Source organism: Anastrepha obliqua, chromosome 1 (assembly GCF_027943255.1).
Source record: "Anastrepha obliqua isolate idAnaObli1 chromosome 1, idAnaObli1_1.0, whole genome shotgun sequence".
NCBI lineage: Eukaryota > Metazoa > Arthropoda > Insecta > Diptera > Tephritidae > Anastrepha > Anastrepha obliqua.
In genome coordinates, this window is record NC_072892.1 from 92,098,813 (window position 1) to 92,170,901 (window position 72,089).

The 72,089-nt window shown below is 35.3% G+C and overlaps 1 long non-coding RNA gene across 1 annotated transcript; it reads right to left on the minus strand.

Moving 5' to 3' along the window:
• Window positions 1-11,771: 11,771 nt before the first annotated feature.
• Window positions 11,772-38,015, minus strand: LOC129235790 (uncharacterized). The gene is made up of 3 exons (XR_008581604.1): window positions 37,989-38,015; window positions 12,000-12,267; window positions 11,772-11,925 (listed from the first exon to the last, which is right to left on the minus strand). It is a non-coding gene; the product is annotated as an uncharacterized LOC129235790 (long non-coding RNA).
• Window positions 38,016-72,089: the final 34,074 nt, after the last annotated feature.

The following is a 72,089-nucleotide window of genomic DNA, read 5'->3' on the forward strand; positions in this document are numbered from 1 at the left end:
TAAGTTTAAAAGAATTTTTCAAAAATTGTATGAACGGCATCAAAATAATTACATGATGCTTTTTTTGTCTTTTTTGATTGAAAAACTCAGCCATGTCTTGACCCATTTAGGCATTTAAGATATTAATTATCCTATTTCTAAACCCATTTATTTACAAACTTTTCTTTCGGAAGTATCAGTATTTTGATGGTCTTGTCACAACTTATTAATATTTTTAAGCAGACCTTTCTAACTTAAACTCTTGAAGAGGTTGTTCGAAAAAATACTATTAAAGACTGATTTTGGTTATAAAAACCCGATTATTTGAGGTACTTTTATTCGGTCCAGTTCATGTAGAGCTTAATGTTTTTAAGAAATATTTTGGACGGAAGTTTTAGAATTTAACAGAGTGAATTAAGACGGAAAAATAATACCGTTCCTGTTTTAAAGAGAGTGCATCACAATTTTAAGTGTAGAAATATACGCACCAATATAAATATGTATGTATGTATATTTACTTGCCACTGTAGTGTATCAACCTCTAAAAGTAAGCAAACACTTTAAGCGGAAAAGTAAGAAAGTTGAATTTGCCCGCCCCGAATTTCCATCACATTGACGACCATGAAAAGTTCGATAGGCTTCAGGCTCACTAGGCAACGACATCTCTTCTTTCCTTTCGGGTGTAGGTTTACAAGTGTTACTGTGTGTACGCCTGCTCTTGTTTGCATTCAGTCCCATTCGCGTTTTTTTTTTGTTGTTTGTGTATTTATCTTTTGTATATAATATCATATAATATTACAACCCAGTGCGACAGCACACTCTACATATCAATTTTCTAGCCGATTGATTCTTTTGCCTATCACACAACTGAGTTACACGGAAAGTATTTTTTTTTTGTGTCAACTTCGCCTGTGTGTGCCTGTATTTTTATACCCGCGCACTTGTGCACAAGGATTTTATAAATTTGTTCACATAATGGTTGTATGTGACAGCTTAAAAGGTATACCAAAATGTTCAGAAGAGGAGTCGATTTAGCCATATCTGACCGTCGGTACGATAATTGACGGAAAAATTAATAAAATATTTCACATGTTACTCTTTGTCCATGTTAAATAGGAAAATTGATCGAAAATGGGCAAAGTCTGTTAATTACCCATCCCACTACACAGGTCATTTTCAAAAAACCAAATAAAAAAACGTGATATTTCTGTTCTAAATGCAACAAAAGTTTTAAAATTTGGTACAAATAATGAACCCAAAAATATAAATACTAGGCAAGTAAAATTTTGAATAATGGACGGTGCACGCCGATTTTAGGTTAATACGTACATCTTGATAAGGACTTAATCATATCGGTCAAATTCTGCATATGCATTGCTCTGCCCCTTATTTGTGTTAGGCTAAGTTGTAGCGGCTGTCCACTATGAGATATATTCAGGTTCAACCCACCTCATTAGATTCGATATAAATATGATTGTGTTCGCATAAAAACCTCGTCCACTTTTTATAAGCTAAGACTCATTTCCGATCGCCCATCTATTGTTACAAGCTTTAACTCTGAGTTTATTTGGTTCCAAAAGTAAACAGCCAGCCCAAATAAAATTTTACTAAATTGTGCGCGGGTATATAAAGTTCGGTATGGGCAAATTCGGCTTTCTTTGCTGGTTGTTAATCCGACTTTTATGTATACTTTATCTACAAGTTATGTTAAAAAGGTAGATATTGCGAATAAGTCGCAAAACGTCAACACACGCAATTTGTACCACTTTCTTTACGTAAACATTGGGGAAAAAATTTGCGATTTAAATCGTGCACTGGTAAGTGCATGCTTACGTATTTGCATATGAAAATACAGACTTATGTATGTATGTATTTATCATGAAGGCTTGTGCTTTGCTTTTAGAAAATCTTTGTGAGTTTTCATAGGTTGTTATATAAATGCTTATACACCTACTTCTGCTCAAATATGAACGAGACTGATTTAATAAAACACAAACGGTTAATTATTGTTCAATTTTTATTTTATCTCCTTCAAAGTAATCACCATTGGAGGCGATACACACATGCCAACGTTTTTTCCAATCATCATAGCATTTCTGGAAGGCCGATTTCGGTATGGATTTCAGTTCCTTCTTCGAATTCTCTTTTATGATTTCAATTGTATCAAAATGTTTTCCACGGAGCGGCAACTTGAGCTTGGGAAACAGGAAAAAGTCACATGGAGCCATATTAGGCGAATACGGTGCTTGCGGAACGATATTAACATTATTTTTGTTCAAATAATCGCGAACAAGACGTGATGTGTGAGCTGGTGCATTATCGTGATGCAAGAACCATGACTTGTTGTCCCACAATTCCTTCCTTTTAAGACGAATGTTCTCGCGCAAACGCTTTAAAACGTCTAAATAATATTCAGCGTTAACCGATCGGCCTTGCGGAAGGTACTCCGACTGCACCACACCTTCGTAATCGAAAAAAACAGTCAGCATAACCTTAATTTTTGAGCGACTTTGGGTTGATGTACGGCCCTCTTTGAACGATTTGTACCACTGGAAAATACGTGCACGCGATAGAGCAGAGTCCCCATAGGTTGTCTGCAACATTTTTAAGGCGTCTGAAGCCGAAATTTTATTTTTTATATGGAATAACAAAATTTCAAACAAATTCTTTGTTCAACTGGAATTTCCATCGTTAAATTCGAAGAACACACTCGAGCTTGACTTGTTTACAGTAGCACAGAAAACAAACTATGTAACATATCACGCTGAAATTTGCCATGTAAGCTTATAACAGTCCTTTATTTTTGCCATATGTCATCCGCGGACCGTTTTATTGATAAAGTCTCGTTCATATTTGAGCAGAAGTATATATGAGCCAAACTTGAAACACAAGTATGTTATAGTATGTAATATTCCTTTGGGCTGCTCTTTTGTGCCAAGTTATGTTATGTGTAGTATCATATGTGCACTATAACTTTTTCTAAATGCCACGTCGATTGCTATAAAATAAACATATAAAATGACTCGAAATTGAGATCTGACCGAACTTCATATACCCGGCACATGTTTTAGCGAAATGTAAGCGTAGTAAATCAAACAAGATTTGTATTGCTTATTTTAATATTATTATTAATTAATAATGGGTGCATTCATGGCATAATTGAATTTGCTCGTCTGCACATAAACATGTCGAACTGGCTGAAGGTCCTAACAGGTATATGGAGAGGTAATCTTCGTAAGATATCAGTACAATCAATTTCACTTGTTACCACATTCAGTACAAAGAACACGACAAAAGTGTTCTTCTCCTGTGTAATATAGTTAAATTCAAAAGCTGACATAAAGAATTCGTGTGAATTCTTAATGCACGTCTTCACGAGTTTTAACAGGTCGTTTAGTTTTTTGCCAGCAATATCCTTCAAGGAAGAGAAATATGCTGATCTTATGCACATTTGTCGAGTCCTACAAAGAGCAAGGCAGTGGCAAGGTAGGTATTCCATAATAGCATTCCCTTCGGTGCATGTGTTACACGCATCGCTCTGGATTAATCCCATTTTGGCTACGTTTTGTGGAGTGAGACAGTGTCCCGTCAGTACTTCAACCAATATTTTGCAGTCTTTTCTAAAGAGTGATAAATAGAGTTTGTACTTTTCGTATTCCAAGTAGTATAAGGATCTGAAAAATGTGTATAATTCCTCTAACTAACATAGTGCAAGCAGTTGAAATTAAATAATATATATGGTTACAGAATGTGATCTTTAATTTAGTTTACAATTTTCAGTTTAGACCTTGAATTATTATAAGCATATATATCATCATATCATTAGTAAAAATTATAAAGGGAAGTGGGCAAAGAATACTACCATGAGGAATAGCAGGCAATAACGAACTGGTGCTTTATTACTAATAATTATCCATCCGGCAGCAAAGCAAAACACAGTTTAGCGAGAGTCCATTAGAAATCTTTGTCACAATATATTATATATCTGTGACACCGAAAGTTAAAACTAATTATTTTAATTTACTAGAAAAGAATTATTTGGTTTTCGCTTGGTGAATTAGACAACAAAAAACCCCAACTCAAAGCAATTCATCCACCCTACCCATCGACTATCACAAATATTGGGGAATGGTGGAAAATTCACTCGAAAGGGATGCTCTAATTGCCTGTAAAAGTATAAGAGCTGCTGGAGGCAAGCCAAACAAGTGAATACGGAATGCAAGATATATCGATTCGCATACTTTTATTCATAAGGTTTATAATAGAATATTAAACAAGTATTTTAAAAACGTTCAATTTCTTTTTTTCGTTTATAATTTATATAGTGTATGCTTCCACACCCCATACGAAAAACAGATATAGCTTACCATATCAAATAAATTTTTATTAGGTAAATTGTGTCCAAAATTGCCTATATATAATACAAAATCAAAGTAACAATTAGTGATATGAACAGGTAACCTGTCAACGCTACTAGCTCTAGATATATAATCTTCACTCAACGAAAAATTTAATATTCCTTGTGATGTTAGAAATTTCTATTAAAAACAGCAATATGCATTCAGCTAATGTTGCAGAATTCATTTTTTTTTGTCCTTGTTCACTCCACACAGGAGCATAGGGCCTCGACAAGACTTGTCTTGCGTGGGTTTCGCTAATTTATTTGATTTCTGGCAGGGTAGGTGATTAGCCTGCGAATTTGTTATGACATCCCTAAAAACACAATTTTCAAACCCTATGCTTGCAACACAAGTCCATATGCATAAATGTGAAAATAAGCAGTAAGTTCTGAGCATTTTTACCTTTCTTCGATGATTAAAATAGCAATTAAAATGTTTTTAATATTTATATGTATCTTTTATTTAAGCTCTCATATTTAAGAACAAGTTTTACTAGTCTCTCTCTCAATATTGAAGGCAGACATGCTGATTATTCGTTTTCGATAGTTTTAAATAACTTGCTTTATATGATATGTCTAATATGTAGAAAATTCCTTGACATGTTTACATTTGAATGAAGAAGCGAACAGGCGTGAATAAGAATTTCGGGGGCATAAGATTAAATGCAATGTGGGTGCCAATTTTACAATTTTCTGAAAAAAAGGGAAAACACCCTAAAGCAGTAATGCACACCAGTTGAAAAAATGAATTTCTTATTGATATGAAACACTTTGTTAAGCATGTTTTGCCATATAAATTTGCATAACACAAATTTGAGTGCCAAAGTGTATATATTTTCATATTTACATACTGATGTATGCTATTCAATATTACTGCCAGAATAATTTGCAGAACAATTTCCATAAAAATGTTTCTTTATTGCATTGAAGTTAAAAAGAGGGAAAAATCATAAATTCAAAATGTATCAAGCAGCCATTTTAACTATCAGAACAAATGCGAGAATGCAATTAGTTTTTATTGGAAGAAAAAGCCAAGCACGGTCAGGATAAAGCGACTTAAAACTTGGATTTTATTATAGTATATTATATTAAAATTCAATGTGCTCTAAAACTGCATACCTAAACTTTTTTGTTAAGATTTTGATTAAAAGACCTGAAGGTTTGACGAGCATTTTTTGTATTTTTTAATTTGCACAAACTTTGAAACTTGGATTTATATGGTTCTTGTAGGAGAACATTTCACCGAGGAACAACGGCTATTAAAATAATGACAGTCACATAACCATTCCGTTACGGTGGTCGCAAAGAAATATTAACATTAAATATTAAATAAATAAATTGTCAAACCTTGCCAATAAGTCTCTATGCGATAGTTATTTAACACAGTCTATGTATGTAAGTAACTAAAATTCAGTGAATTTACATATGTAGAAAGTTAAAGCTTATGTAATTAAAACTTGGTGCCACGGCAAGGGTTGAAACGGTTCAAAACACGAATGCCGAAGCGACGAATAGACGCCAAATTATTTTATTACCATTTTTCTTGATTTTCTTTTGATTTTTGTACGCACATATTCTTTTTGAAGCAAAAAATAATTTATAAGGTATCCGATATATGTACGTATAATATTACGATCACTGTGTAAGAAAAATATTGCCCACAAAAAATGCTGTTAAAGTCCTATAAACAAGCTTTGCAGGTATTCAGATGTCATTTTGAGCATTCAATTGTACCGTAAGTTACAAGCATAACGTGTAAATAAGTTGAATGAAATAAAAACATGAACGTGACGCGAATACCATATTTACACTCACACCACCTTGAATACACTTTGCAATTGATGTGCGGTTTATTTTCCACTAAAATGTAACGTATACGCCATGTTGCCCAAGCTTGTTGGTTGAATATATGCGGACATGTGAGCAACAAAATAAGGCTAAATCCTCTTTCATTTTGGGAGAAATAATATTTTCTTCTAGAGAAAGGTAAGTTCATTTCTATTATAGAGAGTGGAATATGTAGTTGATATGTGATGAAGCCAAATAAAGTCATTCCGGCTATCTTTGAAAATTGTGAATTAATAATAGCAAAGTAAAATTAAAAAATTTACTTATAGTAATTAAAATTTCGCTACTTTAATAATCCGAAAGCGAAATATTATATACAATCATAACCCCAATATTGAAGCGAATATGCAATTGCCGTTTAATTCAAGGGATATTTTTTAAAGGAGCGAAATCTCGCTTTACGTCATAGAAGAATGTCAGTTAATTTAGCACAATAATAAATGGCCTGAAGGCCAAAGCGATGATAATTTGTACCACAGTGTGATGAATCCAAGATCAAGCTTTAAGTGTTAAAATGTTAAGTTAGTCGGCCCCCACCTTAGGAATTCCAACCAAAATAAAACATTCAGATGATAAAGCCTTGACTCTACTTAGTTGCTTGCATCTGTATGCATGTATGTATGCATGCATGTGTTAATATGTGTGGGCAATCAGGTCAGCCTTTAATACAGTTGTAATGCTGTTACAGCTTTCATACTTGATTTATTTGCAGCTATAAATTTTCATTGCCACGAGAGTGCACACACATTCACATACCATTACCACCCAGCGGTGCAAGTCAACCCTATTTAGCAGATATTCGAGTTTATGTACTAGTAGTTTATGGAAGAAGTTAAACCAATTCGGTAGTGACTAGAACTATACCAGTTCAAAATTATCCAAAGCTGTGTGCGATAAATATTTGTGTATTGTGTTTGTTGTTCTAATTGTTGTGGTGTTTTTAAACGTTATAATTCTCATGTAAAGTTGCTTTTATTCAGTTTCAGAATAAATATAGTTTTGATATACGTAATTTTTAGAAACCAAATCATGTTACGTCGAACAACTAATTTAAAGATAAAGTAAAACTTCAGAAATCCTCCTTCTTGCCTTCCTAGATGGTACTTTTTTATGTTATCTTTAAAATTTGCCAAGTAGAGATATATATACAATTTTACACGATAGAAAAAAGCGTAAAAATTACTGAAATTTTTCAGGAAACTGGTCGATCTTTAAGAACAACATATTGCAAAACTCTTAAGTTGTTTGAGGCAAATATTCATCCGAATAAGTCGACAAGTCAGAGGTTAGTAAAAAAATTGTGAGTAATTGATACTATCGAGGATAGAAAAAGGACTGGCAGACCAAAAGCTGGACGTTGTGTTGAGAATATCGCTGCTATAGCGCAAAGTATCGCTGAACAAATTTCAACATCGATATCCCGACGATCTTAACCATTAGGCTTTCACGAATCGACTGTTTGGCGGGTTTTATCTATATGCGTGCTCATGGTAGAAATTTAAGAGATGCCATTTTTCGCATATAATTGTCAAGAGCCGTAGTTCGAATAGTGAAATCTTAGATAATCTAAAATTTACATGTTTTATTTTAAAACAAGTGTGTATTTGAAAGACCCTTTAATTTAGTTCAAGATAAAAAATTCGTGAAACATGCCAAGGATGAGCCAAGGTTAATTGCTCCTGAGTTCAAAATCGACCGGAAATTGTGTGCATATACAAAATTTATGAGTGAAAGTATGTGTAGGTGTATATTTATATGGCTGCTAGTATTCAGTTGGTTGTTTCAGCTGACTAATTGAATTATCTGGACCAACACCTAACTTTCATTCATCATCGCTACCATATACTCAGTTAGCTCATTTGCTCTTTACTTCAAATATCTCGAATAAGTTTGGAATGTTGCTGAGATAACAACCGAGTGGAAAAACTGTTCTTTTAAATAAAAAAGGATGAACTTCGAAAGCTTCATATGCTAAATTAAAGCTGATCTAACTTTCTGCATTAAGGTGTTTAGAACCATCTCCTAGAACTTATCATCAACGAAGAAAAAACTTAATACACGAAAGGTGCAGCGCGCAATAGTTAATGAATTTAAGTATTTTGGAGTTGTGCTGAACGCACAGGAAGGTACATCTATTGCCATATAAGACAGGATAAAAGCTGCAAATAAGTTTTACTTTGCGCATACAAAGTTGATGAAGTCGTGATTACTTCTTATAAACCAGAAACTATGAATTTACAAAGCTGTCATAAGACTTACACTCACACACCGGTGCGAAGTCTGGTTGCAGAAATCCAAAGAAACCGATCAGTTAAATTGTTTTGAAAGAAAGGTTCTAAGAAAAATATATGGACAAGTACGACGTGAAGACGGTCCTAACCGCTTTCGGTACAACGACGAGTTAGATACATTTAACAGGGTGCAAATGTAATCAGGTACATCAAAACGCAAAGGATTCCATGGTGCGGTAACATTTTTCGAATGAGCCACGATGGAGCTATATAAAAGATCAAATCCACAAGGCGACAGAAGAAAAGGTCGTTCGAGAAAAGAATGGGAAGATGGAAGAAATCTAATAACAAGCGAAGAGCTGATCACCAAGTGACGGAATTTTAACGGAAGCAATGGTTCACCCTGAACTGTGATGCTATGATGATGGTCACCTTCCGCTATAACTTATATACTATATTATAATAGAAAGCCAGGAAACAAAATAATGCTGATTTAGGCAAATAAATGACTTAATTTAGTTTTAGTAATTGTAGTTCTTATCCACTCATCAATAAGTGCATCCGAGATCACCAGATCCTTCAGTTTTCTAAAAAGCTTTTTTTTTAGTTTTTCTGGGTTCACAATTTTATTGCGACCACCATAGCCGAATAGGTTGGTGCGTGACTACCATTCAGAATTCACAGAGAACGCAAGTCCGAATCTCGGTGAAACACAAAAATGAAGAAAAGGTCTTTTCTTATATCGGTCGCAATGGCAAACTTACGAGTGTATTTCTGCCATGAAAAAGCTCTTCATAAAAAATATCTGTCGTTCGGAGTCGGCCTGAAACTGTAGGTCGTTCCTTGTGGAACGACATCAAGGCGCACACCAGAAATAGGAGGAAGAGCACGACCAAACACCCAGAAAGGGTGTACGTGCCAATTATATGTATATATATTGGGAGGTTGAATTCGTTTTTAAGGTGACACACAGATGGCGCTATTTATCACTTTATAGCGTTGGCAATACTGAATATATATTCAAGACAAAGCCTCATCCCTAGGCTTTGTTTATCAGTATCTGTCATTTCGCTGAAGTATAAACGGCGGCCGCCGTAGCCGAATGGGTTGGTGCGTGATCACCATTCGGAATTCACTGAGAGGTCGTTGGTTCGAATCTCGGTGAAAGCAAAATTAATAAAAACATTTTTCTAATAGCAGTCGCCCCTCGGCAGGCAATGGCAAACCTCCGAGTGTATTTCTGCCATGAAAAAGCTCCTCATAAAAATATCTGCCGTTCGGAGTCGGCTTGAAACTGTAGGTCCCTCCATTTGTGGAACAACATCAAGACGCACACCACAAATAGGAAGAGGAGCTCGGCCAAACACCTAACAGAAGTATACACGCCAATTATTTATTTTTTTTTTTATTTTTTTTTATAAACAACGCAGTGTTTTCGTGCTCCGAGTATGTCAACTTTCGTGCCGTCGAAACACAATTTGCGGGAAGCTTTGCTTTTCTGCTTCAATTTGAAAAAAAAATACAGCCCAAGGCCGTGAATTGCTGCAGGAGGCCTACCCAGACCATACTCCGTCGATTTCAACATGTGAGTACTGGTTTCGACGATTCAAAAGTGGTGATTTTCACACCGAAGACAAGGAGCGTCTTGGCCAGCCCAAAAAGTTCGAGGACGCGGAATTGGGGGAATTGGTAAACGAGGACTCGTGCCAAACCTAAGAAGAGCTTGCTGAATCATTGGGCGTTGATAAATCAACCGTTTGCAAGCGTCTAAAAGCGATGGGAATGATCCAAAAGCAAGGACATTGGGTCCCGTACGAGTTGAAGCTGCGCGACGTCGAACGGCGATTTTTTACGTGCGAATTGCTGATCGAGCGACAAAATCGGAAGGGTTTTTTGCATCGGGTGGTGACTGGCGACGAAAAATGGATCCACTACGATAACCCAAAACGCAAAAAAATCATGGGGTTTGCCCGGCCACGCATCAACGTCGACGGCCAAGCAGAATATTCACGGCAAGAAAATCATGCTCTGCATTTGGTGGGATCAGGTCGGCGTCGTATATTTTGAGCTGCTCCAACCGGGCGAAACAATCACGGGGGATCGTTACCGACTGCAATTGATGCATTTAAGCCGGGCATTGAAAGAAAAACGGCCGGAAACGGTAAAAAGGCACGACAAGGTTATTTTGCTACATGACAACGCTCGGCCGCATGTTGCTCAACCTGTCAAAAAATACCTTGGAACGCTTGGCTGGGAAGTGTTACCCCACCCGCCGTATAGTCCAGACATAGCTCCCTCCGATTATCATTTGTTCCGGCATATGAGTCTCGATTTGGCGGATCAGCGGTTCTCCTCGTACGAGGCTACCAAAATATGGGTTGAGTCATGGATAGCCAAGCAGCGGCCAGAATTTTGGAGAAACGGCATCCGGAAATTGCCCGAAAGATGGGCGAAAGTTGTAGCTAGCGATGGCCAATACTTCGAATAAAATATTTTGTACCGTTTTTTCACAATAAAGCCCCAAATCTTCGAAAAAAACCTTTAAAACTAATTCAACCTCCCAATATATTGCACGTTTCAAGGAACTATAAAATACTGTTCATATTGTAGAATGTTTCTTTTTTCTGATGGCGCTATGCTTTTTATTCCATACAAAAAAATTCAATGATGTACCTTGTATGGAAGAAAAGGCGTGACACCTCAGCAAAAAAAAAAAAAGATTGTCCAAAATCAGCAGAATTTACAGTGACCTGAAATTAACACTTTGCTGGACCTACTTAAGTTAAAATGGGCTTAATTTACAGCCTAGAAAAATTCTAAAAAATCGTGTTAAAACGTTGAAAGTTTGAGCGCAGGGTTGATAAGCTTTGCGTAAAGCTTGAAATAAAAAAAATGGTATGTTTATAATAATGCAATCTTTGAGTATATATGAAAAGAGACCGGATTAATAGTAGTTAGGGCAAGTATTTTCAATGTTTGTTTTCACTAACTTTTCGCGCTTATAGCAAAAGACTTCTCAAGTGAGGAGAAGTATTCTCTGTTTAGAAGAAAAAATAAGTAATTTAAATGACTTTTTATTAGGCCTGTTTGATTTCTTTTGGAAAAATCTCAATAATTGTTGAGGAAATTCAAATTTTTTATTCACTGTGAAATACAAATAAGTTTCGAATATAACATCATTCATATAACCTGCATTATTCAGGAAGGAAAGAGATTAACCCAATTTTAGAGCAAATTTTTCACTTGATCTGGTTATTTTTCATAAAAAAGACGTAAAATATTGGCTGTTAAAAAATGAAGAGAGAATATTTACCAAAAATCTTCAAGCAACCCTAGAAGAAGTAGTTCAAGTTTTATAATTCACAGCTTATTGGAGGCCATTCAGTATGGAATTTTTTTTAAATAATAGAGTTGTTCAACTTTTGCCGCAATAATTCGATTGTTTTACGTGCTGTGTTCGACGTAGTCCTGTTTGGAGAGAAAATAATTTTGTAAGGAGGTAAATCAACCTCATTTCTTAAAATCTACTAGGTTGTGCTTACAGATGGTCTCACTTCTTGGTAACGTCTTGAAATAGTAAAATTTTGCTCTTCGACAGCAATATTTTCTTAACCTTGACCGGAACTTTATCTTATTGCCACTTGATTGTTATGCAAAGAAAACCTGCGATCGAACGGGAGGGCGATCATTACGACCATAAACTGACGAAAGTGCTCGAAAAGTTGCAACCGGATAATAAAATAGAATATTTGTAAACATTGTTGCGACGTATATCTTTTCATGATGGAATTGTAAAAAGTACTGAATACACTAAGAAAAGATAAATAAGTTCACATTAAATATTGGCGAAATATCTTTTAGTTTTCAATTCAGTTGATAAATGTTCAGAAAAATTATGTATATTCTCTGAATAATGGAAAAACCCGGAGGTTTTGAAACAAAACTGACGAGGGCTTTCAAAAATTCCATTTTAATGTACCTAAGAATGTGTATAGTTAAAAATATGATGTTGCAATGTATTCTCAAAAGCTTTAAGAGGTTAGATCAAAAGAAATTGAGCTGCTTCGTAACGTAGGGTGTAAACGCGGATTTCAAAATCATGTAAACAATGGTTATTTTTGCTTGAGACCTTGTGAATTTGATTTACGAAGAAACAAAATAAAATGCAATGTGCAAGCCTTATATATGCACAAAACCCGAAAGGTGTTCATTTTCAATTCATTTCAGCCGAGTTGTTAGATCCCATGCTCCTTCATCTTTATGTACTAACGATCGCAACCGTATTTTCTTAGGCTAACTGATTTTTATGATATCGATTGAGAATTAGAGCACTTAAAATCGTAGACTCGATTTCTCGGACTAAGTCTAAAACATTGGAAAGGGTTAGATAAGAAGATAAAACTCTTATATTTTGGGAAAACACAAGAAGATGAGAGAAAAGCTCCATTAGTTTACAATATCACTAAATATACTTCATTTCGACTCGCATTTGCAGCAAATAAACAACACAATATAAATATAGAATTAGGAAGAACTAAATTTTCAAAGTATGATATATCTACAATATTTATTGAAATCTAAAAGTTGTAGCTGACTGCAAGATAATATATCAAATATTGATGCGTTTTTATACAAGGGGGGAGAGAATAGAAGAATGAAAGACTGGCTACATCTGGAGTCAGACATTTAACAGTAAAATAAACAGTTCAAAGTGATAAAATTTGTCTACGACCTTCCCCTATAACACAGAAGGTTATGAAAAACTTTATTAATAACATTAACAAGGTTGGTAAAAGCTTTCAATACCTCAAAATAAAATTTCGGCAAACTGAATTTTATGAAAACTTTACTAAGAACGCGGAGAATTCTGCTAATGGCTTTCAATACCTCTAAACAAAATTTCACCAAATCAGGGATAAGAAATAAAAAAAAGCTTTTGTAGGTTGCCAAATACATCAGTTTATGAAGAAGGCAAAAGAGAACTTTCCCAAAAATTTGTTTCATTATTCATTATAATTTTTTTTCTCACAATAATGTTGCATTTGTATGTTCCGCGCCAGGGCTGCAAAGTTTTCGTGTTCTTTTCTCAGTCAAAGTGTAGCAATCTGAAGAGGCAAATGTTCGGCGTTTTGTGATCTCTACAAAACAATAGGGTAGGTGTTGATTTTAATTTAAATGTGACAAAAACTTTAAATGTGTCAAAAATAAAGTAAACCGTTCTGTTTTATTATATTCCATATAGGTTTTTTAGAGGAGGGCGAAATTCTTCTTGTTCTATGAAATACGCAAAACTTTCACAGAGTGAACGGCAATATTCTCGTAATACTTTTATATAATGAGATGACTTTTTTGGAGGAAAGAAAGCCCCTTACATCTCTAAAATGCAACTTTTTCCTGAAAAATGAATTTCTTTGACTCTCCGCTCAATGTTAAAAAAAAATTAATAATAAGGCGAGTAAAAATTATTTAAGGAAAACCAATTAAATTCAAATCACAATGTGACAAATAAATAAATAAAGGCATTTACATATATATATATATGTATATATTATATATATAATTGGCGCGTACACTCTTTTTGGGTGTTTGGCCTGGCTCCTCCTTCTATTTGTGGTGTGCGTCTTGCTGTTATCCCACAAATGGAGGGGCCTATAGTTTCAAGCCGACTCCGAACGACAGATATTTTGGTGAGGAGCTTTTTCATGGCTAAAATACACTCGGAGGCTAGCCATTGCCTGCCGAGGGGCGACTGCTATTAGAAAAATGTTTTTCTTAATTTTGGTGTTTCACCGAGATTCGAACTAACGTTCTCTCTGTGAATTCCGAATGGTAGTCACGCACCAACCCATTCGGCTACGGTGGCCGCCATAAAGGCATTTAGTTGCATGCAAAAAGAACTATGATTTGCTTTCTATTCGTTGCATGTTTTAAACAAATTTTTCTAAATCTCTATTCACCGTAGGAATTTCAGTCTCTCTATAAGTAAATACAGGGTGGCTGATGACTTTTGCTACATTAAGAAACTCAAACAACTTTTTTTTTAGTGTATGGATTTCATTTATTTTTTTTTTTCAAGTTGAAGGTCATTAAATTTTATTAAATGTAGCTTAACTAGTTTTAAAAATAATTGAATTTAAATGCCCCCCATGCTCGTTGACACAAGTGCGGCATCTTAGTAAAAAGTTGTTCATTGCTGCTTTGAGAGTTGCGACAGGAATAGCCGCAATTGTTGCCCGAATGGATTGTTTTAGTTCATCCAAATTTGTTGGCTTTGTTTTATAAAATTCTTGTTTACATAAACCCCACAAGAAAAAGTCAGGTGCAGTAAGGTCAGGCGACCTGGGGGGCCAACGAAATTCAGAGTTTCTTGAAATCAGTTTATTGGGAAATTTTCGTCGCAACTCTGTCATAACAGTCTGGGCTATGTGAGACGTTGCCCTATCTTGTTGAAACCACACAGAGTTGAAAGGAATTCTCTTTCGGCGTAGTTCTGGATAGAAAAATTCTTTCAGCATTTTCAAATACGGGCTCCAGTACCCGTAACGGTGTGACCATTTTCTTCAAAAAAATAAGGCCCGACAATACAGCGTGAAGAAACCGCACACCACACTGTCACGCGAAGAGGATGCAATTCCGTTTCGTGGAGTATCTGTGGGTTAGAAGTACTCCATATTCGACAATTTTGTTTGTTCACATTGCCGTTTAAATCGAAATGGGCCTCATCAGACATGAAAAGGCAGTTTAACATGTTTTGGTCTTCTTCCACCATTTGCAGGATCTTCTGGCAAAATTCCAAGCGAATCGGCAAGTCTGCTGCATTCAGTTTGTTAACCATTTGAATTTTGTAGGGAAATAAGTCTAAATCTTTGTGCATTATTGTTTGCAAAGACTGTCGGCTGACACCAAGTTGAGCAGATAAGCTTCTTGTTGAAAACCTTGGATTGCTTTGTATAGCTGCAGCTACAGCAGCGATCGTTTCCTCCGTCCGAACTGGTGGGTTTCGATGATAAGGCCTTCTTGCGACTGTTCCTTGCTCAGCAAAATTATTCACCAGTCTCATTATGGTCCATCTGCTCGGGGGATCGCCGCCAAACATCCGCCTGTACTCTCTCTGTACCAAAACTACGGACTCCAGTGCGTGATAGCGGCGGACTATCCAAATTCTTGTTTGCGTGCCCCAGTTATCCATTTTAATAAATTTTAAAGATCAATCTGCAAATTAAAACAAAAATGGAACAGATAACTTAAAAAGAAAAAAAGTTATTCAATTTTTTTTGGTAGCGGCTTTCATCAGCCACCCTGTATAAAGATATACTGCCCCTTCAACCGCTCTTGTGGCATCGCACTTCTTAAATGCACTCCGTCTCACTTGAGTAAAGCCCAATATTTTCAATTTATTTGTGTGTCAAATGTCTCTTCAGAGATATCAAAACAATTTTGTGTAAAAAGAGTTTAATTGTGTTCCAAGAAAAGTGATGGATACAAAATTTATCTTCCCTCAATGACAGTTGTAAGCTAAAACCTATTTGTTCTTGAAAATATTAAGATTAAAATGTTTCGGTTATAAACTGATATTTATTTTATTTGATAATAATATGACCACCATTTTGTACCATAGCTTAAAAAAATAAGAAATGGAATACAGTAATAAAGTTATTTATTTAAGGTCGTTTGAAGAAACCTCGTATCTGCTGCTTTAAGCGCATTACTTTATGAAATGATATTTTCATATTATTTTCAATTATGTTGTGGGAGGACTTATTAGAATAGTTAACAAATTACTTATATACATACATATTCGGTAGCGTATTTTCGGCAAAGCTCAATAGCTTTTATAAACTGTTTTTAGGCTTTCTCAGACTTCAAACGGCAAATTGTTTCTTACGAAGAGTAGCTTAAAAGTATCCTTCTATGTCACCAGAATACAAAATATAAAGTTTTTTTAAATATAATATTACTATTTTCAAGCCTCGAGGTATTATCGGGGAAAGGTTTTCGAACGCCAAGAAGCACATCCTTATGGGTATAGGAATAAGTTTCCGCCCTCGTAATAGAGGTGTCGCTGCCAATACTATTTTTGTGTTCGCTCTAGTAATATATTGGTGATTTGAAGGTGTATATGTGAGGTTTCGATCGCAGTTGTTGACATTCATTTGAAGCGTAAATATCCTTTTTTATCTGACGCCAAAAGTGTCTACGTTCATTATGGAAATACAGCACATGCGGAAAGTCATGCTTCATTATTACCTTTTAAAGAAAAATGCAACTGAAACGTGTCATATATATAAACAACTTGTAAAGAGTGGTTGCGACGCTTCCAAAGTGGAAATTTCGAAGTGATTGATAAAGATCGCGAAGGGGCACCGAAACAAATCGAAGATACTGAACTACAACAATTATTGGATGATGACGCATGTCGAACCTTTGATGATATGTCTAAATCTAAAGAATTGGATATTGACAGATCAGCCGTCGTTTGTACGCGATGAGAATGGTCCAGAAAGCAGGTAACTGGGTGCCACATCAATTGAAGGAGAGGGATATCGAGAGACGTTTGTTGACGTGTGAGATGCTTCTTGAACGGCGGCAAAAAAAAAAGATTTTCTGCATCGCTTCGTCACTGGCGATGAAAAATGGATCTATTATGATAGCCCTAAGTGTCGAGAATGTTGGAGCCTGCCAATGAATCAAGTCCATCGACAGCGAAAAAAATATTCATGTTACAAAGGTTCTTTTATGAACTCCTTAAACCATCTGAAACCATCACTGGCGATCATTACGAACTGCAGCTAATGCGTTTGAATTGAGTTCTCAAAGAAAAGTGGCCGGAATGGGACGGTAGAGATGACACACTGATTTTGTTGCATGACAATGCTAGGTCACACGTTGCTAAATTGGTACAGAAATATTTAAAGGGACTCAATTGGGAAATCTTGCCCTACCTGCCGTATTCCTTAGACATTGTACCGTCGGATTACCATTTGCATCAATGCAGTCAGCCCTTATTTTAGAGCGATTCACTTCTTACGAGAGTATAGCGAACTGGCTCAATGAATGGATCAAGTCTAAAGAACTCGAATTTTTCGTAGCTTCCAATGACACATAATATCATGAATTATTTAATTGTTTAAATCATTCGTAACTTTGGCTAAGAAAGGATAATATTTCCATATTTCCCATACCCCCTTAGCTGCGCGCATGATACGGCATAGTTTTATAGTTACAGCAAAATAGATTTGAGCAGACCAGTGTCATAGCAATACAAATGTCTTAAGGAACGAAATAATAAGAAGCAAATTTTTCTGAGAACGTACTTGCAATCATCTATACCCGGAATTTTAAAAGATGCTCAAGCATGCGTAAAAAAAGATAAATCTGAGCGGCTGGCCTGCGATTAATCAAGGATGGAAGTGATTTATTCGGATATTACCAGTTTTGCCTGTATAAATAAGCTCTCTGACTGATGCGGTGTGTTTGTGTTAGCGATAACCGCCAACAAAGAGGATGGGGACAAGCGGTGTCTTCTATGTCATTGAATTTATTACTTTGGATTTCATTTATAATGAATATCAAGTGGAAGTCATGAAGTAAAGTTCGTTCATTCAACGCTCAAAATTAGCCGGAAACCAACTGTCTCGCTTACAGTCGCTGTGGAAAGGAATAATAATTTTGTTCAAAGGAATAATTATATCCTGGTATATCTAATTCTTAGTACTGTTAGAGTCAATAAACTAGCTAGAGTGCTTTGAAGTGGATCTTTTGACCCACTTTAAACTTTATTGTCTATGTACTTTATGGGTGTATACTTACAAATGCATATATATTTAATTGGCTCTTACACTACTCTGTTGTTCGGTATTTAATGAATATTATCCCGCTGTTTGTAGTGTGCGTCTTAATGTTGTTCCAAGAACATAGGGACGTACTGCTAGTTTTACACTGCCTCGGAACAGCAAATGATCTTTTACTCGGAGGTTTGCCTTTATCTGCCGAGGGACGATCACTGATATGAAAACTGTTTCTATAATTTGTTGTTTCATGCCCGGGGTACATACATATACGTAAAATACAAGAGAATTACTGAGCCTAGTTAGCTTCAATGGCTAAACAAGCTACAGCCTTTTACGATGGGGGGACCTAACTGGCTCTAGTGGGATGGAAATCATTACGGTGGGACTAACACTTATTGCTGATATGTTTTCTGTATACGGCGGTTTCCAATTCAATGATTATTCTTTTCCGTAACCTTCAAATAAAACATGTAAGAATTGCAAAATTTTTTCAATACGTGCCTTTGACACAGCAACAAAATATATGTCAGAGAATATTTCCCATATATTGATTCACTTATACCCATAGAATACGACAACTAAGCGAAGGAAGGCAATTACAATTCTGTGCTGGTTGTTCATTGTTTTTATTTTAAATGTTGTTCCAATTATGTTAAAGAGATGCTCTCGCATTCTTACATATTTTAATATATACGATTTTTGCATTTCTAAGATTATACCATGCTTGAGGAATTTTTTTTGAATAATATGAAATAACTGATTGTATTGGGTGGTGCGTGACTACCATTCGGAATTCAGCAGGCTATGGAAAATATCTGCCTTTCGAAGTCGGGATAAAATTGTAGGTCCCTTCATTTATGGAAGAACATCAGGACGCATGCCACAAATAGGAGGAGGAGCTCGGCCAGACACCCTAGATGGGGCCTTCGTATTCATATCCATATTTGCATACGTATTCCTATTATTGTGGGCGTTCGTATAATTGTTTGTGTTCACAGAATTCGGGCTATTAGGTAGTAAAAGTCCTCAAAAGAACTATTCTGCGCACATTTCATTGCCTCGTCTGTAACTGTTTCGGAAGCAACAAAAATGGGCACTCAAAAAGAAACACTAATGAATCTTCTTATATGAATTCGAAAAAAGATTACATAGCCAGGAGCCAGAAAAAAAAGTGTTAGTAGTCGCACGCATTTCTTAATGTAACTCTGATAGTTCATCCGTTTAATTAACTAATCACCTTCGGAAGCATGCAGTACACCTGGTGGTAATTGCCCACCAAGTGACAGTAGGTGCTATTTTCAGCTGTCCCCAATACGTTGGGCCCACAGCAGTAAATCAAGTGGCCAAGTAAAAATATCGGTCAAGAAGATTTGTGGGAAATGCAGGAAGATATTAGAAATGGGCAATTTTGCTCATTTGTTGTAAACCTACATAAATAGTCTTATAATTCACTGTTCGATTGGTTGTGTGTAACGCACTAAACAACGTGGATATTGATGCAACCGAAGGTATCATGTTAAAGGTCAAAAACCATTAGCAGAAATTGCAAGCCACAAGCTAATGGTTGAATATGTGTCTTAACTTACAGTTATAAGATAAGTGTACGCTTCGTACGATTCCCTGCAACAGAATGAAATTTCGCTTTACAAGAAAGGGTGCTTTTGTAGCTGATGCTTTCCATTTCAATTCAACCGGGCTATTCGGGTCATGTTCTTCGATTTCGATGAAACTTAAATATGTTGCTCTCTGGTCAAAATAATGAGACACGTATTTTTTTGTTCGCCCGAAAAAAAATTTTTTCAAGCTTTATCGGCAATTTTGTTTTTCGGCTCAAAATCGATTTTTTTTAATAATATAAGAATTTTTTTTTTAAATGCTAATAACTTAGTCAAAAATAAACCGATTTTAATAATTTTGGGTTCAAAATGATTGTAATTACTTACACGAGCGATTTCATGTAGAAAAAGTTGCAAAAAAGTAGTTGAAAATTTTTTAGTTTGCAAAAAACAAAAAGTGCGAAACAGGTTTTTTACTCAAAAATTCATTACTCAATAACAACTCATTTTAGCTACTGGGCATTCAGCTTAATTGAAATTTGAGGTGTCCTCTTGATTTGGAAAAAGTTATAAAAAAAAAAATACACTTTTTGAAATATTAAATTTCGAAAAAATTTCAATTTTTTTTCTTTTTTGCTAAATAAAAAATGTTCAACTACTTTTTTGCAATTGTTTCTACATGAAGTCGCTCGTGTAAGTAATTACGATCATTTTGAACCCAAAATTATTAAAATCGGTTCATATTTGACTAAGTTATGGGCGTTTAAAAAATTTGTTTCTTATACAATTAAAAAAAATCGAGTTTGAGCCGAACAACAAAATTGCCGATAACTCTTGAAAAAATTTTTTTTCGGGCGAACAAAAAAATACGTGTCTCATTATTTTGACCAGAGAGCAACATATTCAAGTTTCATCGAAATCGAAGAACATGACCCGAATAGCCCGGTTGAATTGAAATGGAAAGCATCAGCTAATAGCTAATTTCGACTAATTTAGTGACGCCCGAGTAAAACATTAATATGGATTTATTTCTACTGTTGACAGTTGGCAAGGAAAATAATTGAGAAGAAAGTTTTTGAGACCAAAAAAAAGAAAAATAAAAACAATCATAAAAGACAAAAGTCATTTATTCATATACTCGTACACCGGAAATATAAAATCAACTATGAATTATTAAATTTAGCAAATGTGGCTCGGTTTGCCATTGTATATAATACATATAGCAGCGATATAAGCAAGTCTCTTGTCAGCTAAACAGCTGTGAGTCTGAAGTCGCTTAAGGCCGCTACTGAATGCTTAATCTAAATTTGGTTTTCTATGATAAAAAAAATTCAAACGTGCAGAAGCGCGGCCAATCGACAGCAGTTGGTAGTAGAAATACAAAGCTTTATTGCTCGAGGCTTGGTTGTCTTGAGTCGATAAACAAAATAATACAAAACAAATACATTACACATTTTTGCAAAGATCCAGGAAGAGATAAAAATATAGCAAAATCTAGTTACAAATTGGAAAACAGTACAAAAAGAGTTAATACAAACTCAGAGATAATCGCTTACTTTACACTTTATTGATGTTATTAATGCACAAAATTATTATATTTTGAAATAATTCCCGAAAGTTAGATAATAAGTGAAAAGAACTGTAGATTCAAATAGGCCAAAAATCAATGGATGAAAAATACGTGAACGGAATCAAAGATCACCAATCGACTACCAAAGATTTTGATATTATTTTTGTTGATGTTGTTTGCATGTCGCAAGAATCACTTCAACTTAATGTATTTAAGAAGAGGATGAAGAGAAGGAAGAGAATTTTTGTCAAGAAAGGATTTCTGACTATGAAGCAGAACCAGAGGAAACCACTCAGCTCAGCTCAGGCTCACAAATCAATTTCATGTCAGCGGCTTTCTTCTTGTTCCATGAACTTCTTCTATGCTGTTCACAAGGAATACTCCCTAAGTGTAATGTGAGCGAGGCTATTTAAAAAACAATTTCTGTTCCGTGGTGAAGCAATTCTTGATGAGAAATGTTCCATATAAAACGTTACGTCAACTAATGGCCTTTTCGATAATTGGGCTTAAGAAATTATAAAAAAAAAATATTGTAAAGTACGATTTGTCCGAGATACATTACCGTGAATGAGATGAAAGTGATTTTTCAGAATAAAAATAAATCGTTAAATTTAGGTTCAAATCAACCTTAAATTTACTCAAAGTATTTATATTATATATTATATAGCGCCCAGTTCATTACACCCTTTAACTGCATATATCTGACATCTGCTCGTACACATATATTAATGATGTCAATATTAGCGGAAAATATTGATACCGAATTTTGAAATTGAAACTAATTTCGGGATCTGGGGCTTTGTCCAGGGACATAACCTTTTGAAATGAAACTTCTTAGGCGTCGATAAACGAGCGAGAATGGAGAGTAAAATTTCAAGACCATGCAACGTTTTAGGCATTTTCGTTCCGCGAGAGAGAAAACGATATAACGTAGTGGAAAAGGAGAGAGAGAGATATACCTTATATATATCTTAGATACACTTTGGGCAATATTTCCTAATTTTTAGTGAGAACTAACACTGCCTACTTTTTGGCGCTTGTTTGTTGGTGCAAACTTGTAGGTAATATATTTTTGGTGCCTACTTTTTGGCGTTAATTCTTCCTTGGTGCCTACTGTTTGAGGCGTTTTTTGGTTCCAATTTTTTTTGGCGCTTATTTCCGTTTCCTGTCTAGTGCTTGTGCGTACTATGAAGTGCTATCCATTCCGGCGTCGGATTTATTGGTATTGCCTTGTGGTAATTTGTGCCTCATTCTTTGTTTGCCGTGAAAGTTTCACTTCTGTTATGTGTACTACGCTACACGCACTTTTTTAATATTAGTTCAAATTCAATAACTGAAAGCATTTAAACATAACATGAAATAAAACCATTTGAAATTGAAAATAAATTGAGACAAAACTTAAAACAATACATATTGGGTTGGCAACTAAGTAATTGCGGATTTCAGTCATAGATGGCTTCAGTTGACTTTTTAAATTCGCAAACGTAGTCCAAATGTGAAACATATTTTGTTATTTGCTAGTTGGCAATTCAGCTGTCAATCAGTAAAAAAAGTTTTTTGATCGATTGCGTAGTTTTTGTTTGGCATTCATTGAAAAATGAAAAATCAAAAAGAACATTTTTGACATATTTTGCTTTTTTATTTTCGCAAAGGGAAAACCGCTTCGCAAACTCATAAAAAGTTATGTGTTGTTTGTCCTCATCAAGTTGGTCTCCTTGCCGCGGGGATGAGGGTTAAGTGCTGGTTTAGCCCCCATGTCATGAGGGTTAACCCGCCTCGAAGTAAGGCGGAAGCTCCATATGGGTATTGGCTGGCCAACCATCCGGAGAACGGCGGAGGCCACCCAATCACCATGCGGAGATTACCGTACCGACGACCATACCACTGTTAATCCCCAACCTGGTATCCTATCATGTCCTCTCCTGCACCCCCCTAATCCAGGGTGTTACGCGTCACCATACCCAGTGGATGGTTTGCCCTCCTCAAACTGATTCACCTCAGGAGGTAGAATGACCTTGCCATGGTAGAGGGGACTGCCATGGTCGACGTTTCCAATTTCCCCCCTAAAAAATCTTAGTCCGGCACGCTCGCCACGTCGAGCAGTGCGGACGATTAGAAATTAAATATGAACAAAAAAACCTAGCCTCGAACAACAAAGGCAACCCAAAATTAAGACCAAATCCCTCAAGAAGGTCAGGTCTTTCAATAAAAAAGACCACTACCATAAGCGGAGTAAAGCCTGTGGTCAAGCCAGGGCCTCGAAAAAGTATTGTACTCCATCATCACTATGCAAGGCCACACACATCTTTGGCCACTCGGCAAAAATTATTCAAGCTGGATTGGGATGTTTTGCCACATCCACCATATAGTTCTGACCCTGCACCATCAGATTAATTTTTGTTTTGATCTTTACAAAACTTCTTGAAAGGTAAACATTTCAATAATGATGATGATGTCAAATCGTACCTGATTCAGATTTTTCCTAATAAAAACCAGAAGTTTTATGAACGTGGGATTATGATGCTGCCTGAAAGATGGCAAAAGGTCATTGATCAAAATGGGCAATACATTAAAGAAAACAGTTATTTAGTCCCATGAAAAAAATGGTCTTTGATTTTCTAAAAAACATCCGCAATTACTTAGTTGCCAACCCAACATAAAATCACAAAGAAGAATGCAAATACAAGTTACTTTTGGAAGTAAAATTTAATATAAAAGAAAAAAAAATTGATACAATAATTATCAAAAGTATATAAAAACAATAATCTCTCGTATATATATACCAATCTGGCAACCCTGTATCTTTTGACAGAGACGTCAGATCGCTTAATGACATACCGCGTTGTAAGCGTCAGTCCAAGCAGATTTTTACCATGGAACAGGACACGCCACGCGAGCGCTCCCAAATTGTTGAAATTTACATTCAACAAAAGAAGTCAATTGTGAAAACTAAACGTGCGTATAAAAAATTAAATAATGTCAAAAGTGCGTCTTCTAAGAACACCATTAAACATTTGTACGAAAGGTTTTCGACTGGCGATGCTCTTTCTAATCCAAAGAGGTCAAATCAAAACCGACCAAGGACATCGAGACGTCGCCAAGGAAATCCCAAAATCGCCGTTCTCAGCAGTTGGGTATTGCTCGGACCACTTTACAACGAATTATCCGCATTGATTTGCATTTATTCCCGTATAAGATTCAATTGACGCAATGATTGTTGCCTGCGGACAAGCCTCGTCGATTGGAATGGGCCCAAAGAGTCAAAGGGTCCGTCGAATATGGGCAACCCTGTAATAGAAGCCCTATAAAAAAAGCTAATTATTACTGCAGTTAAGTCATTTTAGTGGAGTTTTCTAAATTTGACCTGAATTTGTTACATACCAAACCCGCTAATGAAAAACATTTGTGGCTTGAACACTTGCTCTATAAAATACAACTTCAATAAGTAAATTAAACCAAAATTCTTGCAATTGGGAAGGTTTTCTGTAATCATATTTTTTAATAAACAAGTTATTACTTCTTTCAAATCGATAAGTAAAATTTTCCCGTTTCCCGAGATTAATAAAAGCAGATATCAGGATTTTCGGGACTACAAAAACACCATTATCCCGGAATACCGGAACTGGCATCTCTAGTGCGTATATGTTAAGAAATCGATTCCCTTCAATTGCTTGTGGCGACCTTAATTCACCAAGAGTTAAAGCGTCTATTCAGCAATTTCGGCGTTGACGGATTGGGGTCAATTCAACCGCATTCGAATGGGTTGCTGATAAAAGCCTGAAAGCGGAAGCGCTGTATTATATTGTTTGTATGTATTGTATGTATGTATAGAGCACATATGCTTATATGGTATAAGAATAGATGCATATATGTATGTGTAACATCTCCATCGTTAGACTGAGATTAACAATCTGGCGCTTATGGCTATGGCAATGGCTGTAGTATTGCGGGCACGTTTTCGGCATTTGCCTTCATTAAACACGCACTATGAAAAATGCTTTGCTTGTGTGCTTTCAACATGTTGGTCAGTGGATATTTTAAAGCGTCTATTAAATGGTTAATAGAAATTTTTGCAGAAACAATGGATAAAACAGGCTTTAAATTCCTGTTTGGTAATAAGACTGATATTATCTTGGCACGCTTACTTTTTTACTAATATACAAATATGTACGAGATGTGCTCAAAAATAAGGTGCATTTTCAAATTTCGTGGGCTACGTACATTCGACTTTCGAAAATTTTTTTTCTGTTGGTACACTCGATCCGAAGATATGTTCACGGTTTTGCCAATATTGAATATTTAGTTTGTTTGTGAGAGGCATGAATAAAACAAGTATTTTACGTGCTCGGCGATTTTTTCCTATCGACTTTTGGCTCTCCTGGACTATTCGATTGGGACGATTCCCCATGGTGCGTCACCAGTTATGACCCTTTTAAGCAAATCTGGATCATAATTGACGTCATTCAACAAATTCTGAGCGTTGCTCATTCGACGTTGTTTTTGGTCAAAATTCCGCAATTTTGGAACGCACTTCGCTGCCACATGCTTCATGCCCAAAATTTCAGAAAAGATTGTTTGGCATGAGCCTACCGATATGTCGATATGCAACATCTCTAATTGTGATTCGACGATGCTCCATAACAATTTTAGGTTTCCCAATATTTTCATTGATTATTATGTGCTGGGGCGCTCAGAGCGAGCGCCTTCATTCACATCTTCTCAACCTTATGTGAAAAGCTAGTACCACTTGTAAACATTTTTTTGACCCAGAGTACTCTCACCGTATACCAGTGTCAATATTTCAAGTGTGTTTGGGTACTCAATTCCATTTCTTGGATCCATTTTTTTTCGATAGCAGAAAAATGTCTTCGACAAAGACAAAGAGAACAGTTCAGAGTTTTCTAAAAAATACAATAGAATTTCAGGAATTTAACATTCACGCCCATATAATAGCGCTGCTTACTAGCAAACCACAAACGGAAGCACTTTACGGAATACATTACAAGGCAAGATTTATGTAAATGCTGATCTAAATGCTTGTGTTGATGCCTATGTTAATAGCTCATACGTACATATCATCGAGAAACAATGTAAGGAATTATATTGAGTCGTTTGTGTTAGCACAATTGAATATTAACATGCAACAACTAACAGTACGATTACTATTTATATATAGGATGCCCTGAGCAATATAAAAAAAATTAAAATAAAATTTTAAGAGGTTGCTACTTGAAACCCATAAAAAAAGATAATAAATTAAAAAACTAACTACAAAATTTACGAACAAAATTGTGCTTTTCCATTGGAATTTTATGGTTACTTTCAAAACGATGGCGGCACAGGCAAATAATAAAAAATAAAAAAAATATTTAGTGTCTCAATTGTTGATCGCACAAAAAAGTTAGTTTTTTTTTTTTTTTTTTGGTTTTGAACTATACCTACTATGTACTTTGACAACTTATAGCAATAACACCGTTTTCCTTAAATTCATATTGCTGGGCTGGGGAATATTTTCATAGCGTTTTTATATTTTGTTTTATTTTATCATGGTTTATTTGCTGTTTAGCACAGGGTAAGTATTTTTTCGATAGAACTCTTTCTGCTCTACAAAACTATGTTAAATGTACAGTTTTTTTGAGTTATTTAATTTTTTATTAGTTTTGGGGCTTAGAAATGGAATACCCAGGATGTAAGAACAACATTTTCGACATCTGCTCTTCTTTGCTTTTCATCGAGGTCAAAAATCTGCCGTTTATGGAGAAGATGTCATAGGCGAGCCTGCAGCACGCAAATGGTTTGCAAAAATTACGACTTTGACGTCGATGAGACCTCCCGCAGCGGATGTCGATGAAGAACGCCTCAAATCACTTTTGAAGTAGAGCGGTGACCAAACCAGTCTTGAATTGGTGGAAAAAATGAACTGTGATCAGAAAAAGATTCTCAATCATACTTCATCCAATGGGATTTACCGAAAAACTGGGAATCTGAGTGCAACGAAAAAAAAGGAAGTCGACTTCATATTGATTCTCAGCATCTCGCTCGCCTTCGAGTAACACGCGATCATAAACAGCGCTTTTTGTACTGAATCATCATCGAAGATGAGAAATGGTGTCTATATATCAATAAGAAGCAAAGAAGTGAGTGGGTGGATCCAGCAGATACACCAAAGCCCATAGTCAAGCTGGAAAATGTTTGAAAAGAATGTCATAGTTAAAATGCTCTGCGAGTACATTGCCCAGCTACACCGCGTAAATGAGGTTATTCAATTGAAAAGTCCTGATCAGCATGATCAAACCATACTACTTCACTACAACTCAGGCCCCATGTTGCACAAGTCGTCAAAGCCACATTGCAGGCGCTCCAATGGCAGGTGTTTCAGCAATTGTCGTATTCCCGAACCTTGCACAGACCAATTACCCTCTTTTCCGCTCCCTTTTAAACCATATGAAGGGCGTTACCTTCGATAACAAAGAGACCCTTAAAACTGGCACAATCACTCCTTTGAAACCAGGCGATGTCTGCGATGTTGGGCATCAAGAGAGCTGTCGAGAGGTGAAACGAGGTTGTAAACAGTAACAGCGAATAAATAATTGATTCACTTATTGATATAACTATTTTTTTGTATTTCAATAAAAGTCTTCGGTAAGAACACTACGGACCTAATAATATATATTTGTATGTTTTAATTTAATTAAATTTAGCATGACAAAAAATTCATGACCCCAAAAAAGTCATTTCATTAAAAAAAAATAGTGCTTACTTTTGCACACTTTGTTGTTTCGTCTACAATTTTTGGACATTTCATACACTCATATATGTATGGATATATTTGAATATGCAAATTGACCTACTTGTTTTATATCCATTTCATTTATTTATATTTTTGTATGTTAAAATAGTTCGTATTGGCAGGTTGATATGATTTTTCTTATTGAAATTCCGTTATATGGTAATAAAAAACAAGCTCCTGCCTTTCTCAATCTGACGCTAAAGCAGAAAGGGATGTAGACTGCGCTCATTGTGTCAGTTGGGTGGTAAGAAGACTATATTTGGCCTTTTTAATATTAAAAAGAAATCAGCCAAAGTAACAAAACAAAGAAAGACAAATATATAGTACGAGTAAACAAATGTATACAACTTTTTCATGCTTCATGCCTATACATACGTTGAGGTCATATTGTTTGTATGTATTGTTGCGGTCATAAGTATGATATATACATATGTGTACATATGTTATATGCACATTAAAGTACGATGAGCATTTAAACCATTCACCAAAGCGGAAAATAGACAACCATAACTACATCGGTTTGCCGCTCATAAACATAAAAATTTCTTTCCATTTTTCTTATGGAATTTTTAGACAGACTTACCACAATGATGGATTGTTTACGATCGATCATTCAAACGGTGGGATAAGCAAATCAATTTCTCAACTACTGCACTTGGCTACGCGACTACAAAAGTGAAGGACTCACCTACTTACAGAGGGTGGTCCAGAAAGTGGCTTTTTGTTTAATCATATGTTAGTTTGACAGTGATGACCCTTTTCTGCAGGAAACCTTGAGTTTATACCATATTTCTGCCAAACGAAGTAAAGCGCTTTACACTTGAACACCTTTGGAAAAAATTGCAAATTTAGTTTGAAAGTTTATAGTGTATTGTCTAAAGAGTGCGTTTATTAAAACGAACCTTATATCATATATTCCGAGGAAGCACACATGCATATCGGTGCTACGTTAACAAGCAAAGCTGCGGCATCTAAAAGCGTGCACGTGACCGTCAGCAAACCAATTTATCTGCAGAGAATAACAGTTTATTGCGGTGGTTTGGAAGTTCGAGCGGTGGCATTATTGACCCATTTTTCTTTAAAAATGCTATTGAAAATTCTTTTCTTATGAATTTGTGAGGTAAAAGTCAGCACACGCAGACCAAAATCGGAGGCACATTCTTAACCAACTTTCCTTTCAGGAAAAATTGAATTAGACTCAAAGCACTTGGAATTAAGATATATTTAAGTCAATTTTTTTTCGAAACAACGTAAGCAAGATATGGCTGTTCATATACTGAAAATGTTATAATGTATTTTAAATCTATGTGGTTCAATTAAAACGTGCCATAAATAACTTGTTCGGTCTCAATCATAATTTTTTTGGCTTAAAAAATAGATTTCATAAAACTCTGCTTAATATTAGCTCACAATATGCAAACAAATTTCCATTATTCTGAGTCAGCATATTGCACAAAAACGCAAAATATGGCCAACAGATTGGCTTAAACAATTAATTTGTAAATACTCGATAATCATATTGTATACCCTCATGCATTGCATTAATCCACTGCGCAAGAGTACTTAAATATTTATCTACGAGTGCGTATAATTGATGTTGCTCATACGCAACGCATTTCCCAAATGAATTCATCCACACAAACACACGTACTATATGTATGAATATATGAACGATTGAATGCTACGGCCACAATTCGAAAAGTGATATTATAATTATCATAATTTTTCAATGCAATTAAACGCCTGTGTGAGAAGGTCCTTGCGAATAAATTTGTATTGAAAAATAATATTTTCAAACCTGGGCAATTTATTTAATGCATTTCGCATTGAAAATTATAATACTAAAAAAATAAATAACAGTGGAATGGGAATATATATTCCTATGCGTTTGCAAATGTAGCATTACGGTGTAAAATTAATGAATTTGCAACAGAAATTTCAGCCATTTAGGTATTAGCAGAACAAGCCGAAAATTAAAAATATAGAATAAAATATATTTATGAAAGTTCGCGCTTAATATCCCGCGCTGCAGAAATCCATGCCATATCAATAGAAAAATGCAAACGTATTGCTCTAATACGTTATGGAAATAATCTGATATAATAAATTAACTGCACCTAACATCTCATTTGTTAAATAAATATGTATTTATATCTGCACCAGAGAGATTCCATGTCAAGTGATGCAAGTAAAGTAGACAATGCAAAATACTGCTCTAATGAAGCGTCGTTAAATGCATTTGCATTTTTTCACTAGTTTGATGTAAGCATTTAAATGTAATTTGAAAAGTTAGTAAAGGGTGTTTTTTTAGAGGTTAGGTTTTCAAGTTGGCACTACTTTTTTCTTTAAAAAACTACTATTTCTTTAAAAATGAAGCCGGCCATAATGTTACAGTCAATGGAGAGCGCTATAGAGCCATGATTAATGACTTTTTCGTGCCTGAATTGGACGATGTTGATGTGGACGACCTTTGGTTCCAACAAGACGGCGCTACATGCCGTACAGCCAACGCAACAATCGATTTATTGAAGGAAACTTTTGGTGAGCGCATTATCTCGCGTCGTGAACCTGTGGCGTGGCCTCCAAGATCGTGCGATATAACACCGCTGGACTATTTCTTGTGGGGCTATGTGAAGTCGCTTGTCTACGCAGATAAGCCCGAGACGATTGACTTCTTGGAAGAGAATATTCGGCGCGTTATTGCTGACATACGGCCCCAATTGCTGCAAAAAGTGGTCGAAAATTGGGCCTCTCGGCTGGAATTTATTCGAGCCAGCCGCGGCGGCCACTTGCCCGAAATCATTTTTAAAACATAATGGCAAACGCTTATCTTTATAATAAAGCTAAATTCTTGGCGATAACATTAAATTATATACGTTTTATTTCATCTTGAAAACCTAACCTCTAAAAAAACACCCTTTAGAAGCTCATTATAAAATTTTCAGAAATTATTAAGCATAGTCTCAGTTATTAACGCAAAATATTCGAAAAAAATCTGAGGGGGAAAAGGATTTTGCCAAACGACAAAACCAAACAAAAAACTGTTTTCCCACAAAAAAATTGTTTATAAAGATATTTTATTCTAAATACTGAAAAAAACTTGAAAATATTGGGAGGTTGAATTAGTTTTAAAGGTGACACACAGATGGCGCTATTTATCACTTTATCGCGTTGGCAATACTGAATATATATTCATGACAAAGCCTCATCCCTAGGCTTTGTTTATCAGTATCTGTCATTTCGCTGAAGTATAAACAACGCAGTATTTTTGTGCTCCGAGTATGTCAAATTTCGTGCCGTCGAAACGCAATTTGCGGGAAGCTTTGCTTTTCTGCTTCAATTTGAAAAAAAAAAATACAGCCCAAGCCCGTGAATTGCTGCAGGAGGCCTACCCAGACCATACTCCGTCGATTTCAACATGTGAGTACTGGTTTCGACGATTCAAAAGTGGTGATTTTGACACCGAAGACAGGGAGCGTCTTGGCCAGCCCAAAAAGTTCGAGGACGCGGAATTGGGGGAATTGGTAAACGAGGACTCGTGCCAAACCCAAGAAGAGCTTGCTGAATCATTGGGCGTTGATAAATCAACCGTTTGCAAGCGTCTAAAAGCGATGGGAATGATCCAAAAGCAAGGACATTGGGTCCCGTACGAGTTGAAGCTGCGCGACGTCGAACGGCGTTTTTTACGTGCGAATTGCTGATAGAGCGACAAAATCGGAAGGGTTTTTTGCATTGGGTGGTGACTGGCGACGAAAAATGGATCCACTACGATAACCCAAAACGCAGAAAATCATGGGGTTTGCCTGGCCACGCATCAACGTCGACGGCCAAGCAGAATATTCACGGCAAGAAAATCATGCTCTGCATTTGGTGGGATCAGGCCGGCGTCGTATATTTTGAGCTGCTCCAACCGGGCGAAATAATCACGGGGGATCGTTACCGACTGCAATTGATGCGTTTAAGCCGGGCATTGAAAGAAAAACGGCCGGAAACGGTAAAAAGGCACGACAAGGTTCTTTTGCAACATGACAACGCTCATCCGCATGTTGCTCAACCTGTCAAAAAATACCTTGGAACGCTTGGCTGGGAAGTGTTACCCCATTTGTTCATTTGTCATTTGTTCCGGCATATGAGTCTCGATTTGGCGGACCAGCGGTTCTCCTCGTACGAGGCTACCAAAATATGGGTTGAGTCATGGATAGCCAAGCAGCGGCCAGAATTTTGGAGAAACGGCATCCGGAAATTGCTCGAAAGATGGGCGAAAGTTGTAGCTAGCGATGGCCAATACTTCGAATAGAATATTTTGTACCGTTTCTTCACAATAAAGCCCCAAATCTTCGAAAAAAACCTTTAAAACTAATTCAACCTCCCAATATTAAAAAGAACCGAAGAAATTTCACTTCTCAGCAATGAATGTAAGACAAAAACCTTAGGGTTTGCGCAATAACTAAAAAAAAGTTTCCCATTAATTTTGAACAAATGTCAAAAAGAACCGGAGATATTTCATTCCAAAAATCTCCGTATCAAAATTTTCAACATTGAATATTTCACAAAATGACAATTTTTTTAATTTTTCAGTTTTCATCTTCCTAACTGCACTCAAGCCTACAAATAAACCAATTTTCATAAAAATTTACGACAATGTCCTTTGGATCACTTGACATGAAATTGCTCGCTAATAAATGCTTAGGCAGCGCTTGAGTAGATATTTATCAGGATTAATGTATCAGAACCGTGATTTTGCAATTTAATTACTCTATTTGTCAATTATGTGTTTAAGTGTATTTATGCTTTGTTTCCGCCAATAGTTTAGCTGCTGATCGCTTTAACAACATGGAAATTCACCACTCAAGTGTCTACTTACATTAATGAGCCTTTTCTCAGCCTGATTGCACATGTATGCACTTGAAACCTGGCCAAGCTGCACTCATACTGATTCAAACTAATGGTAGTACATGAGCGTAGTAGTTGTGTACAGATCAAGATTAGGTAGGCTTTAGAGGAGGAAACAAGTCACCAAGTCATTGTCATTAGCATCTATTAAAACAAAACTCTTTTTAGTTATAGACCAGCAAAAACCCACGAACAACGGAAATACCATCAAGGTCACTAGATACTATTTATGTAGTTGTTTCTAGGTCCGGCGATTCTTGTAAGGAAAGTCAGGAATTGGTAAGAAATTTACAGTAACATTATGTATGTGTAATCTGCTCATTCTAGTATTTATGAGACTGCTAAGGAAGGCCCTAGCTGAGGCCAGACGGAGAAAGATTGACGTCATTATTGGCACCGTCGCACTTGTGTGGGAAGTTCGGACATTAATTCAAGAGATTAGTCACTTTTTGATTATATTCTAAGCGAAGGCTTGGTTATTTGTAATAGGGATAAGGGCCCAACTTTCTTTCCTTGGTTAGGAGGAGCTACTTGACCTCTGACCTCTTCTTCACTGATGTATCGAATATCTGTTTGGAGCATGCTTAGCGCGCACTGCTTTTCGGATCACGGATACATCAAATTTTCTCGGAATGAAATCAAACCTACAGAAACCTTAGGACAGACTGGGCCCTATGCTACAGAAACCTGCAGAATTTTGTGCCGCAAGCACTGCAAGGAAATGCAGATCTTTCGGAAGAATCGATAGATGAATTGGTGGAGACATTCCCCGCTGCGTGTTACAGGGCCCTCGAAAGCGCTTGTTCACTAAGACCGCCTCCCAAAAAGGAAAAGCCGCCTTGGTGGACATTCGAACTCATGAAAATTACGGCTTGATGTAGACGGCTGTTTAATAAAGCCATAATAATTAAGAGTCCCTCGGGGTGGGAACTGTACTAATGTATTAGGAATCTACAAGTTCGAAATTACGAGAGCGAAGCGAGACTCATGGAGGAGATTATGTGAAAGCGTGCAAGGCTGTCATGAGTCCGCGAGATTCAGACGTATTCTCTCGAGGAATTACACACCTATGGGGTACCTATATATATATATATATAGGTATAATTGGCGCGTACACCCTCTTTGGGTGTTTGGCCGAGCTCCTACTCCTATTTGTGGTGTGCGTCTGTTTTTTATGACGAGATTTTTCATGGCAGAAATACACTCGGAGGTTTGCCATTGCCTGCTGAGGGGCAACCGCTATAAAAAAAAAAATTTTCTTTTCTTAGGTCTTTTACCGATTCGAACGCATTCGGCTATGGTGGCTGCCAATTGGCGAATGCGGCTAATAACGAACCTAAATAAGCCACCGTCCTCGTCGTTATAAGTGCATGGTCACTATCCCATTTAACCTAACCTAACCTAGTATTTATGAGAGCTTGTGGCAATTCTTATGTTATGGAATGTGTTTGAGCTAATTGCTGTGGCTTGTCTCCCCCCTTCTACATGCGTAAACTAATTTGTGTCATCTCTATTAATCCCAGGACAACCCCTATAAGAATTTAGGATGACTTTTTATTTTTCTATTTACTTTTTTGAGAAAAAGTTCAGTATGAGCTGTTAAAAGTAGAATTTCCAGCAAAATAGCAGACTTGGTAAATACAATAACAAAAAATATTTCGGAGTAATTTAAGCAAACTTGGTACCAACAATACGTCTAGATTTCTAGAAATATACAATTTGGTGGAGTTTAATTCCCGGGGTTACAAGAAAGTAAATTACTAATTTTTATTAATATCTGGCGTGTAGTTTTTTGGAATATCTCCTGTAAATCTTACAGTTGTTTTATTTTGACTGTCAGCTTTGAATATTTTCTTTTTTAAAGAGGAAATGTTTTTTTCAGAAAGTTCTTTAAAATTCAAACTTTAAACTTAACATGGAAATAAAAACGTTAATTGTGGTCATACGAATTTTGCTACTGAATAAGTAAAGATAATCAGCAGCTGGCTTAGAAAATTTTGTTTCAGGGAAGTCTATACGAGTCTCATTATTATAAAGCATTTAGAGCAAATGGACGAAATTAGAACTCGTTTGCTCCGTCCCTAATTTCAGAAAAGGTAATTCTTGCAAAAAAAAAGAAATACTTTATCTATGCAGTTCATTAACTTTGCTAAATATTTCTATTAAACTCTGAACGGCACATTATTCCCGAACAGATTACAACGGCTATGTCTTAAGCCAATATTCTAGCGATAAGAAATCTTAAGCAGATTTGTCCTCTCCAGTAAATTTTTGTAAGAATCGCTCGATTGCCATTGCCTACCTTGAAGCTTTACAGCTATCGACTGATTAGTGTGAGCACTACCAAAGTCCCATCTACTAATTTTGATACGTGGAACGATGAGGTATATGCACGTTATTGTGATATAAGGTATATTAAACTAAATGATGATCCGGTGGCAAAACTGGCTCGGTTATGCTAGTTCCTTAAAGTATTTAGTGTCTCAACGGAAGAGAAGTACCTCAACTCAGCGTTGAAAATTCTCCGTGCAGAAGTATTTCGCTTGATTCAATGTTTTGCATTTGCTACGACTAACTCGAGAAAGATACGAGGCACTGGCTGAAAATTACTTAAACCTTTGCTATCTCAATCAAGAGGAAGAAGCAACTATTATACTTCATAATACGGAAAATCGTAATAGTTCTAACGCAAAAATTTATTTTCCTACTTAAGTCAGGTGTTCTCTATGCGGGTTAAATACTCTTTTATATCTGTTTATATACAGACGAGCAAAAGAGTATTAAAAGCCTCAAAACGATAACAACATATGTCACTACACTTTACAGTTATAATTGTTTTTAAAATGTTGTCAGCGCTCTTTGCACAATGTGGTGCAAAGCAAAAAACAAAAACCAAAATGCCTGCCAACAACATTCATTCATTCTTGTGTGCATACACATGCGTAAATACACAAGTTGCGCATTATGATGTTTAAAAGTGATTTATTTTCCAGCACAAAACAGTCCTGCAAAAAAGAAGTGTAAAATTACTCTCAAACGATATTACGTCATGTCGACGATGTGTTGGAGCAATTAAAACTTTACTCGCAGTGAAGGGCTGTCGCAACAACTAATATATTCTCCAGTATGTGTGCGTATGTATGCACGTATGCATGAATGCGTACTTGTCTACATATGCAATATACAACCCCCATAAATAGTCTTCGTCATGCAATCGCGCGCACAACTAAATTAAAGTTTTAAGTGCTTTTTGTTATGGAAAAAATACATTTTAATGGATTTGTACGGACCACTCATCCGCCATGACAGGATTTTTTTTTAATGAACTAATATCCTGATCATGGCATTTTCCATTTTTATAGTATTTTTGAACTGTATGGTTTCTTTTATGGCTATATAGAACAATTCAAAATTCATACGTAGTTGTAAAAATGTTAAAAAGGAAAATATCCACTGTTTAGCGACACAAAAAATCATATTTATATGGCTTTAATTTAAATTGCTGTAGGAAGTTTTTTAGGGTTTAGTGCTTTCTAATATATTTTCTATGACCTAAGAGTAGTTTTCTCGATGCTTACTGCAGAATACTCTGGCCAAACACCATCAGTAACGACGCACTGTGGAGATTAACGAACGAGGAACCATCCTTAGGCAAATCAAACGCAGAAAGTGGCGATGAATATGGCCACATATTGAGAAAACCACCAGATATATATCGCAAATAGCATCGCAAAAATGGCACTGGACTGGAACCCGCATAGGACCAGAGGTCGCGGTTGGACAAAAAACACTTGGAGAAGGTCAATGCTGCAAAAACAACAGCACAGAACCGTGTACGATGGAAGAGTCCTATCGAGGCCTTATGCTGCCGAGAAGAGTGAACAAGGAAAAAAAGGTAGTTTTTTCGATGTTTCCTTACAAAGTGTCTTCTCATTATCTGGTGAGCGAATATCTGCCAGTTAACTTAATACCGAAATTAAAGGTAGATGAGCTACCGGTTAGCTGTTAACCGAAGTCAAAACGAATTGCTGATGACAGTGTAAGTGGAATACAATTTTATTTTACCATGGTTTAGCAAAAAAACAAGTTTACAGAGTTTTTTTAATAACAAAAATTCAAATTAATTAAAATTCGTTTTCTATGCATGAATGTTGTACCAGAGGCTCTAGAATTATTATAACTAAATAATTTAATTCAATATTTTTTTTTGTCACGCAATTGGTACTGCAGGCTTTGGTAGACTTATTCATGCAGTGTTAGTCAGGTGAACAATGCGCAAAAGTGATCCAAATGGTTTAAGAAAATGGTATAGATTTGGACAATATATGGCTTCAATATGGCATTGCCACTTGTCACATAACACATGAAATAAGGACGTTATTACGAACGAAGTTTCCAGGCTTCTTTATCATACGAAGCAACTACATCAAATGGCAGCCGAGATCTTGATTTGAGATCATTGGATTTCTTTCCCAGGAACTGCGTGGAAAGTGTGACATGAGACTATTATAGAGCTGAAGAACGAAATCACAATTTTTATATGCGCATCCTCTTTGCGGGGGAGTCGTGAAAATTTAACGGACATTGTATTCCATGCATAAATACCGTAGACTAGAAACCGAATGAAATAAAAAAATGTCGACAAATTGTCTTTTATTTATGTATAAAAGAAAATCTGCGTGCTTATTTAGTTATCCTGTGATAAATAAAGTGGCCAATGCTCTTTTACAACTTCTCAAGCTACACTTTCATACCTCTCATGAAATTAGGTACGCACATCTACTAATTGTAATTTAGCATGCGTGACTGCACGTGTGTTAATAGATTTTTAGTTATTTATGAAGAAAAGACCTTTATAATGTACTAATATCATTAAAACGCTTAGTTTTAACCAACAATTAAGCACCCACGAAACTTAGAAAACGAATTACCTTTAATTTGATACATCACTCGTTTTGGTCGGTTTACTGATTCTTTGACTGCACGAGATTTTCTGTTTATTTGTGGAAATGCGCAGAAAAATATTGTCAAAAATCAGCTAGAAATTAGAACCACTTCAAGTCAAGTCTGCACTTTATTGCACGGGAATTAAATAGACTGAAAAACTGCGTACCCAAATTTTGTTTTCAGAAATTCTGATTGAAATGTTTGAAGTTTTGATGAAAATGTATTGAGTTCTTATAAATTTTGTACAAAGTGTGAACTTTGAATTCATATGAGATGACATTTGCTATAGGGTGAATTATATTTTTATAAAAGATGAATGAAAACTAAAAAACAGAATAGTCGAAATGGGTCAAAATGTAATGGCGCTATAATTTCACCGCGGACTGTATGTATGTATGTAAGTGGCTGCAGTCATTATGGCGGCAAAATCGCTCGTAAGTGCGATTATATTTATGCAATTAACATTTGCACATACACATATGTATATATCTAGATTAGATTTATGAGAAACTTAGCAGTGTTGTACCCATATACTAATACTTACATACAAATATGTGCGTAGGTACAGACCAATGAATGCGCAGCAAAAAGTCAACAGGCCAGCAAATGGATCCCTTTACTCACTCCCTGTTTTTCTGTAGCATATTTCACATTTTTTAAACTGCTTGGATATTTTTCAACTTTTATTATAAGCACTTTTTGCCTCCCATTCATTGCTGCTTGCCACATACTCCTACTGCTGCTTGCATAGATGTATGTGTGTGCGTGTGTGTTTAAGTATATGCTTCGGATTTGTCTATATGTATACACATAAATCTCTGGCTGAAATTGTTAATACGAGCGTGTTTAACGACTGCTTGCCGCCGTTGCTCCTACAAGCAATGCTCATGCCTAGACGCTTGTATATGGATGTGGGCGTTTTGCATGTAATATATACACTACTCGCCATTTACTTTCTTCCTATAAGTGTGTGTATGAACTTCTGCGTTCTCTGGACTGAGCTAACTGTACATTTTGCAAACATAAGGAAACAATTAATTCTGCACTTGTTGTGCTGCCATCAACTACTTTGCTGCCTTTGTATGCCATGCCATTGCAAGTCATTTTCAGGCGCTGGCAAACACACACAAGCAGACATTTACATGGTTTCACACTTTTAACAGTTTCAACTGACACAATGCCACTTTTTGTATACATTTTGTGTACTCGTGGGATTTTTATCGACCTTTCTTGCCACTTCTTGCACTTTCCTGTTCTCCTTTGTTTACTTATCGGAATGTGTGTGGGCTCTTTGGCTTCTAGCCGATACTTCTGACCTATTCATGCCATACTCAGCCTACTCAATTCATTGTACAAATTGTATACAAATCTAAGCTTTGTATTCTTCCCTTGTCTATTTCTCATTCTTTTTTATACTTTTTTATCATACAAAATGTAAAAAGTTACTTTCGCCCTGAACTTCTTCTCATAAGCTACGTAAAATGAAAGTATATGTGTGTGGATGTGTGGGTAATAATACTAAGTATTATCGATAAGCGGTTTTATTTTGTCCGAGTAGAAAAGTGGGGAAGTATGGTATACTGGGGATTACAAACTCTGCAGTTACACATACCTTTGTACATTCATTTGTTGGTACAAAAAATATGATGACATTGCAATTATTATATGACGCACATCGTATTTATTTCACTATTCTAGAGGCATGTATGTATAATTTTCGGAAAAATGATATTGTCTAGATATCGTATTTTCTCATATCAATGCCATTAAAAAAAAGTTCAATCAATCAATTTTCCGAGGGTACATACTTTGCTTCACGTGGAAACCATGGGAAAATGCATTTGTATATTCTTATATTATATACATATATAAATACTTTGTGAATCTGTACACATTATATTATATAATATATTATATTATATTATTACGGGAGGAAATCATAAAACTCTGTTCAAAAATCCACTGTAAGGTTGCTAGGCTGGTCAGCTTGTACATTTGTTAACTGTAAATGTATGAGCATAACTGTACTTATATGTATGTAGTTTGAATAACTACTGATCACCTGCACTCAGTATGATGTAGCGCCTTACAGACCGAAATATTTAAATACTATCATTTTTCAATTTAAGGGAAAGCATCTTCCTCTTCTTTGATTTTGTAGTTTAGCATCATTCTTTTCGCAGCTTTACTTTGAAGTCAGAACTACAGGCTACAGGGAACAGAAACATTCATATCTTTTGATCAAATTCTTTTGGAAATTAAAGCTTAATTTCTAATAATTAAACATTAGAGCTTACTTTCTTTTTCCCGCTAATAATAGCAATTATAAATACATGTACAGGGCCATAAGCAAATTATCAAATCACTTGCTGGCTGCACTTGGGCAAGGATAAAACAACACTGTTGGCAAAATACAGAGTGATTGATTAATTTGTTTAAGTCAAGAAAGATAAAATACAAGATTGGGTATCCTAAAGTCATGATACCAGCGCAGAAATAAAACAAAGGAAAGGAAAAGGAAAAATAAACTAAAGTCAGTGGAAGGCAAGAATAAAATGCATTTGGAAGCTTCTTCTACCAAATGCGCCAATAATAAAACACTGGTTTGCAAATAGTGCCACGATTGTGTTCCCTACTTACCTATTAAGCTGTATGATGATCTTGTTACTATTATTTATTAAACATATTATACTTGTAAATACAATGCTTTATGTCCATAATAGAGTACACGCAGCTTAGGCCATCGGCTCTCTAATTTCATGTTAAGTAAGAGAATACATGTGAAGTACGTGAACTATAAAGATATTAGAACTAAAATAATACATTACATACATTATTACAAACTTCCATGGTGATATATTTAGTGTTATTTTTAAAGAAAAATGGAACAATGATGCCACCGCTCCAAAATCTGCACCGAACACTCACTCTCTGAGGATAATCGATAATCACGGGCAAGTTACCGCTCTCCAGATGTGGCAATTCTGTTAGTTAACATAGACGCTGATATGATAATGACTGGAAATACGTTGGAAATACTTCTAAACATCGTTTAAATCGTAAAGCGATTCATTTCGTTCCAATGAGATATGATATTGACTTTCTGGGAAGACTTCTGAGGGAAAAAGCAGTCAACGTCAAAATAAGTTATGATTAAAAAAAGAAAAGAAAAAAGATTAAAAAAGACCACCAAAGACTAGTTATTTGCGGTGGAAAAATTTACTGACCGGTTGCACTCAGTCATCTAACGCATAACCTGCATATAATAGTTCTCTTGCTCCCAGTCAAAGAGGTAATGTTCTAAAAACAGACCGTGATCGGCTAATATCGTTGGGATAATACCAGTAGGCATCTGCTAGGACCTTAGTCGCCTTCTATACAAACAGACATTAAGACGTTTCATGAAATAGTCCAAAGAAACTTAAATGAATTGCATCGGAAGCTAATTAACACATTCACAAGCTCTCCAAAAAAAAAAAAAAAGTCCGTGAATGTCATTATCAGAAATCAACGAAAAGATGCAGACGAAATATGCTCTCTTGTGACAAACCTTTGGTATCTTTTATACATATATATATGGCCTGTGTAGATATTCTTACTAACTGACTCTTCACATGCACCTTTAAGTTTGTATAACGCAATTGATATGCTATTAATCTTAAGTAAAATAAAATCATGTGCTCTTTACGAAAAGCTGACTACAGTCTTGGGAAAAAAATATTTTTTGGCATATTTGAAAAGCATCCCATAAAATTTTTCCGAAAAATTTGTCAATAAAAAGTAAATTTTTTTCTCACTTCTTATAACACAAGCTAAGGATTATAACTAAAAAAATGTTTAGAAGAATTTACAACAATGTCCGAAATCCTCGGATCGCTTGAAATGGAATCGCTTATGGAAGACTTTATTGAAGGAGGAGGGTATTCGTTGAGTTTATTATTGTTATCAAACTCATTTAAAACCCTCTTTTCTTCGGACTCCATTGTAAGGTTTTTTGAGTCTGCTTTAGTTAACGCTGATGACAAAAGTTAACATCCTCGTCAATTTAGGCAAGGTTCAGTTGGGCTACTGCAGCAGTAAGAGCAACACCTCATGTAATCAAACCAAGTTATCAATTCATGAACTTCAAATTTCATTCGCTATTATATAACTACTCCTATGCCGAAACCATATCGAGCGTACCTCGTACAAACTTATATAGATATTTAATAGTATAGCGCTTACCACCTCGACGGGTTTGAGCAGAGTTTACTTCAAATTTAACGTATTATTAAAAATTTAAGCCTCCATGTGCAGTGTCGTACCTCCTTTATGCGATTCATGAATTTCAAACAATTTTTTTTTTGTAGAAATACATAAGGAGACTTACTTTCCCTAACGGGTTTATATACCGACTATGAGCAAAAACTTCTTCCCTCATTTTGATGTTTCCTATAAGAATCAATTCCAAGATCTTCGAATAAGTAACCAGGAAAACAGTCGCTAGCTACGACGACCGCTAAATAGATAACCGCATATATTCACAAATTTTTGTGCATGTGGATAAGAAACTTTGCAGAAATAAAATCTGCTACTGCTGTCGCCTCACCTCGTGCGGTCGATATGAGTCACAGTTTTGCATACTCGATAAAATTTTGATAGTAAAATTTCCTCAAACTGTAGGATACGCAGAAAGCAAGCAAAAAAAGTTATAAAAAAATAAATAAATGAAAAAAAGAAGACCAAATCAAAACTACTATATCTACTGCGTAAAGCAAAGCGAAATAAAGAAAGAAATAAGCGAAAACAATGAAAAGAAAATCCTTACTACTCATTGTGAATTCAAATTGGTTTGGCGTGATAAAATTACTCTTCAACACATTGCAATTTCATTGGCACAATGGCAACAGTGAATAAGTTGCCTACATTCGAGTTCATATATTCTGTACATTTGTATGTATGTATATGGGAAAGTTGAAAAAATACTACATATTAAAAAATAAAAACTTCCTGCGGTATTTGCACGAGTATAAAAATACGTAAGTTTGAATTCCCTTTGGTAAATGCAGCACAAGAGTTTTTACTGCCAAAACTTTGAGTGACACAAGAGTTACAAAATTTTTTATTTACAAATACCACACGCGAACGCGAAAAACTATTATTTATACTTTTTTTCATGTATTTGTAAACAAAAAAAAACTGCTGTAAACCGCGCGCAATTTGGTGCAAAGTGAGAAATATGCAAAAATTCAATGGATGCAAGTTGAAAAAGTTAAAAAAAAACTATGTTTGCGCGTTATAGAGATTTAGGGATGTGTGTATTTAGCGCACTTACGCCTGCATATTTGTAGTATACAGGTATGTGGCACAGAAGCAAATGAAACAATATTAAATGATTTTAAAATTTATGAAAGAATATTTTACAGTAGCAAACAAATGTAATTTCTACTGTTTTTACTAACTAGGACGATCCAAACCAAAAACTATTTTCTTTTCTTGATGCTACCTTCTAAATTAGTTTCATAGCCATAAAAATGAGAAACTTTTTTATTTATTTTTAATGAATATTTCCCGTGCGGCAAACGCTTTGAAAATTACCATTGAATTCCCATGGGGAAAATGCATTTTTTCGTAAATTTGTTTTAAAATGATCACAAATTGTTGTTCTTTTTACTCCTCTTTAAATTCCCTTCGGAAATATCCAAAACAACAGACCCTGGAAAAATATTCTGGGAAAGACAAAAAACGGTTTTAAATACAATAATAAAAAAAAAGTTCAAAAACAACATAACAATACACTATTTGCAAGTATGGCATATTATCTACATGGATTGACCCTGCGGTCATGTTGAATACCTAGGTACTTCACTACTTTTTGGGTTACTAAGTACGTGTCGCCTATCTGCATGCTAACCTCGAGTGGCATGTGGCCTCGTGTCGTAAGGATGGCTTCGGTCTTATATTTGGCGAGGTCCAGGCGATGGTCCTCAAGCCATATCTCCGTCCTTATCATAACTTGGTTCAGCTTCCTCGTAGCATCCTTAGTGTCTCGGGCTGGTATGACCGCCTCTATATCGTCAGCATATCCCACTAGATATGTAACTTCTGGCATTTCTATGCTCAAGATCTCGTCTTAGCTCAGATTCCAGAGATCGGAGCCAAGAATAGATCCCTGAGTTACGTCAGACGTTACTGCTTTTGTTTCCTGGCCATATGATGTGTCGTATAGCAGTTCGCGCTCACTCAGCTAGCTCTGGAGAATCCTTAGCAGGTATGCAGGTATTCGAAACCTTTCTCGTAGTGCCTTTATAATGTTTATACATCGTAAGCTGTTAAAGGTGTTTCGTACATCAAGCGTTGCATTGTCTATTATGCCAAGGGTTGATTTTCTGCATTGGAAACCGTATTGCCTTGCTGACAGATTCTGCAAGCCTGCACTCTATGAGTTTCTCAAGCAATTTTCCGGCGCTGTCTAGCTTGCACAGCGGGCGCCAGGCTAACGTTTGTGCTGGGTCCCTCTTATCTTTACTGAACAGCGTCAGAGGCTGTATTTCTCACAACGCAGTACCCCACCTATTAGACAGATAGGCTTTGATCCATTGAAGAAGAACTTAATAAAACACATTGCCAAGCTACAAACAACTTTGTAAATGAAGGATTTACTTCGATAAAAAAAATAAAAAATTATTTTCATTTTTTCTCAGAATTAATCATAGAACTGGAATATGCCAAATGCTTTATTAGTTGCACCATCTGGAGTGCGAATTGATAATGTTAACCTTTATCTCTCATGTTATTCAAGGCGTCGCTGATTGTTCAAATTTCAAAGCTCTCAAGCACAAAGTCAAGGTAAGATTTCCTGGAAATACCACCTTGGCAAGATCTAAGCGAGAATTTAAATCTTTATCCGAAAATAAGGTCATTGATTTCTTTACGACAAAATATAAAACACAAAATACGACAAAATTTTAAATCTTTTTTATAGAACTTTGTAAGGAAAATATCTACAGCCGGCTATAAAATTATGCTAGCCCAATATTTTGGTCAATTTTGACAAATTTACGATTTATTTAAATGTAGAAACAATGAAACACCATCAACCAAAATAATTATCAAAAATCAACGAGAATTTTAAGCCGCCTCAAACGTGAACTTTGTTATATTAAAATTTAATGAGCTATAACACTGCATACCCAACTTTTTTCTTTAAGTTCTGATTGAAACTAAAATTGGTTATGAAAATTTGCTCAACTTTCATCATATTAGCGGCGCTAAATTAATCATCCTATCAAGATTGCACTATAAAATTAATAATTTTTGCAAATATCGTACGTCAATCATATATCAGTATACAAAAAGATCACCAACGGAACAGCAAAAGTCAAAAGGATATATCTTCATTTAAAATCAGTATTTTTTTTTTACCACATTGTAAGAAAAGCTATAATTAACTTACTTATATGGAAATTCCATGATTCTTATCTTATTATGATGAAGTGTGACTCAAACTACCTTGAGCTCTCTCGTATTAATAAAAATTTTAAATTGTTTTACTAAATAGTATAGGTTGGGCGAGGAAATTAAGCGACCAGAAAATATTAAAAAAAATCATGTGCAGCATCGTACACGTGGTAGAAGTGAAACTTCTGTGTGTGAATGAGTGTGAATAAGAGAGAGAGAGAGAGAGAGAGAGAGAGAGAGAGAGAGAGCGAGAGAGGAAGAGAAGGAGACAGGGATAATTTCAAAAGAAATACAACAGTATAAAATTTGTGTAACCAAAATTCGATTTTATTAACTATATATGCATTATGCTATCATCTGTTGGTGGTTCAATTGGTAATACTTATATAATTGGTTTGTGATAGCTGAAATATGAAATATATGTACGTGATTCAATATTTTCTAGATAACGTGTGAAAATTGCATCTAGTGTAGTTCCGGATTTTGTTGTTGATTTTTTAGGATTATTGTTTATCTGCAAACCGAATGTTTCTCGAAGAAATTGAATCAACGGCAAAGAAATATTGGATCCGAAATTTACGTTGAAATCTCCCCTGAGAATCAATGGAATTTTGTCTTCGCCTCTTCCAAGTGTATTTGCACCTGCGTGGCTGTAAACCAGTAGTGAGCCGTGAATGAAATATATTATGCCATCAAGATTTTGGTTCGGTGAGACATAGATGGCGGCTATGACAGTAGTTTTTCCATTCAGCGTTTGACATTCTGCAATGCAAACATCGCCAACTGGTGTGACTGTTGATGAATATGACTGAGACAGCCTTGCAATCATTTCCATGTTTGGTGTGACGATATTTATGCTATCATCATGATTGTGGTAGATTGCCACACCGCCAGCTCTAACATTTAGTCGCTTATATTTGATGACGCAATTGAAATTTGGTATACTAATATCCTCGTTATCGTTTAACCAAGTTTCGGACAAAAGTACTATACTCGATTTGCGGATGATAGAGTCTGTTAAATCTGCGGAATGTGCTCGTGGGCTCTTACAATTAAGAGTATATACAGATATCCCTCTTCTCTGAGTCATGAAATCGATTATTTGTTTATCCACAGTTTCCAGTCTATTTAACGATAGTCTCCGGAATTCATCTTGTAAATGAGACATACTGACTGATGCTCGTCGACCATGGTAGAATCTAAAATCATTTCCATTCGTTATAATCCACAAGCCTTCAATACAAGTGACTCGTGATAAAGCAACGTAAACTAATGATTGCGAATGTTTTTTATCATATTCGAAAACAACTTCAGAATACGTCGTCGCACAAGCACAAACTAATGGTAAATGTGATCGTTTAGCGTTAATCGTTTTGTTGTTGTTAAGCGGGATTGTTGATGTGCGTCGTCCGATTGGTACGCTGTTTTACTGATATTATGCGCTGCAACATGACCAGCAACTTTTTTCTGATTTTTTGACCTGTAGAAGAGCAATCCGGAAATTCAAGCCATGCAACGGTGACTTCTCCATTGTCATCAAATTCGAGATACACTAACTTGCCCACTGCGCCATTTGCCAAGCCGTCTGCCACATCTATATTCGTTGTTATCATGTACAGTACGCCAATCACAAATACAGTTTCATATGGTAGTCAGGAGACGCGCATAGCCTAAACTGATGTATATGATGTATAGCTCTCCTTCTCTTTCTCTCTATGTTATATATCTGTATACTCTGTCTTACAACGAAGCCTATGTATTAGGTATAGAAAATGTATAGCTCTCTTTCTCCTTCTCTCTACGTTGTATCTTTTTTTCTCTCTCGCGTAACGAAATCTCTAAACGTTACATTTTTTTTCCAATTCACTCTCCATTCTCGCTCAAATATTAGACCGCCGCTAAAGAAGTTTCACTTCAAAAAGTTTTATAATTCATGTTTGAATATTTAAAAAACGCTTGGTTTCGGTTGTGTTAATGTAAAAAAAAACACTTCGTGAGCAGGGCCGTGGGTAACATCTATCTAGAATAGACATACAATCAAGTCTAATATTAAGGTACAATGAAGTTACTACTAACCTAAATCAACACTCAGGTATGCTAGACCTTAATTTCTTCGAAAAATCGGAACAAGGATTAAAGTGATTTAACCAGCGCTTCAGAAAATGTTGCAAGTGTAAATAAACCATCAGCAACTTTTCTACAGCACGCGAATTTAAGAGCATGCAGATCTTTTAGAAATAAATCCTCTTCATATTTATTTGCATCATTTCCTCCATTACTTTTACCATTTTATATTTTTATCATGTTCAGCGAATTTCCATATGTATATACTTATGAACGCATGAAACTTATTTTTATGTGCCATAACGCGCACATATTTCCGACGATTTCATTAATCATTTGAAGGCCATTAAGCTGAACTCATTACTCTTCTAGTTGTGGTAACTCGTCGGTGAGTAAGCAAACTTGCTAAACTTTTGCTTTTGCTTTCTTTACTTCAGTAAGCCAAATAAGAGTTTGAATATCAATAACTTAATTAAGATAAATGTTTGCCATGGAGCCAAGGGGACTACACGTTCATACTAGTATACAGTATGTGGCAAAAGAGTGTAGTTACTGATCTACAAAAGTGAAAATATTTATTTGGAAAATTCTTAGACAAATATATACATTTTTTTTATTTTAAAATGTTACTACAAATACAATAACACCTATGGTGAGTTCAGCCACATTCAACAACGATTATGAGCTAGCATCTTCGGCGTGTGCTTCCCAAAAGACTTTCGGGTGTTCTATAAGGCAAGATTCCGAAATTTTCAGTATTTGCTGAATGATCTGCTGCAATCAGTACGACTAAAGTTACGAAATTTCAAATACTCCAGAAATGAACTTTTTATACATAAAAAGAACATAGGGCGCCTTTGTTTGTATATTTTTTTAACTTCATATATTTCTGGTTTCATCAAGGGCAGTAATGTGCAACTTGAGTACTGATATTGAGACATAATATATTTCGCCTGTTACTGTCAATCTCTCAACATGAATCCTGCTAACCCCAACCAGAGACTGGGTATGTCACAAAGTGGGAAACCCCAGTAGGTGGAAAGGAGAAGTGGATGATCTGGCTATCCTAGAGACTGGCAACCTTATACCAGTGTTCATTGTCGCGAATCCACAAGTTGTAAGACTTAATTTAGTATATTTTGCATAGAGGTCGGAACAGGAGTTTACAAGTATATTAGCTTTGATTGATTTTTGCGGCAAAATTAGTAAAATTGGTTACTAAACCCTATTCCTGAAATGCTTCCACAGAAAACAGTCCAAATGCGTGAAATCGGGCGAGCGAGTCAGCCAAATTGTTATACATAGAATATGGCTAAAGGATACTTTCCGCTAATTTCGTGTGTTTTTGTAATTTTTTTTAAATTTATTTTTAGTAAATAGTAGATGCTCTGTTTCATTTCTATCAAAAAAATTCCATTGAACTTAATTAAGAACTACTTTGAATTTCAAGATCAATAGTTTTCTCTACATTGGAAATAAATTAAAAGACAGAGAAAAATTACAAGGTACCTTTTTCTAGTAATCATGGCTCCACTTTTATGTGACAGACTGTATATATGTAAGAAAATAAGAGTAAACAAAAACCAATAACAATACTTATTTTGGGATAAAAATATTTACTCCTGCTCCATTTGGGCACGAACATTTGGTTACCGATGTATACAAGTTGAAGATAGCGCCGGAAATTGGTTGATTTTGATTATCGCCAGCTCGACTGCTGGACGCCAACGTTTTCCTAGCTTTAGTTGCGTATTTGCTAAGACCTTCTTAGCCGAGTTGTAAGTACGAAATGACTTCCCCATATTTAGTTACCCATTTTGTCAACCTATTCAAGTGTGTAATGTTGCTGGCTTCGTAACAGCTAACCAATGTTTTTATGTGCGTATTTTTGTTTATTTGTTCTCACCATGCAACGCGAAATTCAAAAAAATTTCTGCTAAAGTCGAAAAATGGATGCAAACAATTGCCCTTCTCTCCCATTACAGACGACAGTCTTACGCAATAATTTGCTGGCTAGAATGGGGCTGGAAGGTGATATGGTTTTTCAAAACTCCTCCAATGGAAGTTCTTGTATTGCATTGGAAATTTATTATTAATATAATATCAGAGAAATCCACAACACAAAAAAGGAACAGTTTTTAGCACCACAAGAATCGAAATTTCGAAATTTGCAGTCTGTCTAATAGAGGCGTGACCGGCAATTTAAAGTTCCCTTAAAGAAATTTTAAATACTGTTAAATAGGCATATTCTTTTCCAACATCAACGTATGCAATTTGTTATCTTTGTGAGAAATTTAAATAGCGTACGATGTCACTCCGCGTATGAAATAGACACACCCTAAAGATCCAAAAATTTCACTTGGCTATGCAGCTACATATTATATATATTTCAAAAAGTCGAAGACGTTCATAAATAAATAGGTCAACCTTGTATTTTACAAGAAGACAAGGATCCCGCGCATGGAAACAGCAAAATGGGATTGCATAGTTGGCTCGGCCTTCACTGTCACCTGACGCCAACCCAATTAATTATAATTGGGTAATAGTTAAGCAAAAACTCAAAGCAAAGCAAATATGGCAAAGCATCAAACAATATCAAGGCAAATTTGGCTGATTTGGCTGATTTGGAGGGACTACCTGCACAACTTCACAACTCCCCATCTCCAGATTTTAATGAATATATTGTTATTAAATATTATAGACCCACACAATGCAGACATACTGTATGCACAAAGGTAGAGAACGGCCGAGTCGAACCGCATCGAACTAAACTAACCGAACTTCAACTGAAAAAATTGGATGAGAATATCGGCCAAATAACCAACAAAGGATGCAAGTGGCAATTGCATGTATTTTATTTGCATATAGTAAATAGTTTTATATTGTAATGCAAAAACAATAAGGACTTTAATACGAGAAAATGTTGATCTGATCTTTGAGAGCAAATATTCACTAAGTCCAATTCGTTATTTAATGACACTGAATATTCTTTATAAACTGCTCAGATGAATGTCAATGCGCACCATATTTTAGAGGAAGTGCTCGGTAAGTTTGAGTTGCTAAATGTAAATTTTTTCAATACGTTTTCTAATTATTAAAGTTATCTACGTAAGATCTTGGTAGAACAGTTTGGCAGATTATAGATCATGAAAAGAAATGTTTGATTGACGCTCATAAGAAATACCCTATTTATGGATGCGGTCACCGTAGCCGAATGCGTTAGTGCGTGACTACCATTCGGAAGACAAAACAAAAACTAATAGAAAAAGTTGCTTCTAATGGTGGATGCTCCTCGGCAGACAGTGACAAACCTCAAGAGTAATTCTGCCATGAAATAAGACGCACGCCACAAATATAGAGGAACAGTTTGACCACGCATTCAGAAAGAGTGGTAAGTGCCAATTAAATATGTACATATGTGTATGTATGTAAAAAAACAGGGATTCAGTTGAAATATAGAAGAGAAAACTTCATAGTACAACAAATTTGAGACTATCGTAAAAGAGATGCAGCAACGAGAGTAAAATAACATTTCCTAAAAAAAAGAAAAAGGTACTCCACCTAGTCATAGCTTAGAATTCGTAAGGATAGCTACAGGCCAAAATCAATGAATCTCGGTGTAGGTAAATCTATTTATAAAACTTTTCTATTTGCTGTGCATTTAGTGCCAGTGGAGGATTTACAAGTAGGCTGAGTAGATGGAGCATTGGGCGGTAGATTTTAAGGCGGATAATTTGGTACTCAAGGTATTTCTTTATGTCTTAGATAAATTAAAACAAGAAAGAATTTTAAGTTCTGATAGAATAAAATATATTCAGCAGTGAGTTTGAGAAGCAACCCCGTGCCACGGGCCTCGTAGAACAATTTTAAAACCATAGGCAAGAGTAAGTTCGGGTTGAATAAGATACTTAACTTTTTTATTTAATGAGATGTTCTGCTCGATACGACAAACATATGGATGGAAGGTTATATGTGAATGATTGAGGTAAGAGGGTTGTTGTGAAAAGTCGGTAGATAAATAATAATACACCACGAAAAATAATTATAAGACCAACTAAATCTCTAATATAATATTTTTATTACAAGAGGTATAACAATTTAATGTTTTTAATATGGAAACTTTTAATGATAAATGTAAATTAAGAAAATTAAAATCTACAGAGCAATATTAATATACTTACAATAAACAAATATAATTCTTGGGGTTAGTTTATAATTTGGAGCTTAGTAATTTGTGTTGGCACCTCTTTTGATAATAACTCGTTGAAGTGGTCGAGACATCAATTTAATTAAGTTTTTTATAATACTTTGATAAATTTTTTACCATCCAACAGTAATCGCACTTCTAAGGGCTTTAGCGCCATCAAACTGTCTTCCTGTTTTGTAAACCGATTGAGAATATATTGCCCGTACATTTTCGATTGGGTTAAGGTCGAGGCTGCAGTCAGGTCATTCTAAAATTGGTATTTTTTTCGCTGCTAAAAACTGTTCTGTTGTTGCTTTGGAAGCATGAACGGCTGCATGGTCATGCTGGAAAATCCAGTCCATATGAAAAATACCTTCCAAAAAAAGAATGAGTACTTCTTCTAGAAGTTCTACATACTTGACACTATTCATTTTTGTGAAAATGAAGCACATAGGCGTTTTGCCTTTGACATTAATGACTGTCCAAACCGTGACAGAACACCTCCGAAATTACGAGCCATTATCTTCTCCTTTTTTCTGTTTTTCATGCCAATACATGGGCCAGTGCATGGAAACCATGGGCGAATCAGCCATATTGAATGTTTTTCATAGGAATAAATTATTATTTCACATTGTCTTTCCAAATCTGGCACCTTTAGGTACTCATTTGACATATTCTAGACTAGAATCTGCTTGCTTGTTGCACACGACGGGTAGTAACCTCCAAATTAAGAGTGTGTTTTTTTCAGGGCTACTTGATTTATTTATAGCTAAACGTATGATTTCCCGAACATCCGCGGCACTAAGAGTGCATATATTTGTATTGTCAATTTTCTTCTGAAAGAATTTTATTGGAACCAAACTTTGGAGCATTGAGAGCGTACTCCAGTAGCAAGAGTAGCAAGTTGAGGGAAGTGAGAGAAGCATTTCTTGTTTAAAATGAGTGAGAAATAATTTAAAATAATTGTACGTAAAAATCGTGCCAAAAGGTATTATAAAATTTGCACAGCAGCCGGACTGTACCAGATAATTTATTATATGTGATGTTGCCAGTCGTGCATAATGAAGTCAATCTAAAGTAGTCATGGAAAAGTTCTGAGCAGTTTGACTCTAATTTTTGCCTTAAGTTTTTCTAAATTGCTTGGATCTGTTTCAAAGACATACCTGCCTTATTATTAGTACATAATTTAGGTTTTAGGAGATGAGAAATATGCCCAACAACTATTTTTGTACAATTTTAATAGGGTTGCAAAACTAGTCTAGGAACTTATACATCAAGCTCACAATCATAATTATTACGGAAAAATTATAGTGCAATTAGATTGATAGCGCACATAACAAAGTTTTACATTTTTATTGACAAACAAATTTAAAATGATTATGAAGTGGGGTATCGAGTACTAATAGTGATGGCAACAGTCTAATGACGGCAAACGTGTAAATCCGCCACTGCTTAGTACCAAATATACTCTGTCGCGCAATAATATTTACTTTCACTCACCCAAATAACGCAGTAGATATAAAAAGCCAGATAATTGCTTTTACCCACGAAATCAAGCCTTCACATACGCACTTGTACATACGTAAGAGTATAGAAAAATATAAACAATTGTACTCCAATAATGGACCAAACAAATACGTGCTCTTTGTTACAATTTCACGCCTAGCAGTGCCTAAAATGATGCGAATAATAAAGATTTCTGCACATATAAATGCAAATGTGGGCGTATTGTGGGAGTAAAATATATACAAAGCAATTTAGCAAATGAGTAAAGGCGTATATGCCGTGCAGCTCATTGATTTTCCTACTTATTGGTATTACATGTTCGATTTTCGGCGGATTATCCCTTTGTCAAACCGAATCGAATTAACAGCGTCGCACGATCAAAGACACATACACATGCATAACAAGGCATTGACCACAAGTACAAATACATAATTCTTGACAGTAGTTCACATAGTTTGCAACAAGTTTATATTTGTTTTTAACCGCTGCATGGCTATACGTGAGGCGATGTTATTTGTACATAGTGAGGTAACTTATTCGCAAAGTTTGCTAATACACAGAATTCTAGATGAGGTGTAGAGTAGATGTAGAGGTGCACTTACCAATATAAATAGCTAATGGGTAATAGATATAGTATACGGGTACACCTGATCCTCCTTTCATTGTAAGCGATTGTTTTTATGTTTACAATATGTTTTTTAATATTTGATTAAGGTTGATTCGTTTGAAGTAAGCCATAGTTTTAAGAATTTTATGGCTTCCATTGTTATTATTATATTGTGAGCCCTGGTAGTTAATGCTGTAAACATATTAATTTACAATTTTAATTATAATTTATTAATAAGTAATAAAAATAATATTACATTATGAGGAGATTAAGCAATGCGACCTAAAATATCCAGTGTGAACGCTTCATGAGTTCAGAGTATTTATCTGAGTCCGAATTCTTCAATAAATTTTAAACTTGTGCCTTTTAATCATCGGTGCTGGGCACGATGTCAGCACATGTCTAACGGCTTTATCTTCCTCCCTAGAGAGGCCGCACGTTCTATTAAAGTATATTCTCAGGTTAGTAACAATGCCCTTACTGATAGTTTTACTTTACTCAGCTAATTTCTGTAAAATAATGCATTACTTGAAAACAATTCTTTTTAGGTTTTCTTTGCAAAATTTTGAAAATCAAGCAAGTGACAGTGAATCTACAAAGACGCTGCGGAAAAAAATTTTTCCGGTTTATATCATAAATCGAGCAAGATTATCTGAAACAAAAAAATCAAAATGCATTTGTTAAAAGAGATATTTCTCCAGGTAACTCTGAGAATATTTTTCTAGATTTGTCAATTTTTCTAGCACTTGGAAGCCAAAAAAATCGATTTTTCCCAAAAAAACATCGGTTCATTTTTTATTGAGACAGTAATTATCTTGACGGCCGCGTACGTTCGAACGAAGGTTCGAGTCTCCGTGAAAGACCAAAATGAAGAAAAAGTTTTTTCTTATAGCGGTTGCACCTCGGAAGTCAATGGCAAACCTTCGAGTGTATTCTTGCCATGAAAAAGCTGCTCATAAAAAAAAAAAACATTTGCCGTTCGGAGTTGACTTAAAACTGTAGGTCCATCCATTTCTGGACACAAACAGGAGAAGGAGCTCGGCCAAACATTCAACAAGGGTGTAAGTGCTATTTATGTAATTATATGCATATATATATAATCATCCCGACTGCATCCTCACTGCAGTCGATATATATTTTTTTTCAAATTTTGCACACACCGACCAAGTCTTTATTTATTGTTAAATAAAATTCCGCATTTAAAAATTTATAATCGTGCTAATTTTTAGCCGATTTCTTAATATATCTTGCGACGGTTTTATAAGAGCATTTATTATGCTTTTGAAGTGTATATATTACATACACCTACGATTTTTTTAGCTAAATTCGAGTTTCAATCGAAAAACTCTATCTAAGCTTTAATGTATGAAGAAGTTTGGCAATAAATAATCTTCGAAATTGGAAAATTTAAAAGAAAGCGCGAAAAAGCTCACAGATTTCCCATGTAAAATTCCAAAAACGATTGTTCCAGTAGCTTTTCAGTTATAGCGTAAAAGTACGAAGAAACGTTAAAGTCGACCAGATATACTCGTAGAAACTCGGTCTAAAGCAACAGTAGCTAAATTAATCTTACCTGCGTTACTTTGCGCCAAGCCACCTGAAACTTTAAAACAATATTATTGATATCGATATGCATTGTTTCCCTCAAGGCTCAGTCCTTGGTCCTAAGTTAGTTTTAATATGTATATGCAAATTCTATTTTCTCCTCATTCTTCGTGGGAAAAGTTGCAGTTTTTGGAAGGATTTGATAATCGCCTCTATCTTTTCTAGTAACTTTGAGCGGGCAGTTGAGATGAATCATCATGTACACTTATTGGGCACTTGGTGTCCAGAACATAAACTGATCATTAGTGACAAAAGAAAGCTTATGTTTTTCAGTTTAACAAAAATGTAAACATGCAGATATTATATTCCGTTATTCGGATTTTTGAAGACACTGTCTCCATAAACACAATTGTCCTTTCAACAGCACCAGCTCCAAATGCACTAAAAATTGTTTTAACATTGAGATAGTGTATGGTTTTAGGTGCCTTAGTATTGTGATTGATCACAATTTCAGATGGTCCCAACACATTCTGCTCTTAAAACATTACTTTCTTTCCACTGTTCCCTTCTTTTATCGCTTTCGGGAGTATTGTTCAAATTTCATGTTGAAATTATGTACTATCATCTTTTCCATTCCAAACTGTAATATGGTTTTAGCTGTAGCCTCTACATACAAACTAGCACCGCTTTCCATTCCATTGAATTGTTTAGAATTATTAAAACTCTTCCTCTAAGACAATTAAACTTTTATAAGTCAGTGCTCAATTAAATAATTCTTGAGAAGCAATCTACAAAGTTGGCGTCCGTTCCTGCACTAATGCTACACATTATCGAACTTCTACATTTTCGTTTCACTTAAGCTTTTTAACAGTCTTCCTCCATATATGCGAACCGTAACAAAAATTTTTTTAAGATTTGTCAACTCACAACTCTGCTTGTAATATAATATATCACATGTATAAGTGTGCTTCGTATTAAGAAAAATGAGTTTAAATAAAAAAAATTAAAAACAAAAATTTTTTTTTGGATATTAGAATCCGAATGTTGTGCTTTTAGCTATATTTGCATGCCTGTTGAATAAAAAAAGGATCAAATATTTTCGTAGTATTTACGACGACACCAAATATAAAACAATTCAAAGCTTAATAAATAACCTGTTTTTTTAGATTTAATTGAAATCTGTAACTGTAGAATTTTTATCTCTATTTATTTACTTATGAATTATTCCTTAATCGGATAAAAGAAAAAAAATTTTTTTCTTAATAAGAATGCATATATTAGGCAAAATTATAAAACCATCATGTATTAACAAGTTTTGATTATTTATTTATTTACATTTTTATTTCTATTCGTTTTTTGTTAATATAGTTCCTTCTATGAAAAATACGATATTAGTCTAAATTTCAAACTTTATAAAAGATTTAACAAATTTGTAGAAGATTTTCGTAAAATTTAGAACTTTTTAATTCAGAATTCTATATTTTAATATAACAAAGAATAAGTTTGAAGTAGCCATACATTTTCGTTGATTTTTGACTACCGTTTTCCTTGAGGATATTTCGCTTTTTCTATGTATAAACAAAATTTCGTACATTCATTACTTTGGGAAAATGAGCAACACTGTCAAGGGGAAAAATGATCAAAAATCAACGACAATTTTGCGCCAACTTTTTTTCACCCTAATTAACCACGTGAAATTAGGATCGGGTGTAATATATAAATATATATGTAAGTAATATTGAAAAAATCAGTCAGAATGAGTAATTGTTTTTTATCGGAAGGTTTATGTAAAGATTTGTTAATTTTAGTGATTTAGTTATCAGCCCTTATAACACTTAAACGGTTGATTAAATAGCAATAAATTGTGAATTTAACTACAGGGAGTTTCAATATCGAGTTAAAGTTCTTCAAATTTATTACTTAATTCGGTGCTCTGTTTGCCAAACGTTCTGAGCGCTGACTTCGGAAGGAAAATCATATTCCGGCGTTGCGTTTACGCGCAGTTAATTGGGTGGTGCGGATATCATAGACACTCTGAAGACCAGGGTTTTTCTTATCATTCACAACCAATTTATGTTTTGTTTGTGATAGCATTTGTAACGTGTTTTCCGCGAAGAATCAGAAATATTAAGCATATTGATTTTTTAATGAAACCAAGAAATTTTCCAAGTGAAATACCGAGAATCGGGATCGAAACATCCCGAAATCCCTAACTGAAACAGAAAAATGTCATAAAACTTGACAACTATCATAGCTTAAGAAAAAAATTGTAAAATTACGAACCTAAAAATAACATCTGAAATACCATATTCTGAAGCAGATGCGCGCATTAAAATTCATACCACTCGCTCATAAAACACGTCTTACCGCAGACGCGAACTTTTGCAGACACATCAAATATTTTTGAAATTCTCAGCAAATGTCATGAATTATACAGAAATCATATAATCAATATAATGAAAGGCAAGAAAATAGAAAATTACGGCTCTGCAGTAGAATCATTGAAAGTGAATTGTGTTAACCCGCCTACCATAGCTCGTGCCCTCCACTGTGTTTAGCCAAATTCGATGGTAAATTTAATAGGAAAATACGTAATAGTGCTGAGCTTAGACATAAATGCATAATAATAGTAGTATAAAAAAGAAAAAAATCGTTGCTAAAATATTCGAATAAAACACGAATGGCAAGGCTTTAGATATATTACATAAGTACGCACACATACTTCTAGAAACTCATGTGAATGCCGTTGCTTGTTCAAGAGCTGTCAATTTTGTTTCAACCACTGTCACTCAAATTGATAGCTGTGTGGCAAAAATGGGACTACGGGTAAAGCAAATTCGCAACTGAATGCTGTGAATTTGTCAAAAATGATAGAAATATTAACCACCAAGCGTAACATCTGAGTTAGTCAATGCCCAATTTAGTGCCTGAAGTAAAATTTAGTCACTATATTTGTAATAGTGTGTAACTAATTGCAACGAAAATCTGTTTACTTATGCATACAGCCCGTCTAATAGAAACGTGACTAACTTAGAAATCATTTCTTCCATTGCATGTGTCTATAATATTTATCATACACAATATATTAAAAAAATGTGCAGTCATCACTTTAGGCAATAATGGCTTCATAAGGCTTTATAAGCATACGGAACAAGTGACGATGGTGAAGACATATCTTGATGCGGGACGAAGTGCATATTCACTCATAAAAATTAGTATAAAGGTCAGTTTTGGAGCTAACAGATATGATCACAACCATATAAGGCACCAGAAAGAAAGAATTTCAAAGAAATACCACCTCTTCTTTTGGACATGAAAAAATAAATAAGTTTATAAATTCAGAATTTGTATCCGACAGTTAATTACCTCTTTCAATGGTCTCATTTGAAAAGTGGTCTAGCGAAAAAAATTCACCCAATTCCTGTTTTACACGGTCTATTTTACACGATTTTGAAATAACACGGTTCCCTAATAAATTTTTTTTACATGCAATTTTCGTTCCTGCACGAATCTCACAACAGAAAATGTTTTTCTAACCAAAAGATAATTTCTAAAAGAATACCTCATTAAATAAAAATATTTTGTGTAAGACTAAATAAAATAAATAAAAAGGTGCAATGAGTACACTTTAGAACTAACCAAGTCCAACTGTGCATTAAAATTTCAACGCAGGGTTTAGGTCGCGTGTAGCTGGATAACAAATATTGGACAACGTGGCGCAAAATAAGTCATCGAATTTTGTTTTTGAACTATTTTTAGTCTATTCATGTACTGAAGTTGTTTAGCTCATAAGTTTCAAATATGCAAGCAAAAAACAAACGCTAATAGCAGACTTTATTACAATGAAAAAACAGAAGTCGCTTATATCGTAATTTGAATAAAACTCGACAGATGCGCTGAACATGTCTGATATAGTATCTGGCATATCTACTGATGATATCATTTTTAGTCCAGTCCGTAATAAACATCGCTTGTTATCAAATAGCGATGAGTATGTTTATTTATTTAGGAGTCTAAAACATAATCAGGTTTTTACAGACTACTTTGAACTAGTGTAAGCTTAAATTAATACAAATACTTAAATTATTAAATTAAAAAAAAAGAGTTTAGTAACTCATACAATTCATTCTTTGACATCGAAAAGTCAAGCGGAATAGAGCTCGAGATCTCATTGAATTCACTTAAAGTGCAGGCAAGAGTTGAGTAGTTGCAAAATTGATTTTTTTCCGAATTTGAATTTTAATTTGTATATGTAATATAAAATATTTTTTTTTGTAATATAAATGAATTATTTTTGTTTTATAAATACTTATGTACAGGGCGCGCTATCTTTTATGTAGGTATGTAAACGCTGAATAACTTTGTCATTTACCAACCGATCGACTTCAACATACATGATTTCGGTACGTTAATTCAGTCCAACCATGGATCGCTTTACACCGAAACAACGCGCAGAAATAGTGACGCTATACATCGAAAATAGTCGTTCTATAATTCTAACACAAAGCGCATATCGCAAAAAGTATCCCATCAAACAGGCACCGTCTGACAATACTATTCGTCGTTTGGTGTCGATTTTTTTCGGCCACGGGACAGTAGGAGATCGTCAACATGCCGTTCATCAATGATCAAGACGTTCCAATGAACTCGTTGAAGCAGTGAGGGAGAGCGTTGTCCAGGAGCCAACAGTGTCGTATAGTCGTCGCGCTCAGTATTTTAGCGTCAGTGAAACCAGAATGCGGCACATTTTAAAGGATGATTTAAATTTGTTTCCGTATAAAGTGCAATAGACACAAAGAATATTGCCGACAAACCATTCACGGCGCTTGGTATACGGCAAAACAGTCGCTCGAATGGTTGACACCGAATCCAATTTTTGAAAGCAAATTTTAATGACTGACGAGCCACATTTGGGGAACTGAGAATACACACGAGATCCATGAAACGTCATTGCATGACCGAAAAGTAACTGTTTGGGCCGGCATTTGCGCCAAAACCATCATTGGGCCATATTTTTACCGTGAAAATGAAACGGTCGATGGAAGCGGATATCGACGGATATTATGTCCGCCTGCAAATGCGTGAGGAAGGCTTAGACGGTTACTGGCTTCAACAAGACGGAGTGCCATGCCACACTGCGAATGTAAGAATTGAATTTCTGCAACGAAAATTCCCGACTGGCCCCCCCAGATCACCTGATTTAACCCCCCGGACTTCTTTTTGTGGAGTTGTCTGAAAAGTATGGTATCGCACGTATTCCGTATACCGCAAAGGAAATCCGCCATTCTCATGAAAATAAAGTTGATGTATGTATAGGTATAGTGTATTATAATACTACAAAATGAGGAGCTGATGTTTCGGAAGAAATAAAAGGTACTTATTGCTGCAAGTGAAAAGTAAGTCGTTGGTTAATGGTTGAATAACTTATGGGAGAAAGAGGAGAAAATATGTCGTTGTTATTAAGATTTCTGAATCATTACTGTTACAATACAAGGCGGATAATGTAAGTGAACTTGTAAATTACATCCATTTGTTCGCAGGTCACGTTGTCACGTTTGTACATCACAGAATAATTTTTAATGCTATAGTAATCATTGCGACGGATGCAAAAATTGCACCACTAGATAATTTCTGATAACTGCATATAAAGTTGTCATGTATTTTTCTTTCTTATCATTAAGTTAACAAACATTACTCATCAATAGAAAAAGAAGAAAAAATCACATCACGCTTCTATGGTTATCGTTATAGAAAACTATATGCATCCAATTGATGCACACCGTAATTTTTGCTTCTAGAAAAATCCGAATAATGTAGTTTAAATTAAATTTCCAAATTCTACATGGAACACCCTGAAAATTTGAGTTATAAAAATGAGGCAAAGAATCAACAGAAATTTACTTACTTTATTTCCTCCCATATCTCTTCGCCGAAATTTTTCAGCACCAACAGCGCCAGCGCGTAATTAACAAATCCGTACTGTAAAGAAAAATAGTAAAAAGAAACAAATGAATTATTGTGAAATAAATTAGACGAAGAAGTTAGGTTGGTAAGCGAATAAATGGATGTAATAAGAATTTAGGGGATTAAAAATAAATGTAAGAATTAATTTGTGTGTGTGAAAGTGTGCTTGTTTGCATTACAGCTGAGAAAAACGAACTACTGAGAAAAGAAAGCATTAATTAATTTATTAAGAGCGCATGAAATATAGGCAAAGCAAAATAAAAGTCCTAGAACTTGGCATACAAACGTATAATTATGTAGGAGAAAAAAAATAAAAATAAAAACTCGCATAAATTTCCTCGACAAGTCAAATCGAATATAATACTTAAATTCTGCGCCATCAGCAGCAACGCCCTTAATAGGCGGCATCGGATCGAAGTGAGCTGGCCGTTAGCCGTTGGCGGCTCGCATAGCGCAGCAGTTGACACAATTCTTTATGTTTCTTTTATGACTTTTGCCACTTGTCATCATATTTTACTTAACTGCAACAATTTTCTTTACTTATTACTTATTACTTTTGTGCTGCTTCGTATTCATTCATGCATTTCGTCTTTCGCCTCCTTCAATGTTCTCTTAATACTTCTGGCGCGAAAATTAAAAGTCTTCACAGCACAAAACTGAACAAAAAATATAGCAGGTATGAAAACACGTGGCTCTATGTTTTTGCTGTGCATTAAAATGAAAAGCATTTGTCGTATGGCAGCTTTTAATTAAATCTTGCTAGCGCCTTTCACATACAGGTTGGTTGAAAAGTGTTGAAAGCAACACCTATTACACAGCAGAAACACCAAAACTAATATACCATTTTAATAATTCATCTTTCATTTGAACACACCAACAATTTCGATTTGTGAATTTATTCTTTACCAAAAAGCCATTAGAACTCGCAGTGCTAGTGTATATATAATAATATTTCTATAAAGAAAAAAATTAAAATCATGCGGGGTTATAATTCTTTGCTTTGTATGGTTTAACAGCAACAGAAATTTATAAACAAAGTGTTATATTCCTTCATTTCCAAATCTATGTCAATGGGTTATAGAGTTTTAATGTAGTCATAAAAGCTTTGAAGATGAACCACATAGTACGCCTCCAAAAGATGCAACAACACCGGAAATCACTGAGCAATTGTATGGTGGTGTTTGTGAAGATCCAAGTTTGACTAAGGAAGAAAGTGCAGATGCCATAGGCATCTCAGATAAACAAGCACTTCATATTTTGCATAAAGCATAACTATATGGTAGAACAGTGACTTACTAACAAAATTTAAAATATTATTTCCTATTTATTTAATTTTATCATTTTTATGAAAACTAAGTTCATTCTCCTATAGAAACCTTATGTATACAAGTTTCTAACCTTTTGAAAACAAAACAAATAAGACAACAAACTTTGATGAAAATTTCAAACCTTTTAATCAGAATTTTCAGAATAGTTTCGAGCATGCAGTTATATAGCTCATCAAGTTTTTGTAAAATAAAGCGCTTAAATCGCATTGATTTTTCAACATTTTTGTGAGGGGGTGTTTTATAGAGTTTCCCCAAAATCATTACCGAAGCAGTTCCAACATTTCAAACCTTGTCTTCTTTTGTGCTGAGATATGTCCACAAAAATTAGTACTCACTTTTTTACTACTGTGACGTCACCTTCGGCAGCCATTTGTTCGTCAATTTGCTTTCATCACAAATTTCAATATCAAATTCGCTTTAACTGATATTTCCACAATGATCTTTTTTACGACAGCTGAGCTTCGATTACCCGCTGGTATTCAATAAAAATAACTAATTTCATTTAAAAAGGTCCGTTGCTCTATTTTTTCTTTCTTACTTTTGAACCATCCCGTATGCTGGAAAGTTGAAAAGTGCGACATATAATATAATTGACAGCTTCTTGTATTCCTATGATTACTCAAGTAAATTTTTCGGTAACTACTTATTCATTAAGTTTGCAAGAATATCCCACGCAATAACAATTTGGAATATGAAGCGAACTTTTTTCTTAATTTTCTTTTGTTTATTTTATTAAAGAAATTAAGTTTCTTCCAATGAAAGGCAAAGAATAAATTATGAAATTTGGAATATGAAGCGAACTTTTTTCTTAATTTTCTTTTGTTTATTTTATTAAAGAAATTAAGTTTCTTCCAATGAAAGGCAAAGAATAAATATCAATTTGCTACTGTTTGTATGTATCTTCAGAGTCCTATTGAAAAACAAAAATTTAATACGCATATTTATATTCTTATTACTGGTCTTGGTCACTTCTATTGAATGTTTGGCATATTTTGCTTTAAATGCACAAGAGAACATTTTTATGTGTGAGTTATAATAGTGTTGCTTAGAGTGGTTTTAAAGTAAGCTAAACAGGGAACGTTATTTTTCAGAATTGTGGACGTGTACTATCAAGACAACAAAGTTTTGATGAAGTAAAATCATAACAAGGCGAGTAAGAACCATCTTATAGCACCGTTAAAACACTGGTATAATAAATTTTCTTAGGGGCGCGGTGAACTTACCGGCGAATTCCGGGTAGATCGTCCAAAATCAGTTTCTTGGCAGAAAATATGATTGGTCAAGGTCACCAAGTCACATACTATGATAACCTTGAGTACTTTGCATGATTAAAAAAAGTAAGTATATCCAACGCGATCCCATATAATTTAAAAAACACCCTCAAAATGAGACTGGACAAAGTTTTTCGAAAATTGGTTCAAATGATCATCAAGGTCTTGTCATACACCCTTCCGAAGTCTCTTGGAGATATTACAAAGCAGCCTTAGCCCTTTGCTCTCGGAATGCCAGCACTGCTGGCATGAAGTTTTATTCCGGCAACTCGGAATGCCAGCACTGCTGGCATGAGCATTTATTTCGGTAATTCGAAATGCAGACTCTAGAAAACTATAAGATGTGAAATTTTATAAATTTACTCAATAAATTCATGTAAAAATTATATATTTTAAAGTTTTATTTTTTTAACTAAAAACGCATTTGATGATAACAACAACAACAACATTTTTGATGATAAAATATATATACAATATCATTATCGAGTTGTTGGACGGAAATATGAAAATGGTCTCCTAGTGCAAAGGGTTAGACTGGTGCCCATCAGGAAGTCGCAGGCGCGGGAGACCATCCAACAGGTGGAGGTGACTATTTTAAGGCTACAAGCAAGCCGTTCATGGAGACAAATACATACACTTTCTTGCTTTAAATAAACCTTACTTTAACTTGTTCTTGAGGCGCTTTGTTCCTCCTAAGAACTACGGGAAATATTATATAAGTATGTAGGTATGTAGGCGGGCGCGTAGCCGAATGGGTTGGTGCGCGACTACCATTCGGAATTCACAGAGAGAACTTAGGTTCGAATCTCGGTGAAAACACCAAAATTAAGAAAAACATTTTTCTAATAGCGGTCGCCACTCGGCAGGCAATGGCAAACCTCCAAGTGTATTTCTGCCATGAAAAATCTCCTCATAAAAATATCTGCCGTTCGGAGTCGGTTTGAAATTGTAGGTCCCTCCATTTGTGACACAACATCAAGATGCACACCACAAATAGGAGGAGGAGCTCGGCCAAATACCCAAAAAGTATGTACGCGCCAATTATATATATAGATATATGTAGGTATGTATATATATTGATCATCACAGAGAATATTACAAAAAAAAGAAGAATAAAACCGTTTTCAATCACCAATATTAATTTTTTCATCATTGGGTCAGGAATATAAATATCAACTTTCATATACTAGATATTAGCTACAGTACACCACAATCGGAGAGAAATAATTACTCTCTATCACGAATTCAGTCGTGAGCCTAATTTCACCCATGATGCTATGTTGCGCCTCTTAAGTGAAACATTTAAATGCTTACATCATGCGAGCGCATGCAAGTTATTCAAGATAAAATATCGAATTTTTAAAGAATTTTCCAAAGCTTTTGTTTGCTCTACAAGTTACTGCTACCTGTATATAAAAGTGAATTATAAACGAATATTTTAAAGCTACATTTCAGTGCATTCATTTAATCTACTTAATTCTCATTATTGTTGGGTACCCACATTAGTGCTACATCCAAATCAACTGTGCCCAAAATTTCATTACAGATTCTTTACAATTCTTTCTTTTACGCTCCTAGCTTCAAATAATGCTAGATAATAGTCGAATATGAGAGCGATCCATCCTTTCATTTTACCAGCATGCCTACGGCGGCCGCAGTAGCTGAATGAGTTGGTGCGCGACTACCATTCGAAAGACTTAGTCGAAACTGCGTGAAACACTAAATTGAAGAAAAAGTTATTTCTAATAGCGGTCACCCCTCGGCAGGCAATGGCAAACCTCCAAGTGATTTTCTGTCATGAAAAAACTCCTCGCAAAAATTATTTTCCGTTCGGAGTCGGCTTAAAACTGTACAGCCCTTCATTTGTGCAAAAACATCAAGACGCACGCCACAAATAGGAAGGGGAGCTCGGCCTAACACCCAAAAAGTTTGTTCGCGCCAATTAGATATATATATTGTATATATTAGGTCGGGTCGATTTGTGGGGAGGCAAAAAAATCGCCCATTGCTCTGTGAAAATCATATTCTAGGGATCAAAATAAGAACCTTTGCCGAAGGAACCATACCTCTAAAACGAATTCGCAATGAGCGATTTTTAAATCGACCCGCCCTAATATATATATATATATATATATATATAATTAGATATGTATATATATAAATATGCATGATATTTTTCTTTTTTGTTTGTAGATCAATTGCCCGTGGTTCCTATTTATGAGTTCGGCCCATACCTATATTTCAAGTCGTAGTGAAATTTATTTATTAACCAGAATTATTAAAAAATAGTTTTTATACATTTACTATACACGGAACTATATTTGAACTTTTTTCTTCCAAAACTCCTCTATTCACAATTATACTGTACCTAAGTTTGAGCAGAGTCGACAAGTACTGTAGTTTCCTGAGCCTACAGGGAACATAAAAGTTAAGACCCCTGTGCATTGGTAAATTGAACTGTCTACCGCCAGCGCCACGTTTAGTGGAACCAGTTTTTGCTATAATATCATAAATACTTGTATAAATATATGGGACAATAAACACGCCTCCAGCATGTCCAATTATTACTATTACGAGTATTATTATTGTGAGGAGATTTAGTACTGAGCCCTGAAAGGTCTACATATTGTGCTCCCTTCATGGATTCAAGGTATTTAGCTGTGTCTAACTTCCTCAATAAATTTTCATTTTTGTCGTGTTTCATTGAGTTTTATGTCCTCCTCTGTTAAAATATATTCACCAAATTGTTTGACCGCTTATGGATCAGTGCTGGGCACGATGCAAGCACATGTTTGGCGGTTTAATCTTTCCTCCTACAGAACCCGCAAGCTCCATTGAGTACTTTTCTAGGTTAGTGAGATGATGATTCAATTTACAGGTACCAACATACTTTGCAAACTCAGAGTGCAGGTACAAAGTTCTTCTACGAAAAAAATTTGTTTTTCCCTTGTTCACCCTACTCGGGAGCATAATTGTTTAGAGCGCCATCTGTGTTTCATATTTTTCTGTCATAAGGGGTTGAGGAATGAATTTTTTTTTTTAGAAACTAAGAAAGTAGGTAAATTTGGAAAAGTGCGAGGACCGTGCTTTACATAGGATTCGAACCCACAACCTCTGGGATGGTAGATGAACCAAATTAAATTTTTAAATATATAATGGATTTATTACAATTAGCGAAGTTTTTATTCGTGTAAGTAGCTGACGCGTTTTACTTCGCTGTAGCGCAGCGTCGTAACAAAATTTTCAAAGACCATTTGGGGAGTTTCTAGCCCTGTCGGATAATGTTTGCCTTAGAGGCTTTTATTTGTATCTGTATTTTGGGTTTTTAAAAAATCAAAAATTGAAAATTCAACTACGGTAACTAAATTTCCCTTCTAGTGGAAGTCCTAAATCTTGCATATTCTCTCGATTGGATGTAATAATTAATAAATAAATATGTATGAAATAAAAAACTTCACCTACAATCTCGTCATTTAGTTGCCACAAATTGGAAGGGGCTGTTGAAGCCAAACTAAAATCAAATTTCACGTAGAATCTCCCGCGTACAACACACAAGTTTGTATCAAACCGCATTTTCTGTACTATTTATTAGTGGGTGAAGTAAATAAAGAGACGTGAAATGTTCTCCCTTACCTTGCCTCATCAAAGAACAGGATGTAGAATTTATAGAAATTTATTTGCATAGTATCTAAAAATTTATTGCGCATATTCTTAAACTTTGTTATGTGAAAGTGTTACACTAAAAGTTTTCACCACATTATTGCGATTGTGGTAAGAAACAAAAACAAACGATCCACCTCTAAAAAAGTTTGTGTTCTTTATTCGACTTTCACAAAATTATGACTTTAATTCTTAAAAGATGAAAAGTCAAATTATTCTACTTATCCAAAGTACAGTTAATTTTAGGCTTTACGGTTAACCGAAAATCTCCTATTTTCTAAAGGCTGAACTGTAATTGAAAATAATCGACTGTGCTAGCCATTCGGCTATTGAATATAGTCCCACAAAATATTATATTAAATAAATACTTACATATGTATGTATGTGTGTTTGTGGATATCTAAAGCATTGCATTTATAATATTAATACACAATGGAAGCTTTCAATCTAAACTCGTTTTGGCTATTATCGATTTGTGTTTTATCAATGGAAACATTGTTGTTTGTCTTTTTTTCTTTTTTTTTAATATGATGTTGAATTTTTCGCCAAATTATTTTCTGACTCGTTATCGGCATATCCGGCGGATGTACCATTTGTGTGCTTATGTGCTATTACATATATGGTGGCATGCCAGGGCTACTACATGTCAAACTAGTTTTGTATGTATGTATATACATACATATATAACGGATATATTCTGTTGTTAAGAAAATATGTAACAAAATCAAAAAAATTCTGCACACACGCTCCAAATACACATGCACGTAAATACATATATACGCATATACGTACCCTGCAGGGAGGTGCCTGGTGCTCAAACCGCATCTCGACGAAATATTGTACCGTAGTACCAGTGGGATCGGTACTGTGGCGGTAGTAGTTTTAAATCGGGTTAAAGTTCAATACAGACGGCATTAGGCGTTTGATGTCTCCTCCACGTAAATAAAAAAACACGCTACACATAACGGACTGGCCTATTTCAGCAAATACAATTTTTCAGAAAATTTTTCTACAGAGAGTGTGGTGGCAGAATTAAGAACTATAAACTAAATTGAAAAAGAATTAATTTTGATAACAGTTTATGTCAATCACTACTACAAATCAGACAACCTTGAATTCTATTTTCTAAAAATTATTTATTCTGAACCTAGCCCGCGTACTCCAAGCAACGTTAGGGTCAGATTGTTAGGGAAGAAATCACGCAGTACCGCCATGATCTCTCTGACCATGTGCGGCATTGGGAGGTAATAAACATTCAGCATGCGCTATCTACAGAAATAGCTTGTCCTGGACGATTTTAAAAAAATATGAATCAATTATTGCTATGCTTGACAATGCACAACAAATCATCACTTTGGGTTTGTGAAGCGGTTACATTAAATGTGGACGTTTTAATAATGGGTTCTGTCCTTCGTTGGGCGACCAGTAATTGCCATGTTCTGTACACTTTCATTTAAATGAAAATGGGCTTCAACATTCCAAAAGATAATGTTCACCGTACAAAATCGCTCCAACAATTTTTGAGCAAATTTTAATCGTTGACCTTAAGCGCGTGCATCATTTGCATTTTGAAGGTGTAAATATAAAATTAAGACTACGTACAGCGCTAGTAAGCGCTCGCAATTTGATATAAATGGGTATCTAAATTATTTCGAAATGTGTTAGTTAGTTAGTGTAAGTCCTATAATTTTTGTGGAGAAAAATTCTTTAAAGAAATGTTTAAAATCTCGAAGCGTGTATTCGAATCAAATAGCCAATCAACTAATTCGAATAAAATAGCGATTTAAAATATATTGTCTCTGGCTTTTACTGCTGATCTGCGTGCTTGCATGTTTGGTTCTAATAGTTTCGAGTTCGAATCCCACTGTAGACATAAAATAAAAAAAATATATAGAAAAAGTTTCTTCAAATAGCGATTGCCCCTCAGCACACAAAGAGAAATTTACGAATGCATTTCCTGCATGAAACAGCTTCTTAAAAAAAGACATATTTTGGAGCCTGCTTAAAACTATGATCTCCTCTAACCTTTTAATGTAGTATATATATAGGTATAATTGGCGCGTACGCCCTTTTTGGGTGTTTGGCCGAGCTCCTCCTCGTATTTGTGGTGTGGGCCTTGATGTTGTTCCACAAATGAAGGGACCTACAGTTTCAAGCCGACTCCAAACGGCAGATATTTTTATGAGGAGATTTTTCATGGCAGAAATACACTCGGAGGTTTGCTATTGCCTGTCGAGGGGCGACCGCTATTCGAAAAATGTTTTTGTTAATTTTGGTGTTTTCACCGAGATTCGAACCGACGTTCTCTCTGTGAATTCCGAATGGTAGTCGCGCACCAACTCATTCGGCTACGGCGGCCGTCATTTAAATATAAAACATATTCAACGTCAGTAGCAAAGCCATCCTAAATACTTAAGGACATTGCTAGTGCTGGTGTTTAAAATAACTTTGGAATAGTTTCCATAAAAAAAAATTTTAAAACGTGAAGTTGGATACGCTTAGTGAAAAATCGTAAATTCTATAATTTATCTAGAAGCGATTTTTAACTATCGAGCTTAGTTAAAATGTATTGATAATTTTTATTAATTGACATAAAATTTAACTAAAAATAGAAAAAAAATTATACCCTTGAATTATCATTTAAGGTAAAGTGGATATAGAAACAAAACCAAAAAAAAATTAAAATGATAATCTTTAAATCGAATATTTCGTAACCGATTTAGTTTTGGTCATCATATGAAATAACCAGATTAATCAGAAATTCAGTTTTAAATTAATATTTTTAAGTGCCTATAACGCAGGGGTGGCCAGACGGTCGATCGCGACTATTAGTCCAGTCGATCGTGGCAAGTCAAAAAAATATAAATACAATATACATACGTGGAACAGACTGCGCAACACTGCTGCACGCATTAAAGGTGGTAAACTATCGACACTATCGATGGTTGAGCACTATCGAGTCGACCTACTATTGATAGTTCTGAACTACTGATAGTGTTCGATAGTGCCACCGACAGTTTTGTTTACACATCACTGAAATAAATTGCACGGTTATTCATTTGTAGCGTCGCTTGGCTTGTGAAAGTAATTTTGTTGAGTGCAGTGAGAATATTTTTACTTAAAATTAAACAAAAAAAAAACATCATCTTGTATCATTTTTCAATCACGTTTTCCGTCACGTTATTTATCCTCTCTTCTACGCAGTACAGCTCTCTTTTGTTTTCGGCTCGTTATCGCCATTTTCAAGCCCTTAGTTGACGAGGCCTGGTTGACGACAGACTAGCGCGAACCGATATAATTCACGATTAGACTGCATCGCCCCTCATAGGTACCTACGCTATGAATAAGTGGTTGAAAAGAAACGCTGAAGGAATATCAAATGAAGAAAGAAATGCTCATGAAGGTTCATCAAATGAAGTAAGATCATATTTTTGATATTTTTACTATTGCAAACGAACCTCTTATAAATCCTACCTATCGATGCCGTTCAAGATAAAGAATTCAGGGAATTTATCTAGAAAATCTAGAAATTAAGGCAGTGGTATCAGACTTCGAAATTCCCTTTAGTGATTTCAAAAAAATTGAGAAGTTGGTCGAATTCATCAGTTATCCGTTTAATAAGTCCATTGATCATAGTGATATCTATGAAATAGCTACAAAATTTGCAGATACATATCAAGTGGACCACATGATACTGCAAAACGAAATTAAACCTCTGCGCTGCGACATATTTCTAAAAGCAAGATCATCCTCAGGTCTAGATTTCTGGGCAGTGGTTTCCAACGAAAAATATCTAAATTTGAAGAAATGTGTTGAACAACTGCATTCGTGTTTTGGTTCAACACATTTATGTGAGTCAACATTTTCGTACTTAAAACAAACAAAAAATAAACATCGTTCTCGCTTGACAGACGCTCATACATTGGACTCTTTAAGGTTGGCAATTTCCAACTACAAACCTGATTTTGCTAATCTAGTAGAAGATGCTCTGCCCAATCCATAAGAAGGGCGATCCTGCAATTTGTGCCAATTACCGCGGGATTAGTCTTCTAAATATCGCCTATAAGGTTCTAGCGAGCGTATTGTGTGAAAGGCTGAAGCCCACCGTCAACCAACTGATTGGACCTTATCAGTGTGGCTTCAGACCTGGAAAGTCTACCATCGACCAAATATTCTCAATACGCCAAATCTTGGAAAAGACCCATGAAAGGAGAATCGACACACACCACCTTTTCGTCGATTTCAAAGCTGCATTCGACAGTACGGAAAGGAGTTACCTGTATGCCGCGATGTCTGAATTTGGTATCCCCACAAAACTTATACGGCTATGTAAGATGACGTTGCTCAACACCAGTAGCGCCGTCAGAATTGGGAAGGACCTCTCCGAGCCGTTTGATACCAAACGAGGTTTCAGACAGGGTGACTCGCTGTCGTGTGACTTCTTTAACCTGATGTTGGAGAGCATCGTACGAGCCGCAGAACTTAATCGCTCAGGCACAATTTTTTATAAGAGC